The sequence below is a fragment of the Juglans microcarpa x Juglans regia genome, chromosome 1S, assembly GCF_004785595.1.
Source record: "Juglans microcarpa x Juglans regia isolate MS1-56 chromosome 1S, Jm3101_v1.0, whole genome shotgun sequence".
Taxonomy (NCBI): Eukaryota; Viridiplantae; Streptophyta; class Magnoliopsida; order Fagales; family Juglandaceae; genus Juglans; species Juglans microcarpa x Juglans regia.
This window is the reverse complement of record NC_054595.1, coordinates 298,684-370,772: the sequence shown is the minus strand read 5'-3', so window position 1 is coordinate 370,772 and position 72,089 is coordinate 298,684. Positions and strand designations below refer to the sequence as shown.

Below are 72,089 nucleotides of genomic sequence, written 5' to 3'. Positions count from 1 at the left end.
GACAGACAATCAACTTGCTATAATTCGATCCAGAAGTGCTAATGAATGATTGAGATTAATTTGGACAGCAGATTGATGTGAACTTTTGCAAAAGATAGTCAAAAAGATAATAAATCATGAGCTTAATATGCTTTGCCGTGTGAAATCAAAACATAAAATAGGTATGAAAAAAAAAACTATTCATCGAGAAGGCAAAAATATTATTTTTTATTTTTTAAAATATATTTTAAATCTTTTAAACATTTTAAAAAAATAAAAATTATAAATTTATTAAAAAATAATTATTTAATTATTAAATAAAAAGAATAAATCAATAAAGATCTCGATAGTTCAAGCACTATTATAAAAAGAATAAAATTACTATGTTTTTTCATTTTGACCATTTCATATTGCTGGTCAAAAAAATTTTTTTTTTTACTTAATAATTAAAAAATTAATTTTAAGTGTATTGATATATTTTTTTTATTTTTTAAAAATATTTAAATATATTGAAAAAATATAAAAAAAAAATTATTGAGCAGTACGCCTAGCCGTAAGACTCTTGAGTACGTATAGAATTTAAATTCCTCTCAATTCCTCTCAATTCATTATTATAATTTTTTTAAATTTGAACACAAAATATAATAAATAATTTAACTTTTTCAAATTTTAAAATAATAATAATATTAAAAAATAATATTCTAACAATATTTTATCATTTCAATTCAACTTAACTCAACTTAATTAGTTCATTTAAACCCAGCTTTATAAAAAATAATAAAAATAAAGAATGCTTTCCGGCCTAGATTTATTGTGATACGACGTTTTGTACTTTCTGTCGAGTCACCGTATATATTAATCACTAGTATTTAGCTAGCTAGCATGACCGACCATTACGTTGGTTTGAATGATCAAGGAATCATTATTAGAACTAGTAGTGTCGAGATTTGCACCGTCCAATACATTAGCCTCCCATTTTGTTTTACATTAAACCCTGATGCACTGGATTATATTCTATATATGCGTAATGAAATCATCTTTCTGCTGTGTTTCTACTATTACAGTCCGACATTGAACCCATGCACCACGTGATCTATCCATCCCCTTGTTGCGCCACCTCTCTTCGCCGAGACTCCGAGTGATTGGTCTCTGTAGTTTTTTAACCACGTACGGGTCGCACCCATCGTCTATTTCCCGAATGAATACCCATCCATCTGCATACTCACTCAACCGTGAAGTAACTGTAGATCTTGCTTCTCTATTTACCCCTTCAAATGTTTGCAAAGATGCTTCAAAGTCATATGACAAAATACTAGACAACTGCCAGAGTTCGTTGATATAGAATGAGAACACTATGGAAAACACTCGAAATGATTGAGTGTTATGGGCTCGTGGGCTTTTAAACCATGCTGGACTTATATTTGATTAACCAGTTGTATGCAGGGCTTGGGCCCAGTTATCTTTACTCAGTGTTGTTTAAATTATCACGAAATGGGCTTTGGCCCTCTAGTGCGTCAGTATTCAGTTGGGAATCCCTGACGTATAGGGTACCTGCAAAACCTTTTTGGAATTATCTAAAATATTATAGAAAGTTCTATCTTTCTCTCGTCATCTTCTTTGAGGTCCTCAAGTGAGAATATTAATATTGTTCTACATTTACATAAGGGAATTTGTTACATTTTCGTACTAGAGAACCGGTTTTTGTGAATATAGAAATTAAAAAGCTACATCATCATGGCTGATGGGACTAGCTTGACATAGCTTTGTGATAGCCTCATTGTTTTGAAGAAGGCCACAAATGTGCAAAAGAAGACCTCTGATGCACAAAATCATATCTGATCCAACTACTAATCAAAGACAATAGGTAGATTACTTTACCTAACTATTATAAAATCAGATTTGGAATTCTTTGTTCATGTTCTTAGTTTATGGATAAACCTACTCAAGCTCATTTAGATGCTACACATTAGGTATTAAGATATCTAAAAGGCACTCCGGATAGAGTATATTTCTTCTTGCCTCTTCCTCTTTATAGTTAAAAGTTTTTACAGATTCAGATTGGGGAACATTTCCTGAAACAAGGAAATTGGTCACTGACTTTTGTGTCTTCTTGGGTGAATCCCTTATTTCTTGGAAGTCCAATAAACAAAACACTATGTCAAGATCCCTAGCTAAAGCTGAGTATTGAGCTTTTCATTCTACAACTTGTGAATTAACTTGGTTGATCGCATTACTTAAGGATTTTAGTATTAATCACACTTCACCAACCTTACTTTTCTATGATAACAAAGTTCTTCTACACATAATTGCTAACCTAGTGTTTCATGAGGGAATGAAACACATTGAAATTGATTGCCATTTGATTAGGGAGAAAATTCAATCTAGCATCTTGCGTACTCTCCATGTTAACTCACAACATCAATTAGCAAATTTCTTTATAAAGGTTTTATCTTCACCACAATTCACATTTCTGCATTCCAATATGAGTGTGATCAATATACACACTCCATCTTGAGGGAGGGTGTTGACATCTGTACATATGAGTCAACAAGTTCGTTAGCAAGATTAGTTATTATCACAACACATGTATATTAGCAATATTCTTAATATAAAGGATAGGTATCAGTCTGGGTTGTGTTGATGACATGTTTCGCACGCTGGGTACTAGATTCAATCACCTGCAACACAGAGGATCAATGGTGGGCTCGGGGTTGTTCCCGGGAACCTCCAATGCCAAAGTAAGTATTTTCTTCTTAGAGTATTTTCTCTTAAAAAACATCAACCCCCCCCCCCCCCACCTTGTTACCTGGAGTTCAACTTTTATATTAGATATGGAGGGGAAAACTCGTACTCTATGTCAGGGGTAAGCGTCTCGAGCATAGGTGCCACGCCATAGTCTTTAATGCAGCATTTCATCCTAGATCATGCTTTAACAGCAAGTGGCAGAGTAGCCACTTTCCGTACACTTTGTCAGAGGAAGGGGTGTTGTTCGCGATCCCTGATCATTTGACGGATACGGCCCTTAAATGCAAGATGTTCCTACAAGATGGTGTCAGAGTAGGTGGGTCTTATTTGCCCATGTCAACACGGGCCTACTGGCTCAGGGGCTGGTGGGTCTTTTACGCTCATGGGCCAAATGTGTTGATGGTTCCTGGGCACCTTGGAGGAATGCAACTTGAGCTGGGATAGGTTTTAGTATCTCGGTCAGGCCCAACCCAAATGAGGGGAAGAGAATATGCCCCACAAGGTTGATTTGATTTTAGAGTCGATCTCTTATGTCCCATAATCTGTTGTACGTTGGGATTAATGCTGAAGCAAATTAAGAGGCTTGGAGACAGACAGTGGTTTTAATTAAACCAAAAATTGTACCTATTATTTCAAGCTCATGCAGGGGATGGCCTTCTGATTCTCCCTAGCTCTGTGTGAGTTCGTTCATGTCACATTAACAATTAAATCTGATCCTGGCTAGCTGCATATAAAACCCTCGTTTGATTTTCTGAACCTGCCGACTGCCGAGTTCTACAATTATTAGTCCCGAATAGATAGCTTTAAACTGGCTTTTGACTTTATCAAAACAGCTCGAGTTAGAATTATTTGCTTGCAAAGCCCTTGTTCACCTATCTCATATTTGTTCATCGAGAAATACTGCCGCATCCAGTTGTCTTCCATGAAAATAGCATCTTGCCCATGATAAATATAACACGTACAACGACAGCTATAAGTAAGGATCCAAGGGACCCCAAATGTTTTTCCCAGCTAAGACTACTCCTTATGAATGGGAGGACCTCGGCAACTTTTGCTGGCACAATAAAGCAAGTACGGATAACATTAAAACCTCTTTAAACCTTCAGGAATTAAAATTTGAGAGAGTCAGTAATTCAAGCACAAAATTAAAGTGTGATCCAATTTAGGGACCCAAATTATATTCTGAGGGGACAGTCAACAAGCTAAAGACCAAAATAATGCCAACTTTTGTCAGTCATGGCCCATAGGCAATAACGCTGCAAGGACAATAGCGGGATCTGCCTGATGGGCAGGCCACAAGAGTGCCCCCTGTCTGGACTTCAGGGTACTCCAACCTAACTCACCATCCTCATTATTTTTACTACCAAGATACTGTTGATACTTGAGAACTATCTCCCAACTGTAGAAGGTTGGAGTGGAGTCTATTCCAAGGATCTAAAACGTCTCAATTATTACCAAAAATGATATAAATATTTATAGTTTTTATATAACATTGTGATAAAATGTTTTTTTCTTTTTCAAATTCAAACAAATTCATGAGAATTGTAAAAAATTGCTTTATAGTTGTGTCTATCATTTTTTTTTTTATAATGAATATCTATATCTTGGAAGGTATGTATGTGCTATGAATCTTGTGATGATAGAAGCTTCACCAACATGATTGCCCTATCCTGTGCCACAGCTTTGGGAACTATTTGGAAATTGGAATACTATAATATCTATTTTATTTCAAATGGATGGTAATCATTTAGTACAAAATAATATAAGATATTTTCATCATTTTATTTATCAATTTTGTATTGTTTTTTCTTCATGGGCACCACTAATTCCAGGGTGCACAAGGAATACTTCATACTTTGTAGTAAATGTATACTTGAAAAGATTCTTATCCGGCCTGCACTGCACAAATTCTGAACATAGCTCATATGATCATTGTCGTCGTTACCATAACTATTATTTCTGCAGCTGCTGCTGATGATTCACATTAAGCAGCTCATTCGTGAACGATCAAATTGCTAATAAGATATGAGACATTTAACTCGGTATAAATTGCTTTTGATGATAAAAAGATATAGTTGACTACGAATTCTCAAGAGCCCAAGTCGTCGATACCTGTTAAAATTAAAATCAGACAACTACCTACCTCAAATTAAATCATCCACAGAGAGAGAGAGAGAGAGAGAGAGAGAGAGAGGGCGGGGAGGAAAAAAAAAAATACAAACTTTCATCAGATAAACAAAGAGTTACTCCACGCTTTTCGATCTTCTTCCACGTTCTAACTAATTACATCCTCTTCTTCAAATCCTTTCTATGTCTCGAGCCTTTGACTGTTTCTCTTACAAGGATGGAATTGAAGAACTTGCAATAGTTGAGCCCAGCACATCATCAAACATGCTACCTCCTTCACGGATGCTTTTGTTCTCAGCTCCCAGGCTGCTGCCTGAACTGCTGTTTGAGAGTGAACCAAACGGCACCTTTTGCAAGACACCCGTGGGAGAAGACCCCAACTGAGGGCTGCTATCCCACCCTTCAGTCAAGAGGTTAAGAGCTGAAGAGTTCTTGCAGGCTCTTGCAATTTTCGTAGTGCTGGTCAAGACCTCACCTAAAGGACCCCCCATTGAAGTACCCCAGGAGATCGGTATCCAGTTAGTTTGATTCTTGGATGGTTCACTAAGTTCAGTGCTAATCCCCAAGTTCATTTGAGTTGGCTCAAACTGAGTTCGAGCTAACCTTGGAGGTGAAACGGGAAGTTTCTCTTGAGTGGGTGAGGATGATGATGATGAGAAGTCAGAGGTGGCCATAGGGATTGACATTGATAGATGGGTCCAGTCCAATTTTAGTTCTTCTGGCCAGGAAATGATCGAGCAATTTGACTGGTCCTTTGGCCAGTCATCAGTGAATTGGCAGAGGGGACTTTGGTCTTGGGTTTCCTGGTCATTGACGTCTAGGAAAGAACCATAGCTTTTAGAATTTATGCAGGAGCCCATGTGTGAAGGATTATGAAGGGAATCGGTAGATACTAGGCCAAACAAGGACTCAGATAATTCTTCTAATGGGATCTCTTGTTTCGAAATGGTAAAAGTAGACTCATTAGATTTCAGGCTGATTGTGGAAGACATCGTGGAAAGGGCCCCAAGTTCTTGCCTTCTGCCACACACAGGCTCACTGTTTCAGGAAAGCAAATATTGGGAAAGGTCTAACAAAAAAGAATGTTTACAATTATCAGTAACAATTATGCAAAACTCGTAGCCTTTATAATTTTGTAATATCTACCATAAAGAAGGAATCCTAAGTTTCTACTAGTTGGACTAGTCACTTTCAGCAAAGTAAATATGGATGATGGGGTCTGCTTTAAAATAAAGGAAAGAAAATGAAAGTGCAAGCATGCAGACTGTCCTAGATCAATATCATCTTATAAAGCCTAAAAAGGATTATGAGAACTGAACAGATAATGGAAGATTTAATCCAAAAAGTTTTTTTTTTTTTTTTCACCTGCTGACAACAGCATCTACAGAACGATTGACAACATCACCAGGCTGCATCTTCTTGAGCTGGTGCTGCCCAATAGTGAGGCTGTTGGAAGCACCGCTAGGAAGTACCCATTTTGACACAGAAGAAGTAATTGGTACCACTTTCGAGTTAGTGGTCCCAGAGGCAGCATGGCCAGTCTGGCCTTCCACAGGCTTTCTTGAACGATGGCGGCCACGGTTTATGTGCCTTTCACAGTACTTCTGATCGGCAACTGCGTCTCTCGAGCACCGCCATTTCTTTCCATCTGTTCGTCGACACCTCCCAGGCTCAGGATCCGTGTTGCCAGAGAAACCCAGATGGAAAGAGCCCCAACCCGCTATAAATTTAAAGAGGAAAACACTAATAAAATGGAAGGGATTGAGGAAAAAAGACAACCAGACTAAAGGAGGAAAAAAGGAGAAAATAAATTGTGTCCAAGCCAGTAACTTTACACCTAAAAAAACACTATGTTCTGGATATGGATAAAGCTTTCTACCAAATATTAGCTAAAAACATAGGCATAGCTGCTGATGCTGAAACATATGACAGCATCAAGTTGAGAATTCCACGTGACCAACGGTAAAGTAATATGCGATGCACATATGAATTTATGAATATATGAAGAAGCAGCTGCCTGCATCAAGTTCCAACTCACCCACTCCCATTTTTACCACAACTCCACCAGGAAAAAACACACTCGCATTCACATTTACACAACATGTGAACATGGTTGGCAGTTATGCATGTCTTGTGGGAGATTTAAAATTTCATGTCCTGCGTGTAGTTTTGAAGGAAATAACAAGCTTACATGAATTGTGAGGCAAGGATCCAGGAGTTGAGCCGGACAGACCATAAGGGTAGAGGGATCTCTTGATGGGGCTCAGCAAATTGGACGGCACAGGCACATTTAAAGTGATGTACTTGTAGATCAAAGCCTGATTCTCTAGTTCAATCCACTGAGATGGAGTAAATGGTCCTCTAACCCCGGCAAAGGTCCCATGCATGCTTGCATTCAAGCCTCCAGAATCGCAACCTGCACAGATGAAATAACTTGCACATAACATTTATGGAACTTGCATATAATATAAAAAACTAGACAAACAGAAGAACAATATCAAGAACAAAAATCAAAACGTGAGAAAGAGAAACCCAAACAAGTCTATCCGCTTGTCCTCCCGATTTTCCTATCCTTTCTTGCGCTTTTTCTTCCATCAATCCGAGACTGTTGATGATTTTACCAAAATTAAAGCAGAAGTACCGAGGATATTAGAGGAGGAAAATTCCAACTTTTTTTTTTTCCCCGACAAGACTCAAAACTAAAATTTCCATTAAATGCCCCTCCCCACCGAGACATAGAAATAAAGATACAATAATATTACCAAACCCATCTTCTGCACAAGAATGTCGAAATCTCTCTCTTTCAGAGTCGCATTCCCACATACCAATCTTTGACCAACCCACCTACCCAGCTCCTCACCACCTTCAAACCTAAAAGAAGCACGCTCAACCCAAATCTTAGATGTTGCAATGATTACCTGCATTTGTAGGGTAAGCTGATGGCGGGCGTTGGTAGTAAGGAAAAAATGAGTTGTGGATGCTTTTATCCACTATCCGACCATCCTTCCTGAGAAAAGGGACCTCTGATTTTACCGAAGAGAAGCTCAGCGTATGCTCCTCTTTCCGACCATCACCAGTGGAAAAAGCATTAGATCTCAGCAAAGGACTGCCATGGTACAACGGCATTGGCTTGTGGGATGAAAGACTATCACTTTTGGCCATTTTTGAGCTCTTCCAATCATCTTCACCAGCCCCGGAATCCTCTTGCTCGACCAACCCAGATCCAAGACCCTTCAGCTTCGTTTCGGGGTCCGAGGCCTTAGAAGAACCTCCTCCTCCCCCTTCAGGACCCGCCAAAGCCTCCAAAGTCATTAACCCAAAATCCATTTTGGAGATACCATCAATCTACAAAATCTCTATTATGCATGATGAGTTCATGGACAGGGCAGTGGACAAGCTTCAACTAGAGGGAAAGAGAAACAAGTCGCATATGGAGGATGGGCTTTGTTCAACGTGAGCTTAGTTTTGTTTTTAAAGGAGTGAGATTTCAGGAAGAAGAAAATAATTGCGGAGAGAGAAGAAAACTTGAAACTAGATGTGTGAACAGTGAGGGTAAGATTTTTTTTTTTTCTTCTTCAGGATTTTTATTTTTAGATATTATTTTATAAATTTTTTATAATTATTTTACAATTCAATGTTGAGCTTAGTTTAGTTTTTAAAGGAGTGAGATTTCAGGAAGAAGAAAATAATTGGGGAGAGAGAAGAAAACTTGAAACTAGATGTGTGAGGGTGATTTTTTTTTCCCCCTTCTTCAGGATTTTTTTTAAATATTATTTAATAAATTTTTTATAATTATTTTATAATTTTAAATAAAGTGAACAATAATTCTATAAAATTTAAATTTATTTTTAATCTAATGACATAATTATATTAGTTAATGTAAAATGGGATATATCAGTTTTAAAGATTAACTGCAAATTAAAGTCTCGTTTGGTTACAGAAACACTATCAATCCATTTTATCTCATTTCATCATTATAATTTTCTCAAATTCTCATACAAAATATAATAAACAATTCAATTTTTTTAAATTTTAAAATAATAATAATATTAAAAAATAATATTATAACAATATTTTATTCAACTCATTTAAAACCATCTCATATCATCTCACAAACGAGCCCTAAGTATGTCAATTTCATGTTTGAAAAGGCCACATTAATTTTCCAACTGGCAATATACTTGACATGTGTCAAATATGGTTAGTTCTCTAATGGCACAAGAGGTCACGTGACAAAATTGACATGTGTCAACCAATAATAAATCAACACATGTCCTCTTCCGTCCACCTCGAAAAGATTATTTAAAAAATTTTAAAAATACTCTCGCATATTTACAAAATTTGTTTTAGAAAAAAAATAAAAATCTAGTGAGGGGATGTCAACCCTCCACATTTTGCCTATTACAAGGTAGTCACACACCATCCAGCATGCCACCCCGCAAGAGCAAAGTAGGATTGTAGGGGTGGCGTGGCACAATGGCTACCCTACATCTAGATCTAGTTTAGGGGTGGCCAAGCACCAGCTCGTGAGGTACACACTAAAATTTTTTAATTTAATAGTAATAATTTTAATAATTTTGGTTGATTTTTTTTATATAGTAGAAGCAAATTTCTTTCATAATGAAAAGCTGAGTTCAAACAAAGACATACATAGCAGCATCCAACATCAATCGAGAATGAATAAATCAGGGCATTGATACCGCTATTGAACTGTGACATCCATAAATCTAGCATATATGGCAAGCAAATGAGCCGCTTCATTACATTGTCTTCCAACATAGAGCACCTCAACCTCCCTCAATTGATTTAGAAGAATTTGAATTTTTGTAATCAAAGGCCCTTGTCCTGAGAAGTTGGATTCCTTTGATCTGATAACTTCAATCACAACCAAGGAATCCCCTTATAAGACTAATCTTGAGATACCCAAGTTGGATACAAGTTGTAAGCCCCGTAAAATAGCCAATGTCTCAACTTCAATCACCTATAACAAATTACTTTCCTTTCTATACATAGCGAATAAAACTTCATCTTTCTCATCATGTAAAATAGCTCCCATCCCTAAGGCGTTAGCATAATCAAAGTTAAGTTTAACTTTACCTGGTGAATGAGATTTCCACAAGAACAACCTCTCATTTCTCACAACAACCCGATTATTCTTGACAAGTTTAAAACTCTCAACATATGCAAGATAATTATCAATGACATCCTAAAGAACACTATGAATTTTGGAAACAATGAAGTTCTATATTTCCAAATACTCCAAGATATAGTAAGAAAAGTCTCCTTGGTAGACCCCATTAAATCCTAGACCATCACACCAAAACCAGATGTACCATCTAAGAGAACTGCATCCAAATTACAACGAGCAACTCGGATATGTCTAACAGCTAAACAACTATAGAGTGCATGGCCACAGTCCTCAATTTCCAGTTTACACCGATCACATACCTCTAAGGAGAGAATTCCTTGTTTCATTAAATTGTGTTTTGTAGGTAAGTTATCATTGCAAGCTAACAAAGCAAAATTTTTCACCTTATTAGGTACGTTTAGATTATAACTTTCTCCTGAAACTTTGTCTTGCTCTCACATTTGAGCTTTCAACATTCTTGACTTCAGCTTTGAGATCCACTACCAGATGCTAACCTAATTTGACAGTGTACATACCATTCTTCTAACCTATACAAACAATTTGATCTTCTAGAACCTATGGAAATAAGTGCATATTTAATATCTAATCAAGCCTCCAGAGGAAGAAAGACACGTTGCACCAAAGCATGATTCCAGCCTCCTGATTGGGGATCAATCAATTCACTGACTTTTGTATCAAGCTGTCAAAAATTTGAACCGGGGACATCACTTTGTGTAAAGGTGTAGCTAGTAGCCATTTATCTCCCCAAATGCTAATCTCATCACCCCTTCCAACTCTCCATATGCAGCCATGTGACAAAATTTATTTTACTATACTAATACTTCTCCAAACATAGGATGGATTTCTACCCAAATCTGAATGCAAAAAATCACTTTGAGGAAAATATTTAGCAAACACTCTAGATGTTAAAAATTAAATGTTATGAATCAACCTCTAGCCCTGTTTAGCAATTAATAAAAAAATTAAAAGCCTCTAAATCTTTGAAGCCCATACCACCTCAAAATTTAGAAATACACATCTTGTTCCAAATGCTCCAATGCACTTTATGTTCTTCCCTCGTTGTCCCCTCCAACACTTTGCAAACATTCCTTCAATTTCCTTACAAAATTTTTTTTGGTAATTTGAAACAGCTCATTGTATAAGTGGGAATTGACTAAGCTACTTCTTTGATTAGAACTTCACGACCAGTCTGAAACAATAATTTTTCTTTCCAACCATGCAATTTTTTCCATATTCCAGCTTTTATCTCCTAAAAAGAATGAGTTCTTGATCTGGCAATAAATGAAGGAAGACCCAAGTATTTATCATGTTGGACAGAGATGAAACATTCCAGATAGACTGAATTACATTTACCTACTCTTGCCCAACATTTATGCTACTTAGCAATTTGGTTTTAACCAAATTTATTTGCTGCCCAGAAGCCATGTCATACATCTGTAACAACTATCAAAGACATGCATTTGCAGATCTGGTAGCTTGACAAAATAGAAGACTATCATCGAGAAAAAAAAAAAAAGGCTAATGAAAGGAGCTTCATTACAAACCTTTACTTATTTTATCAACCGTCTCCTTTCAACATGTTGAATAAGAGAGGATAATCTCTCACCACACAAAACAAATAAATAAAAAGATAAGGGGTCACCTTGTCACAAACTTCTTGATGCACAAAAGGGAGAAGTAGGTACCCCATTAAGAAGTACTCTATAAGAAACTGAAGTAATGCAGGACATAATCATAGCCACCCTTTTTCTTTTCAAAACATAATTTGAGCATAACTATTTCCAAAACACCATTCCACGCTATCATAGACTTTACTCATATAAAGTTTAATAGACATCAAACTCTTGTAGCCTTTTCATTTTCTCCTAATAGCATTGATAGTCTCAAATGCAACAAACACATTATTCGTTATAAGTCTTCCCGGCACAAAAGTACTTTAACTCTCCGAAATCACATGTGGCAAGATAAGTTTAAGTCTATTGGCTATAACCTTAGCAGTCACTTTATATACAACATTGAACAAACTAATAGGTCTATATTCAGTAATTTGCTTAGATTTTCTCTTTTTCAGAATAAGAATAATGAAAATGAAAAAAACCAGTATGCAAAGACTGAAAACTATCTTTGTAACTAAATCCCCCATAATATGCCAATACTTTTGAAAGAAAACCAGAGGCATACCATCAGGACCTGGTACTTTCATAGGCTACATCTGAAATAATGCTTGCTGAATTTCCTCATTTGTATAAGGCTTTAGTAGATCTGAATTCATGGATCCTGTTACTTTAGGCTGCAAAGTACCAACCACATCCTCTATTTCTCTTAGGTTTGAGGTAGAAAATAGATTTAAGAAATATGTTGTAACAACTGGTACCAAATCCAACCCTTCTCGCCAGACCCCTAATCCATCTTTAAATTGACTAATAAATATTTTTGCCCTTCTTTGTGAAGCTTTTTGGTGGAAAAGATTTTGAGGAGTTGCAATGCCCTTTTTGCCTGTGCACACTTTTTGCCCTATTGGTGTATGAGAAAGAAGGTTCATGGTGTATATATGTCGATTTCGGTTCCTCACTGGAATGAAATATTGGATCAATTGTTATGATATAAGGTCTATTCCAAAAATGACCTTAAGAGCAGGTATCACCAAATCGGAATATAGCCTAAAGACGAGTGGAAGACATTGTTCAAAATACAACATGGTCATGACGAGTGCATGGTCATACCTTTGGACTATCCAACAAGCCTCATACATTTATAAGGTTCATGCATCAGGTGTTGTGTCCTTTGATTATCTTTCGAGGTGTTTCTTTGGGGTCTCGATTCCTTTCCATAGACGATCTTCCTAGTCCCGGGCTCAACCCCCGAAAAACAGTCGCCCCTCTTCCCCATCCAATATCTCATCGAGGGTAGGGAGTCTTCCCCGTTGTCTTCCTTTTAGAAGACCCCTTTTTTCACATCCTCCCCCAATGAGGTTTAGGGGATGACGTTGGAAGGGCGAAGGGTCGGCTTGCAACAGTGGCAGGTATGGTTTATACTTTGCTCCTTGCCCCTATTCCTCCGTCGGGTCATCCAAGAGGGGCGGGTAGTCTTTTGCCCAATCTTGTCAATAAGGGACCTAGTTCTTCGGAACTACCAAGTCTTTCCCAACTAAGCCCTTTGGTGTCTACCCCGCCCACTGATGGCCTTAAGGATCCGTCTTTGCATCAAACTGTGGATGACCTTGAGTGCTTCATTTCCACGGTATGTCCCTCTACTTTTGTAGCGTGTTCTTCCTATGATATTGTCTAACAGCCCTTTGGGCGTTGTAGGGAGTTCACTCTCTAGAGCTTGGTCGTTCGCTGCAAAGCCTGACAAGAGGAACAAGTTCAGCTCACATTCCTTTATGGAGAGAGTTAGACAAGTTTTCAAAACAGAGGGAAAAAAAGAAAAAAGAAAAAGAAATGGGAAGCTGCCTATCCTAAGCTGGCTTTCCTCATTCATTATCAAGAGACTAAGTTAGACGGTTTTCATTGAAAGTTGGTGGACTTGTAGAAGAAATCGGAAAGATACTTCGAGTGTGATCATGGTGGCAGGTTGGAGGAGGAGCTAGAAAGCGCGAAGGGCAAGTAGAGCTAGGTATGCAAAGAAAGCCTTAGGAGCTGAAATTTCCCAACATGAGCTTCAATTAATGTCTGATGCCCATCGCGATAAGGTGGCTTGGCCGGAGGCCCGACTTGTAGCCGTTACAGATGAGCTTAAAGTTCACCACGATGAATAGTCCCGCCATGATGATGCAATGGTTGCCCTACATAAGGAGTTGGATGAGTCTCGGTAAAAGACTTAGAGGTTGGGTGGCGAAATGGTGTGTTCACGAAGGGAGGTTGTGCGTCTCTCGCCTAAAATCATGGCAGTTCATGGTGTCCGTGACCAGGTTTAGGGAGTAGGGTACACTCTTGGTCTCCAAATATTGAGAGATCTTTTCTTGGAACAACAAATGACTGATCTTAATGCTTTGTAGTTGGGTACTGTGGACCCCGATCTCGACATTTATCAATGGCTAGATTCCTTGCCTCTAGTTGGCTATGGCTATGGTCCTTCCCATTAGGGGCCAAGCTTTCCTTCTCCCTATGTCGTCACTCCTGTTTCTTTTAGCACCAATTCTCCTACCTAGAACGATCTAGGCCTTTTCCTTTCTTTCATCTAGTAGGTAGAGACTCTCCTCCAACCCCTATCATTCTTTTTTTTTTTTTTTATAACACTGAACACAATGACTCGCTATACCAATTTCAACAGGTATGATTGCCTCGCTCCCATACATCATTCAAAAGGGAATTCCATGGTGGTGATTTTGACGGTAGTCCTGTACTCCCATAGGACCCCTATGAGCTCTTTAGCCTAGGCCCCCTTCTTTTTATCTAGTCATTTCTTCAAGATGTTGAGTGCAATCTTGTTGGTCACCTCTACTTGTTCGTTGGCCTGGGGGTGGCGCGGTGAGAAGTATTTATTTTGGATTACTAACTCCATGCACCAGTCACGGTATTGGTCGTAGTGGAATTGCTACCCATTATCCAAGATTATGGTCTTGGTATGCCGAACTAACATACCACGATTTTTCAGAGAAACTTTGTAATGACACTAGTGCTAATCATGGCCTGCACTTTAGCCTCCACCCACTTCATGAAGTAATCCACTATTACAACAATGGATTTTACAAATCCTTTGCCCTACAACATGGGTTTTACGATGTCTACTCCCCATTGTTCAAACGGCCAAGACGTAGCGATCGAAGACAACTCTTCATGAGGGCATGGTTGCATGCACTTGGCATTTCGCATATTTCCTAACAAATTCCTTTGCATCCTTCAATGTGTGTGCAAGTAATATCTCGCCCATAGGACCTTTCCCTTGAGGACCTATCTGCCAAAATTGTTTTTGTATACTCCCTCATATATTTCTTCCATCGTATACTACACCTCTTCCAATAAAATATATCTTAAGAGCAGGCAGGAGAAGCCTCATTTATATAGTATCCCTTCCACGAGGGTAAACCTGGTTGCTCTATTTTTTACTTTCCTCGCTTCGCATTTCTTGTTAAGAAGTTATCAAGTTGTGAGGTACTTTATCATATCATGTGCCCACTCAGGAGCTCCTAACTTTATCTCCGATACCTTGAGCTCGACCGAGGAAGTTTCTAGCACTTTCGTTGTACATCCCACAGTAGAAATGCGTCATTCATTCCTGACATGGCCTGGGCTAACCTATCCGCCCTCCAATTTTCTTCATATGGTATTTGGCTAACGACAAAGTATCAAAAAGGGTCATGCTGTTCCCATACTTGCTGTAGGTATTTTTTAAGATTTTCTCCCTTTGCCAGATACTCCCCACTTACCTAGTTCACCACTACCTAAGAATTAGCATACATGTATACTTCTTTCGCTTCTAATCCCTCGGAAATTGTGAGTCCCGCTAGTAGTGCTTCAAACTCGGCCTCATTGTTTGTAGTCTTGAATGTGAGCTTTATCGCGTAGTAGAGTTTGTTGCTAGCCATGGTTATCAGGTGTACTCCTAGCCCACCTCCAACGTGGCATTAGGAGCCATCGACATAAACCCAGCATGGGTTTCCTAAGGGTTCCACCTAGATCTCATTTAGGAAATCGAGAAATCCAATGATAAAATTTGGCAACAGTTGGCCTTTCATGGCAGATCAAGAGAGGTTTTCAATATCAAATTCGCTAAGCTTGATTGATCAGTTCATCGGGCGACTGGACGTATCCAGTCTTCACAATATCTTCTTTAAGGGTGCTTCGGTCAAGACTATTATATCGTGTGCCTGGAATTAGGGTCATAGCCAGCTGACCGCTATTACCAATACAAACACTAGTAACTCTATACTTGGGTAGCGAGTTTTAGCTCCCCTCAAGGCTCAATTTGTATAATAAATCAACCTTTGCACCCTTTCCTTTTCTCTTATTAAGGTGACAGATGCCACATCTGACATGATCGATAGGTACAAGTATAAGGCTTCCCCCGACGTCATTTGACTTAGGAGAAGGGGGTTGGACAAGTACATCTTGAGTTGTTCAAGCACCTTATCTCCTATTCATTCCAAGAGTGGATTTTTCCTAGTACTCGAAAGAATGAGAGATACTTATCTGTAGATTTAGACACAAACCTGTTAAGCGCTGCTATCTTGCCCCTTAAGTTTTGCACTTTGTTCAGGTTCTTAGGGGGCTATATGTCCATTGTTGCTTCAATCTTCTATAGATTAGCCTCGATTCCTCTTTCCAAGACCATAAAACCTAAGAATTATCCCGATTATACACCAAATGCACATTTTGCTTGATTGGGCTTCGTCTTATATTGTCGGAGGACGACAAAAACCTCTTAAAGATCCTCCACATGGTTGTCGAGTTTCTTACTTTTGACTAACAAATCATCTACATAAACCTTCATGCTTTACCCAATTTGTTCCTTGAACATGTGGTTAACTAGCCTCTGGTACATTGTCCCAACATTATTCAAACCAATGGGCATCACTTGGTAACAGTATAGACCTCATTCAGTGATAAAAGCAGTTTTCTTTTGATCACTTTGACCCATTCGAAGATTACTATAACCAGATTACGCGTCCATGAAACTTAGGATTTAGTTGCCCATCTTGGAGTCGATTATCAAATCTATGCAAGGTAGGAGAAAACTATCTTTTGGACATGAATTGTTTAGATCAATGAAGTCTACACACATACTCCATTTATTGTTGGGCTTCTTCACTAGCTCAAAATTAGAGAGCCACTTCAGTTAGTGGACTTCTCGAATGAAACTCATGGCCAACAGGCATTCAAACTCAATAGGTGATTGTAGTGTACTTAGTTGAAACTCCTTCATTTTTGCCAAATCTTCCTGGTCTTGGGGTCTACGCAAAGATGGTAGTCTATTATTTCGGCATTGAAGTCGGGCATATCCTTGTGGATCCAGGCGAATACATCACAGTGTTCGATCAAGAATTATTCCAATTACTACCTAATTTTGTGTGTCATTTGAGTCATAATTCATGTCATTGTTCCCGGCCAGTCTTAATCCAAGACTATCAGCTCTAAAGGTTAGTCAGCTTCCCTTCAGGTGTTGCTCATCACACACTTCAACCCCCTGTTTAATGAGTTAGAGCAGCGGGCGAGTTGGAATTCCACTCGATCGGGGAGTTTCCGTTGCGCATACGTCCTTTCCCCTTTCTTGAGCTCTTGCCTGTAGCATTCCTTTCCCAACACTTGCTTGCCACATGCCTCCTTGTTGCCTGCTTCCGTTGAGAATTTCATTTTCATATTCAAGGTCAAGCGCCCGATGATCCCGTTGTACGATAAGTGGGCTTTAACCTATAAGAAATCTGTCATGCTTGTAGTAATGTAAGGCGTTATCCTGACAGATACAAGCAAGGAAATATCACCAATGGGTTGTACTGTCTCCCTTGAGAAGCCTTTCAAGGTTCTCTACTCGAGGTTGTGACGATCCTCCGTTATGTGTCCTTTTTTATGGTAGGCACAATAGTGGAGGGTCTCTCGCCCATTTATGTCCTGATCACTATCTTCTCGTGGCCTCCTCTCACTCTCTATCTGCATGCTTAAAATTGAATGCACCTTTTACGACTTTTGGCTTCCCCCGATGAGGCATTCCCTTCCCTCATTCTCTTGTATGAGTCTTTTCTCGTCTTTTCCTCCTCTTCATGACCCTTGTTCGTCTTCCTGTTTTCGACATCCTATCCACTTGCTCTACCTTGGATCTCCTAGGGGCGGTCAAAGCCTTTAAAGTGTCATTTGCATTAGAAAAGTCGTCGGCTTTTTCTTCACCAACTCCGCCATAAAGGGCTTCTAGGCCAAATCCCTCTCAGGAGTACGACAAGCATGATTTTTTTATCTTGATCAATTACTTTCGTTTGTTCCTTGTTGAATCTCGCCAAGTATGCCTTCACACTTTTGTCCTCCTGTTGCTTTACGGTGAGAAGGTACACAGCCAGTCTGATTCTCTACCAACTGGCCATGAGGTGTCAAGAACTACCTGCTCAATTCATTAAAGTTGTTGATGGAGCTTGGCTGCAAAGCTTCGAACCATCCTCCAGCCACCCTTTTAAGAGTTAAAGAGAAGGCTCAGCATGCGATCTCTCCAGGAAACCTTGTAACGTTATGTAGCTTTGAATGTCTGTAGGTGTTCAATAGTGTATTTGGCCCATCATACAACTCGATCGGTGGGACCTTGAACTTTGGAAAGAGGAGGACCGTCATGACCGCTACGTCAAACGACTGGTCCGTGCTACGAAGTAAGTTATCCATGGAGGACGACGTGCCTATTTTCTTGGCCATCTCCTCGTATTTATCCATGAGGTTACGTAGATCACTGTGCATTTTTCGCTTTTCCTCCTCATCACTTGGAGCTAAACTAACTCACCTTGTGACTCCTCTACGTTCCGTCCCTCACAATTTAGCACCACACCTATGCTAAGTTACTTGTCTCTACACCTCAGAGTCTCGTTTTTTCTTTACAAGGATTACGTTTTCTATGTCACCTTTTTAAGCCTTTCTTCCATTTCCACGAACCTCATTTTCATCCTTTGGCTAATTCGTTCTCCTACTATAATGGCCTCCTAGTCATGGATTGCCTGAAAGCACGTCGTCACAGGCATGCGAAAGGCATGTCGATCCCACAGATGGTGCTAGCTGTTGATGACGTGTTTCACACACCCGCCTCAACAATTCCACCTGCAAGCAGTCCAAAACAACGCATGGCCCTGGAGGAAGGTGGGGATCGCCACTTAGATGTCTATGTCAGTCCTTTTGCGTGCTATAAATTTTAATGAGAATTGGAAAAGCGTCTCTACATGTCTTACTCTTTCATATTTTGGCTATATTTACCCCGTTCGGAGGTTGGTGTAGCTTCTCTCACTCTTGGTGGCCTGACAACTCCTACCCCTGAGGAAGCATGTCGCATCATTATGCAGTAACCCCTTTGGATGTTTAGATCAATGTGGCCTGACATAGGCACGTTCCTTGAAATGGTAGATTATTGCATTTAATGTGGTAACCCCATCTGAATCCAAGATAAAAGGGTCCATTTTGATTTAATTTGATCACCAATATGGCCAACCAAAGTATGTCAGCCACAGATGTGGACTGCTTTGCAGACCTAAATGTATTTACAGATAAATGAAATGTAGCGTTTCTTTCCCTTCATCAAGTCAATAGAAAGAACAATGGAATTAGATTGTATTTGAATGTACTTCTTTATAATATCCATATTTTCTTCTGTTGAAGTGGCATTTAGGCCTGGAGCTTTTTTTCCCTTCATCAAGTCAACCTCAAACTACAAAAACAAACAAACTCGTAGGCATATATAGCCATTTCAATTATTCAAACCAAGCAATTTTTACATAAGATATGGGATCCTATGTTGATGTACGGTCGAGTAATAGCAATGAATTCTTGGGTTCGGTATTGTTATGAACAAATTCATAAAACCATCGGCTTAATTTCTTTATCTTTTCCTTATGCTTGCAAAGATAACAAAAACCCAAACTTTGAAAAAAAAAATAGAGCAAGTAACTAACTAAACTAACCATAAACTAATCAAGTTCCTTCTTGTCCATCGAGCCCTTTTCGAGCACTAAGTACTTGGCCACCACGCACTGGGATTGAGTAAGCTAAGCGTTGATCCTCGAAAATTGGTCCACTAGTGTAGCGATCCTGAGACAAGCCACATATGCTGACAGAAACTGCTCGTAAAGCAGGTGGGCCACTATGTTCGCCTTTTACTTGGCGCTCTCCCACTCCCAGGTCCCTTCACACTCGCTCTCCGTCCGATTTCGATCCTTGCTTTCGCCGAGATTCATAATCATGGGAGGCCTTGTCTTGTCGGCCGTGAAGATGGACGGAATCCTGATGCTGGAGAATAGCATCGCTGAGCCAAGTGGGAGCTTTGGCCTTGAAGAGGAGTTGTCAATGGTGGAGGAGGCGAGGAGTAGATGCATGTCAGGGAGAGGAAAAATGAAACATTATTTTGGGCTACTTTTTGATTTAGAAATAAGGGTGTTTTGGTCAAGTCTATAATAAAGTGGGGTCTTTTTGTCTATTCCTATGTTTGGACTGCAAAGGAGTCCATGAAATTGGACTGTACGTAATGTTGCCCTTTGCATATAGGGTATCTAATCTAACTGAACCTCATGCGGGTCACTCGGCCCAATGGGAATAGGCCCTTTCTCTAGGATAGGAATTGGGTCTAACACTATGGTTGTGTTGCTCGACCCAAAAACCATAAGTTTGATTAAGAGGATTAACCATTGGTCTGAAATATGCTAATGGATACGGGAAGTATCTATAACTTTCTAGATCTATTCGTATGTAAGAAAGAAGGAATGATTGAATGTCGTGAAAAAAATATAGGATTTAGGTGAAGAGAGTCATGGAGACTCTGCTTTTAGCGAAGGTAGCTGCCAGGGTGTGGTGATCCTAGTAGAGAAACCAAATTAAATTTTTAAGTGATATATATCCTAAGTTTAGGAGGATGCAATATGGTATTAGGGTGCAATGGCTAAAAGAGTTAGGTGCACTACTGTGGGATTCCAAAAGCTTGACTCTAAAGTTTCCTTAAAGAGAAATTCTATTTGTAGTCTCCACTTGGGGATTATATGTGCGGACCCTTTATTAAATGAGAAAAAAATATCATTTTAGGAGGGATATTTTTGTAATTTTAAAAAATTTTTAAGATAAAATTACCTAGACTTGCATTGCAGTCCCCAAATAAGGACTGAACTTAGCATTGCTCTTCTTTAAATGAGTAGGTAGATCTAGTACCTTAGAGGATTGGGAGTATCAGATTTAATCTAGGAGGATTGGCCTCGGTGTGAACATGGGATAAAGAAAGAGACCAATAATTTTATTCTGCAAATTATGAGTTTAGAAATTTAGTTGTGGGAAATAAAAGCAAGTAAGCCTATCACTATTGGACATGTGGCCCTGACTCTTCTTATTAAAAAAAAAAAAAAAAGCCTATCACGAGTTTGCATACGAATTTGTCATGGTATTTAAGGAGTCTAGGGCTGCCTTTGATTAGATTTCATTACTATTGAATTGTCCTTAACAAAAAGGGTTTACTCCCTTGATATTAGATATTGAAGAGATTGTGACTAAGTCAAAGCTTTAAAGTGGTTAGTCTGGTAAGAGTCCTTTTTATGCAGTGTGCAAATCAAAATCAGGCATGATGCTACGAATGCAGCAAAATATATAGAAGTCATAAAACACATATCTACGTCATGAAAAATGAAGCTACTCTTCCGTAAATCTTAAATATTACTTTAAGATAACAAGTGATAAAAGAGTATTTCCATAATCAAATATGAATATGAATTATTCTATTCTCAAATTGATGTGTAGAGCAAATCATCCAAATTATTGAAAAGTAAATCCTAAATGTTATTTTAAGATAACAAGTTGTAAGGAAAACTCTTTAAAAGAGCATTTCCATAACAATTGTTCTATATAGAAGTCGATATGCAAAACACACCGTCCATTTAATTGACATGGAAAGACTTGATTTGTTAGAGATTTTAATTTTAAATTTTCTTAATAAATCAAGTTTTGCCATGTCAATTAAATGAAAAGTGTGCTTTGCACACCGGCTTCCAAATAAAACTTTTTCTTTCCATAATCAAATATGAATATCAGTTATTCTATTATCAAGTTGGTGTATAGAGTACACCATTTACATCATAAAATTTTTATTTTCAAGTCCTTAATAAAAACACTTACATGGCATAATTTAATGTCGAATATAAATTTTAAAATTTGAATCTTATAAATCAAATGTTATCATTTAAGTGATGGGAATGATGACACCGACTTGATAATAGAATAACTCTTCACATTGTTTAAATGTTAAGATTTGATTATAAGATCCGAATTTTAAAATTTATCTTCGAAATCAAATTTGATCATGTAAGCACTTTATTAGGTGTATTGTCCACACTGGCTTATAAATAGAATTTTTCTATGAATATTAATAATAATCAATAACCACTTAAAATGACTCTAGACTTGCCTTTTAATACTATTACAATTAAAGAATTTAAAATGAAATAGAATGCTAAACTTAATCCTAATAATGCTCTCGATAAAGCCTAATCTATTTAAAATAAGGCTCCTAATAACAATTATCTCGAACATAAAAGTCCTAATTCTCTCAGATACTAATTATAATTCAAATCGAACGAAAACTTTGTGTAAAATATGGAATTAATAGAATTCAGCAAAATTTACTCGACCGAGGGTCTAGCAAAACATCTAGCAAGATTCTTCACAGATTGCTTATTTGCCTTTCTGGTCAACCGAACATCTAGCGAAGTCGTACTTCTTGATTCATTCAATTGAAAGTCAATTAAGATTTGAGCTAACTTTCTGTTTAGGTCATTCTTATGCAAATTTCTCTCATTTTCAAGCATTCATATCCTCTAAGTCCTTTCATGCCTTTGATAACCATACACCCTTTGTCACGTTTTCTAACTATTTCTATTGTTTAGAATGACCTATGTCCATGGAGGGTAATTACATGGAATTGATTGAGTGAAAACTGACCACAAGAAGATAAAACCCATACGAAGTTGACCAAGGCCCACTACAGTGAAAGGCTTTGAGAGATTTTTTTGTCCTCATGATCTATTATAGAGAGTTCATGCATAAGTATGGTCTATGAGTCATTACAACCACGTTAACAACATTTGTGAGAAAATATGGGTTCAAGTGGGATGACAAGCTAAAGAAGCCTTCAAATGTTTAAAGAAAACTATTACTCAGCTTTCTAGCTTAACTCTACATAACTTCTCTAAGAGTTTCTTAGTAGAATATAATATCTCAAGAAGTGGAGAAAAAGTACGGAAGATAATTAACTTTATCCACTTACTAAAAGTAGTTTCTGACTATTGTAATGGCTGTGCAAAAATAGTCTATGTTTATTAGGGTAATCCGCTAAGATAAAATTGATATTTGTTAGTTACCGGGCCCCACAATGAGCTCAATTTTGAATTGGATTCAAATAGTATAAACTGTATATTTGGATGCTGAGAGTAGTTTAAAGATGAACTGCACTGAGTGCAATTCAGGGACCAAACGAAGCCTAAGGGTTTCACATTAGAATATAATACCTCAAGAAGTGGAGAAAAAGTACGGAAGATACTTAACTTTATCCACTTACTAAAATGAGTTTTTGACTATTGTAATGATTGTGCAAAAATAGTCTATGTTTATTAGGGTAATCCCTTAAGATAAAATTGACTAATATGGTGTGAAATATTTGTCTTTGTCTAAAAAATGGATGCCCAAGTTGTTAGGGTACCACTATGGTTGAATACATGACTTGAAGGGATGCCAAAGGAGGGGATGCTAATGAAAAGTGTTTGTATGCTATTTCTTTACCCATGGCTATCAGGTTAGAGGAACTAGAGGCCAGTTATAGAAGGGATGAAAAAGTCCAAGAAATCTTTGCTAAAAGTTAGAGAAAGAAACACTCATTAAAATACAACTCAAGGAGTGTGATTGTGTTTACAAATGGAATACTTTTTTCTTGTCAAGTAATAAAACACGACATACAAAAGTACAATGCATAGAAACCTAAAGAGAAAATGGCAATGGTACCAAAATATATGGTCCGGACCCATATTCCTTGATCATACCAAAGAAATGACTAGCATAAAAAATAATTTTTGCAGCAGTCCCATTAAGAGATTACAACAAGGCGACTGAAAGTTGCAATAGATTATGCACTAAATTTGATTGCTTTGAAGAATAAGACGGAGTTTTCCACACCCTGATCCTCAAAAAGTAAAGTAAAGAAAAATGTCTGTTTATAGCAAAAGAGAGAACAATGAACTATCTCTCAAAAGAATACACAAAGCTATCAAAATGTTGCTAGAGGTGGATGTGCATAAAACCCATGAGATCTCTATGCTGCCTTGCCACATAAACGGTGTGCAGAGCCCACTATCATGTTGGAATAGAGGGACAAGCGGCGACTATGATGGTCAGAAGGTGGCATATATGAAGTTTTAGCATTGACACAAAACGTGGGAGACAATAGAGGAAAACAAACAAGAAAATGAGATAAAATGACCACAAAATGGGCTAGAGAGTACCCAAAGGAGGATGTAAACAAAAAAAAAAAAAGGATAAAAAAGGGTCTAGAATTGCTACATGGAGGAGGTGCGTGCGACCACACAGGTGGTTCTCGGTGATTGATGGCTTGGGGTAGGTAAGTAAGCATGGCTGTTATGATAGTAGTGGAACTATTGTGTTTTGAGGGTAGAAAGATGTGGGTTTATCCTCCAAGTGTTTGAGAAAAATGGGAAAAAACTAAGAGAAAAGAGAGGAAAAAGAGCAAATAGGAGATGAGAGGGGCAAGAGAGGAACTAAAGAGAGGGGAGGAGGAAGGGAGATGCCAGAGCTTCTCCCTTTCAAGTTGGAGTGTTGGAAGGGTGGGGGCTCTATAGAACGAAGGCCTCTAGCAAGTTGGGTTTGTCATTTCTCCAAACCTGGAGAACAAATGCAGTTAGGAGAGTGATTCTTGACCTTAACCTCATCCCATATTAGAATGTCCTTAGGGATCTCCTCTCTCTTTATATAGCAAAAATTCTCACTTGCTTTATGCTCTTTAGCCACCCTATGAGTTTGTTTATTTCCCTGTCTTTGTATCCAATTAAGTGGGTATAGATAGTGGTATCTAAATGAGGATCTAATATATTCAAAATCAATACGATGTGTTTCATCCTAAGGTGTATCTATCTCTTTGATCGTATTGGTCATATCTAGAATATCTTCTTCTTTTTGAACTTCTTTGAGGCATAGTTTTTTCGCCATTTTACATGCTAATATGTAGCATTGAATTCAACTACATGCTAATATGTATGTATGTATATATGTGTGTATACACACACACATAACTAGGTTGGGCGGATTGAATAAATCCTTGGTAGGCTTGGGCCTAGCCCAGGCCCGTCCCCCGGCCTAACTATGTGCAAGCATAAGCCTGCACACCCCTACTAGGCGAGGGCTGGAACTACTTAGGCAGGGTGGTGGAGCCTTGCCGGCTGCCACCCACCCCTACTTACAGCTCAACATTTAAGTGACGGAAAACTCTGGAGGCAAGCACTTATGCGCACCAATGCGCACCGAAGCGCTGACATGTCACTAGTTTTAATGAACAGCTCGAAACGAACCGTTTGGAAAGGCATCTAATTACACGGCTGACTTCGTTTGAGTGGGACTACGAATTAAATCAAAATATGAATTCAAAACGCACAGTTTTGAACCAAGTGAAGGAGACGAGACTTGGTTCTTCTCTGGTTTTGCCCCAGCGAAGTGAAGGAGACGAGCCCCTCGTTTGCCCCGAAGCACACTTCTTTTCAAGCTGTCGAAACCTTCCCTTTCCCTTGCCTAATTTCTTCTCTAGTTTAACCCCTAAATTTTGGTCCCATTTCTCTTGCCTAATCTCTTCTCTTCAAGCCGTCGAGCAATCTCTTCTCTTCAAGCCGTCGAGCGCCTCTTCCCTGCGAACACAGCTGCGGCCACCGGTTCTCTCTCTCTCTCTCTCTCTCTCTCTCTCTCTCTCTCTCTCTCTCTCTCTCTCTCTCTCTCTCTCTGTGTAATAGATAAATACGCATTTGATTAATTTTGTGATGTGTATATATGTTGATTTTGTGGTTTTTTTAAGTTAGGTTTCGAATTTAGGTATTGAATTTAGGTTTTGAATTTAGGTTTGAAACATGGCCATTCGCATCCTGTCTGTCAATGTGGTTTAGATGAGATTAAATTAAGAGAAATTTGTCATGGTAAGAAGCTTGTGGGCATATGAAGAATTGCAGAATCATCTGTTTTTGCTCTATTACCCACTTTACATGTGAGCCTTCAGTATTTGTATCGGACATGAACTGCTAACTTTTGAATGGGCTGTGAAATAAACATTTAATGAGCTTGGCCTTAATCTTCCAAATTGTGTTGAACTGATTTTCCAATTTAGTGTGGAATTTTGAATGGGATTGCAAAATACACAATAGAAGTCATGGCAGAGGTAATCAAGAATTTTAGAACTAAAATTCGAAAATCATGGACATTTAGTCCATTAAACCAATGACCCCTGCACATAAGAACACAATAGAAGTCATAAGATTTATTTATGCTTGTTTTTGTCTTAGAGTGTCATACAGTGTTTTGCTGATAGTCAATGAATTTGAACTGATTATATGTTGAATTGGTGGCGAAATTAGAGAAATCATGACATATTTATCATAAAAAAAATGTGACTTGGAGACAAGCGGATGAGTTTAAAACCTATATATTGGAGACAATCATGACATTTTTGGAAATTGTTTCTTATGAGAAGTGATACTATTATTGGAATTGTTTTTTTCCCCACAATTTTCTTCTAATGAGGCTGAATATATTGAAAATCAACATTCTGGGTTGCTTTGGCAAGTAATTCAAGTCAAGAAGAGAGGTTGAAGTTTAGTAGAACTTCAACATTTCAACATTCTGGGTTGCTTAAGTGTGCATACTGTCACACATATATTGTTAGTAGAACTTCACATAACATGCGTGTAGAGCTGCTGAGCCTTTGACATATCTCCATATGCATGCCATTTCCATTAACTATTGTGTGTAGAAATCAAAGATTCTAAAGTACTACTTAAGTTTTCTCAGTTCAATTTCTACAAACAACTTCAAACTTCAAATATCTTTTGATTCTCTAATGCATATGTGTTTATAGCTGGTGATGTTCAGCTTTTGTATCCCTACTCTGTTTTTCTAGTTACTTGTTTAGTTTTGGGTTTTGTTGGTAATGATTAAGGAGGAGGAAAAGAACAATAAGAGTGTAAATTTGCTGTGAATCGCTCATCTGAGATTCTCATATGATGTAGCCTAATTTGTTGGTGCTTCTTCTAGCTTTTGAAGTCGATATGTGCTTCAAAAGGGCACCCAGCTCATGGTATTGAGCACCATGCTTGGAGATTGGAATCTACATTCTACAAGCATGTTAAATCTTCTTCTCCGACCCGTTTCATTTTATTATTTATGTCGACCAACTAGTCCTGACAATTTCATTGTTTCAGTTGAAAGGGTCAGCTGGTTCACCAACTAGTCCTGACAATCTTCTTCTAGCTGGTTTTGTTGCAAAGTTTTGATAATTTGCAAAGTGATTGTAATATAGAACTGAGCTAATATTTAAAGTTTTGCTAAGTTTTTGTAATTTGCAAAGTTTTGGAAATATGCGAAGTAATATTCAAAGTTTGTTGGGAACATGTTTGTGGAAGCCCGCTTCTTCATTAGGATGTCATCGTCAGCTTCTTCATGGACTTCGGCGAACAACCCAATGTGCACCTGTGGGAAGCCAGCAAAACTTAGAACATCGAATACGCTAAGAAATCCAGGCCGATCATTTTTTAGGTGTCCAAATTATAATACAGAGGTAATTTTTTTTTTTTTTAAACTTTGACGTGCATGTTGGTTTCTACGAAAGTTTAATATTTTACGTTTGTTTCTTTATAATCAGAGATTACTATACTGCAACTATTTCAAATGGGCAAATCGCAGTGAGGAAAGAGAAAAAGATCTTATGAAGATAGAACTTGAGTTGTTAAGGAATGAGGAAGAGCTTCGAAGAAGAGATGAAGAGATTGTGAAGTATAAGTTGGGAATCCACAACGACCAACTTGATATTAAAAGGCAACAAGCAGAGATCCGGCGTGAACGCACACTACTTAAAATCTCATGGATTATTTTTATATTAATTTCATTGTATTGTATCTGTAAACAATGAAACCATATTACTCGAGAGAAATTTGTATATACTTTTGTGGCTTTTGTTGTGTATAACCTTAAGCAACTAGTTGAGAAATTTAGTTGTAAATGATGCATGTGCATCAATAGTATTGTATATAATTTCAATGTATGAAGCTTGAAATGTGATTTTTATGAGAATTTATTATTTATACATTGGTCATGAGTGTCATAAATTGATTATTCTGACATGGAAAATAATGAAACAGGCATTATTTGTCCTCATGAAAGTACTTTAAACAGTTAAACAGATCATGGCAAATTCTTGGAAAAAAGAAACCATCCACAAATTACATGGAAAATTCTACAAAACAGTAACATAACTTCAAGTCTCTAATTTCACTTTAACAAAATATAACTTCATTGGTGTCCCTGATTTTACTCAACAAAATATAATTTCATTATATACAAGATTCTATTGCATATACCAATAGCATACTCCCTACTTCACAAGTATGACTTAACACTTACAACTCAAAATCCCAACCTCCCATCATTATACCAACCGAGTCATAACATAAACAAGTCCCAACACATAATTAGAAAGAGATGAAAGTATTTCAACATCTTCATCCTTGCACATGTCCATGATCTTCAGTCCCATCTAGAGCTTTATATGTGCCATCCCCAAGTTGGGTTTCACCAAAGTCCAACACTTCGGTAGTGTTTTGAAGAGGCTAAAAATAGATATAAAAGTGTATGGGTTAGAATCATATTGTGAACTTCAAAACAATAAAAAAAAGTTAGAATAAAAAAGTAAGACAATAGAATCATGAACTACCTCAAAGACAACACTCTCTTGTGTCCCAACATTTGTTTGCCCAAATAAATTTCTGCACATGTCATCCCTGTCGATATCTCTTCCATGTGGCTACAGATCAATAAAAAACCAAATGAAGTCTAACAAACAAATATTGAAGAGATAAAAATATCAAATATTCATAATGGAACACTGAGTTCACCTGTTTACGTTTTCCCTTTTGAGTAGCCTTCTTGGTTGTGGGTTTGACTCTCTTAATCATTGATTTTTTCCTGAGGCATGGCAGTCTCCCTTTGCCTCTAACTACAAGGGGACTCAGGACTTTCTTTGAATTCCCAGCTGTAGGTGCATCGACAATTGTATCTGCAACATGTTCCAAGGGTCGTTGGGGCGACTTCTTCGTGCGATAGACGATGTTCATTGCATGTAACTTATCTATCATATCATTAGCATGCTCATCACATGACGCTGCATTTGTGGCAACGTCATAGCATACCTTAAATATATTTTTTTTTATAAGTTCAGAAGAAAAAAAGAATGTCAAAATCCACCACGTAACAAACCACGACCAACAAAATCAACGTGAATGTCACAAAGTGAAAAGAAGAAAATGACATACCTTCAATATACGTGAATACCTGCTCACTTCTGGCCTTGCATCAACTGAGTCATAAGTACTTCGTATAAAAGTGTATGTTCTTTTAATGCCCTTCCTCCATCGATCTAATATATACTTTTCTGGCACCTTTTTCACTTTGTTAACTCTCATAATGGCTAATGCATATCTACACAATATCCCTCTCATTTCGAACAGTGCACATGAACACTTCACATCTACGTCAGCCTCATTAAAATACACCGTTTGGGTCACCTCCTTGATGAAATCATCAATACAAACTTCATCTTCTACATAGTACGTTGCAATTACATCATCCTTCCGGTATAGAGTTGGAAGAACACCAACCATTCCTATTACTTCTTTTTGAACTTCTCTAAATTTAGAGTTGGTGTATGTGGCTTGAAATATCTTCTCAAGTGGAGAAATAGAGACTGTAGAAATTGTGACGTTGAATGAGTGAAAATCCGCCGCATTTTCATTTTCAATCTTCTTCCTCAACGCATTATCGAATTGATCAACAAACTCTTTTAAGTTTGTCCTTGCATGAACATACCCGTCAAAGAATGCATTCATGCTCTCACTTCGTTGGGTTGTACTCATTCCAGCCCAAAAAAACTTCTTTCAAAAATACCGGTGCCCAATAGGTACGCTCAGCATATAAACTCTGCAACCAAGCATTCTCCTGCAAGTTGTATGTTGTAATCATCACTTCCCAATATTTCTCAAACTCCTCTATTGTTTGAGAGTCATACACACACTTAAGCAACTGACTTTTCAACCCATCTTTGTATGCACTATGTGAACCCAGTTTTTCAGGTACTTTCTTCAGTATGTGCCATAAGCAAAATCGGTGTCGGGTATTCGGAAAGACAAGCGCAATTGCATTTTTCATGGCTCTATCTTGATCTGTGATAATAGCCTTTGGAGCTTCACCATCCATACAGTTCAACCAACTCTGAAACAACCATGTGAACGTTTCTGTATCCTTATTAGAAATCAATCCTGCCCCCAAAAGGATTGATTGTCCATGGTGGTTTACACCAACAAATGGTGCAAACGGCATCCCATACCTATTTGTCAAATAGGTAGTGTCAAACGTGACAACTTCACCAAAATATTTGTATGATGCCCTACTCCGTGCATCTGCCCAGAAGACATTTTTCAACCTCCCATTATCATCCATATCCAGTAGTGAAAAAAATCCATTATTCTTGTATTGCATCCTAGCAAAATATTCATGGAGGGTTTCAGCACCACCTTTCCCAAGTCGAAGGTGGCGTACCTTGTCAATGTAGTTACGACAGTCTTTTTCATTGAATGGCAAGTTCTCAAACCCACCTGCTTCTTGCACAAGAGCGGCGAAGCTCTTGTTCATTCTGATACCAGCTTGATCATTTGTATCTAGCATTCTCTTAACAGACAAACTCACTTCTCTATTGCAGCGGAAGAACCTCGATTTTTGTGGACTTAGGCCGTGATTGTGGGTATTGTGAACAGTCAACAACTTTAACACCCCTTCAAAAAATGTAGCGTTTATCATTGCATTACAGCCTGTCTTTGATGTCGGACGTGGTCGAGCGACATTTGTGGTCTGATTACGTGCCTTCCCACCACGAGCACAACCCAATGTGATATATCTTAGCTTCCCATCCTCAAACCTATGATTCCTTTGTGTCATTATCCCAAAACCGCATTGTTTCCCATAACTTTTATAGTAAGAAATTAACTCTTCTTCAGAGTTAAACACCATCCCCAATTTCGGCTCCTCAATGATATCGGCCCCCCCTCAGTATGCACTACAAATTCTGTCCCGGTCTCATTGTCATCTTTGGATTCAGAGGGCGTAGACAAAGTTTCAACCTCCCTCGAGTCAGGTGTTGGCTCTTGAATTTCTTCCACTTGGCTTGAGCTTGCAGTGTTTAAACCAATCGGAGAGGAGGTTGATGACTGAAATCCCAAAAAAAGATTGCATTCAGTTGACAACAATATTTTGGATTAATTTAAGCATTTTGAAAAATACACACGCTACTTAAAAATTTAACTCATCACCTGACAAGTCCATGGAGTTGGGTTGGCACTAGGACGAGGTAAGAATGGTGGGAACCAAGCATGTGGCATTGGTGTATGGCCCTCATGCATATAGCTTGAGAAATCCGAATAAAAAGACATTAGTATCACCTAACATGTAGATCAATAATGACAATTAATCAAAGATGTAGTAATAAATATAGACATTAATATAAAACAAGTTATATATACATTAATTCAATCACTTAATGCGCGCGATCGACCGATCGATCCTTACAAAACATGATATATAGGTAATAATTCATTATAATCAAATAAAATTAAAAATCTATTTCATTAGCTAAGATTCTCTTAAAGATTGTTCATATATATTATAAGCAGTACAAGCAGCACCTACCACTACTACTTTCATATATATATACACGTACTAGTTTAACCAATTATATAAATATATATATATATATATATATATAATATAAGGCATCTAATTATATACACGTACTAGTTCAACCAATAGATTACTGCAGTACTATATACACACGTACTAGTTCAACCAATTATATAAATATATATATACTAGTAAAAAGAAACACGTGCATTGCACGTGTGCCCAAATGTGAAAAGAAGAAAAAATATTTAAAATCATATTTATGAAATTGGAGAATATGTAATACAAAAAAATAGTTAATATACATATATATAATTATAAAATCTAATAGTTTATTTATATTTTAAGATTCACATTGATTATAAAAATAATTATATATATAATTTGTAGAATTTTTATAATCACAACGTATGATTTTGCACGAATATGTTTATAATTATAAAATGTTTTATTATACATAAAAAGTGACTATTGAAGGTAATGCATTATCATCATAATTACAAATAAAAAGCAAGAGCTATCTCATAATTACATATGAATTCCTTATAATTATACATTATAATAACTGGAAGTCTAAAAGAAAATTTCTGAAATAACTATTCTATTGTCCCAGGTATGTCATTCACAGATAATACGTTAAGTTTGTTTTGGCGCAACTTCCAAATTCATTCATAGATGCACTCAAAACGATCGTCCATTCTTTATCTTGGATTTTATTTGTAATATTTTCTATGTACGAGTGATCCTCCTGTAATGAAAAAAACATATAAAAAAATAATTTCTTAAATTTGTTAAATGTGTTTGAAAGTATAAATTTTACCTGCTCTATATGTTGTACAATATCTGTTGTTGTACAATCAAGAATTCGTTCAACTGTAGGTTCGAAGGCCACTACTGCGATCGAGCCACTGTCATCGAATACTTCCAAATAGACACGAGATCTATAAGTAATAAATAAGTTATTATTCCTTCGTATTACGAAATAATATATTACATTGTAATGTAATAATTGTTAATTTTCAAATATCACGATAAATATTTACCTTGGCTGTGCGGTTGTTAGTTCTTTGCAATTATAGCATAAGAACTCTTCATCTTTCTCGTATCCAGTGGTTTTACTGCACTTTGCACATGATAAGTAAAAAAATGGTTGATGCAGATCAGATATTGTAAATTTCCCTCTAACCATAAATGTTGATCGTTGCAAAAAATTGGCAATTAAATGTATCAATAAACATGTAATAATATCATATTAATTGAAGATAATGAACAACCAATAATTTTAGTCAAAACATATGAATTTTTTCAAATTCATAACGCAAAAATGGCAAGTTTTTTTCTTTTATTTTCATTTGATAAAAACTAACATTTAATTTCTATATTTCCAAAAATGATAAAAATAAACAATTGTATAGAAATTATTTTTATTGATCAATAAAACGATAAATGTAAATTATACCGTCATTGCTGGAATAGACTCTAAGGCTTCCACAATTTCTGATATTTTCACTAATGGATCGGTAGAACTGCCTGAAGTTGATGCACCTGGCCTATCCAAATTTTTGGCAATTGTTTCTTCAAGTAATGAGTTGTTTTCTGTTGCCCTGGACAATTGAATTGATAAATAGAGTAAAACATTTAAATAATAACAAATATGTACTAAATATATAGGATAATATATTGGAAGATATTAATATATCGATAAAGGTTAATATAAAATCTATATTGCATTTAAATAACAAGTATAATAAATTAATTTAGGCATATAATTTACCATGCACGCAATGAAATGGCAGATGCAAGAAAGGGCTCAATGGTGAAGACACTCGTAGGTCGCGACGATAATGATAAGCCTACATTATAAACATATATAAATAAATATATAAATGCAAGATAAATAATTAATAAGGATGTTAATAGTAAGGAAAAATACCGTTATACGAAGAGACTCTGATTTTTGTTCCAAGGACAATTGGCTTTTCCATAATAATATTACAAATTTCAGAGCATTCATCGTGAACAAATCTGTTCCACATTGCCAAACGTAGAACCTTTACACTATAAAAGTTAAAAATAATGTTAGATTCACAATAATAAAAATATTCTAAGGTATTAAAGTAAAATATTTTTATCAATATAAAAAGATATATATTCATACCTTGAATCGATCACATATATGTCTTGCACCAATGATTTGCCATGGCTTGTGTTAACCTGTCTTGGTGCATTCGTGCTCATTGCTATTGCCAGGATATCTAATTTATAAATTTATTATTATTATTTTGTAACAAGAGAAACATATAAAAATATTGACATATTTATATAATACGTACCTACTTCTGCATCTGTATCTTTGTAGATATCAAGTTGATTGAAAGGAATAATATTATAATCTGGTGGTTTAAGCGGCGATTCGTCGTATTCAATATTTTCGACAATGGTTCGGGAATTAATTATCCACTGAAGCTCATATGCCTCCCTTCTATGTCTTGCATCTAGTGGTTTGACGAAAGCATTAGCAATGTAGTACGATTGATATACATTGAGCGTGTCATCACGTAGGTCAATGTCTTTCCCGAAAATGACTGCTTGTACACGATTTCCCTATAAAAATATAAAAATAAATTTATTTGTTTAATCTTAAATCACAAATAAAACAATGATAAGTAATGAAATAGATTTTTTTCATACCTCAACATCCATGAGTACCAAATTCTGATACTTCGTAGGTGAATTTTGAGCCACACGTTTTGGTGACTTTTCAGCAACAATCATTTTTATTTTCCAATTTCTGGTATTTTGAGTGATATCTTTAATAGATCTATAGATAGTCCGCATGTTTACTGCAAATAAAGTAGACAAAATTGAGAAATGTTAATACATTACATAAAATATAAATAATAAATTAAATTAGCAAGTTTATAAATAATAACGACATTAAAAGAATCTAAACACTTACATTATATCACAATGAATTTGTTAATTTCAAGAAATTTCTATATACAATATTTTTTGTATAATCTATTTCACAAATAGTACTTGATGTTGGTCTTATAAGCAATTTTACTGAATCAGAAGTTCTAGCTCTGGATAGTGCAACATACAATTGTCCATGTGAGAAAACAGGTTCCGGTAAATATATTCCAACAAAATTTAACGTTTGTCCTTGTGATTTATTTATTGTCATTGCAAAACTCAATCTAATAGGAAATTGTGTTCTTTTAAATGGGAAGCCATTAGTTTCATTTGTTTCTGGTAAAAATGGAATTCTAGGTATAAAAACTCTTTTACCACTGTAGTGGCCAGACGAAATTTGTGCATCAATCATATTGCGACTAAAATTACAACATGTCAACCGTGTTCCATTGCATAAACCCTCTGAAGGATTAATATTTCTAATTAACATAATAGGACAGTTTTTCTTAAGTAATAATTCGTGTGGTGGTAATCCATTCGGTGTTAATGTATTTAAGAAATCTTCCATAATTCCCTGTTCAGATGCATCAACTGTCTCGTCAAAACTATAATATCGTATTATATCGCCAGGGAATCTATCAATGAGAATAGCATTTATTTCGTCAACTGATCGATTTTTTGGAGTTAACACAGCCCGATTTGCCATCTCTGTTAAATTGTTTGAATAGTTTGACATATTCCCATAGACAACATCTAACAAAAAATTTAGAGATTCAACTTCGTTGTTATAAGGGACAATCATTTGTTGTGGAATCTTGATATTTTCATCAATTGTTATTGGAGCATTACCATTGCCAACTTCAATTAGATATTGTGAGAAATCAAGATCTAATCTAGCTCTCATATTTTCTGTTAATTTGATTTTTTTCAAGATTGACCATATGTAAGAAGAAGCCAAACTTGCATCGATTTGTTGTTCTTTTGTACTCTTACGAATCACAGGCAGTATTTGTCGAAAGTCTCCACCAAGAACAATAACTTTGCCACCAAAAGGGAGATTATATCGTTTATGTCTCGTAACATTTTATCCAATGCTTCTATGGAATATTTTGTAGACATAGGTGCCTCATCCCATATAATTAACTTTGTAAGACGTAACAATTTAGCAAGACTTCCTTGTTTGGTTACATTACAAGTGCTATCTTTATCTGCATTTAGTGGAATCTTAAATCTTGAGTGTGCTGTTCGTCCTCCAGGTAAGATTGATGCAGCAACGCCTGATGATGCGACTGCAAGTGCTATCATATTTTTTGATCTGATTGTAGCTAGAAGCGCTTTGTATAAAAAAGTTTTACCAGTACCAGCAGGACCGTCAATGAAAAATGCATCAGATTCATTTGACAGTAAGGTTTGTAGTATCAAGTTATATGCATTCTTTTGTTCCGAATTTAAGAAATTTGATGCAAGTAGGTCTTCTTCTGGAATTGTGACAGCTCGCTCGTCATCAATTTCTCTATTGATAAATTCTTCGACGTCGTAAAATGTATCAGTAGGAGCGAAATGATACATATTTATATTCTTTCCCATGGATTCAAGTGTGGAAGCAATATTTTGCAAAACCATTCTTCTAACTTTCCTAATGGTATGTTTCTTGCAATAAAATCTGTAGACATTTCTTTTTCAAATCGTTCCCAGAGTTCTTTTGGATTTGTAGGATTGCAATATGCTAAAATTGTTGAGAAAAGACGTCTTAAACTATTTGGTATTTGATATAGACAGGCTTCTTCTAAACAATCTTCGAGACTGCTATCTTTATCTAATAAACCATGTGAAGTAGCTGCTTCGCGATATGTTGGCAGGACGATGCCATTAACTGTTCTTAATTTCTCAAACGATGTTGGTCCTCTAATGTGATTTAATAGTATCCGCAAATAATATCTTTCACCTTCAAATGGATTAGCTGTAATAATTCGACCTATAACAATTTGTTTCTTTCTTGGGGTCCAAATTTTATATTCTGGATTCCAAACAAATTTTTCAGGAAATTCTCTATATAACAAGTTTCGGGCATTTTCGTCGATTTCATTCCTATAAAAAAATTGTGTTAACATTGATCTATTCGACAGACTTGAGTTTAGAACAGTGTTTAGATTTTGGTGTGCACGAAAAGATACTAAATGTTGATTCTCAAGGTGTAAATGTAAACTATAAACTGATGGATACATTTCATTAAGTGTGAAACCATATATTCTCCACATTGCTTCCGGTGGAGTAATCCATCTGGCTGTTTGAAATTGTTTGATTTCATCAATTTGTTCATTATTTTCTTCATTTATAATATTGAAAGCAATGCGATCGTGTCCTTTATAAATATATTTATACAAATATTTAACAGCTTTAATTGTAGAACAAATTTCAACGTTAATATGACAATTATATTTGGAAAGAAGGTATGGATTGTAAGGAACGACCCATCGGTTGTCTAAAATTTGTCCTCTAATTTTAGCAGTGATTCCGTTGTTCCGACGCCTATACAGTGGAAAACAATCAGTTCCAATAGTTTTGTAGGTGCAAATTCTTTGGGGTATTGATTTTACAAATGCCATTTTTTTCATGCATATATTCGTTGGATTCAATACTCCGCAAGGACCATGGATCATATGTTAACCACAGCCTTATACAAGTGTAAATTACTTGTTTTATCAGGTATTTCTGCTGAAACAATTTCATCAAAAGTTTCAGGGGCATAAATTCTCCAATCTCTCTGAAGTATAATTAGGAAATGAACGTGAGGTAAGCCTCTTTTTTATGTTCAATAGTGTAAACATATGCTGCAATTTTGCCAAAAATTTGTTGTTTGAACAGATCATTTTTTAAATCTTCTAACTTTGCTCTAAAGATTCTTGCAATTAAATCAGGACGATTTTGAACTTCTTCATGTGGTTTCAGTTGTTCTAAGATTTCATTCCAGTTTGGATTGCATGTCATAGTCAAGAAAATGTCAGGTTTGCCGAAACGTTGAACTAAAGCCATTGCTTCCATGTATCTTTTACGCATATCTCTTGGACCTCCAATAAAAGATGAAGGTAAGATAATGCGTTTTCCAATCTTAGAACCATTAGTTTCTCCAATTGAAATACTATCTACAATGCCTTGATATACATCTGATCTAATTTCATGTTGTTTTGAACGGAAATAATCTAATCTCGATGTTTCTATTTTAATGTACATGTCAACAACAAATTGTTGTAGCAAACGGCCAGATAATAATAAAATTGATCTATATGTGTCTCTCATTTGTAGTTAAAACAATAATATTCACGACAAGAAACTGTTGGCAATTTCTTCTTTTTTTCCATCAGTATTTGTTCGTTCCGAAGAAATTCTTCTGCGCTATTTGAATGTTCAACAGAACAGGCTTCTAATGTTTGAGTGTTTAATGATATTGATCCTCTTTTGATTTTTTTGATTCCTTGGTGCCAACCCGAGTCGCCGAAAGGAAACAGTAGTGGATATTGTAATGGATCATAACAACTAAAATAATACTGAACAATATGACTACCACCTGCTTGGTTGAAGACAATAATATCTCGGCCTTTTTTTGTTCAGTACATGTGTCAGTTTCTATCCATTTATAAGCTGCAACTTGTGATACTGATGGAGCATTGTAAACACGCTGGTCTAGATCAACATCTGATCTTTATACGGATTGTATGGTTTTGTAGATTTGGAATATTGTTCAGTGTTCGGAAGAAACGACAGTATGGATTAACATTAAGATTATGATACTCATCAACTTAACAATGATAGAAAGCATCCAATCTTTCCGCAATTGTTTATTACGGTTGTTTAGCTCATGTTCAGTGTCATAGAAATATAGTTGTAAATACGAAGGATGTCCATCTTCAGGGATTAGATTGTTAATGTAGTGAATATATCTGTCTTCTTGAACTCTAAATGTTGTAAATTCCTCTGTTTCTTCTGCATAAGTTTGTATCAAATTTAACTCCAAAGATGTGAAAAGCAATATTTATTATTGTATTGTACGTACGTAATGTACGGTATGTAATTTTCGGACTCAATACAATCAGAAGTAAACAGTTGATAAAGCTTCGTCTGAAATCCGTAGTACAATGTCAATGTTTCTATTGTCCCATCAGCACCAACAAAATCCATTTGGCTCAATGATAAAATCTTTTTGCTCCATAATATTGACATGATAGTAAACTGATGGTAAGAATGGTATGGCTCCAAAAAAGATAGTTTTCAGTACTTGTCTAAAACAAGTATTACCTGTTGGAATGTTGACAATACTATTAGAGGTAGAAGGCCTTAACCTTTCAGGAGCAGATTTATTTGTATTTATAGTATTGTCAGAATCGTGAGTGTTTGAAGAAGATCCAATTTCTCTTATAGAAACAATTCCATCATCTCTTGAAGTGTGAGATAAAATATTATGATATCTTTTTTCCATTTGATTTCTCTTATTTTTGATTTTGTTTTTAGCTCAGCATACCTTTGTCTCTTCTTTCGGCGTATTTCTTCTCTCTTTTCCTCTGATTGAGAATTGTACCAATTCTTTTTCGATAGCATTTTCTCTATGTTCTTTCAGAAGTCAATTTTAAATAATGTTATATATAAATTATTACAAAAGTTTTAATAAGTATTTAATTTTTTTTGTAAATAAGATTGACCTATCAGTCGGCATTTTTATTACAAGGTAGGAATGCTCAGCAATCTTACAGACTAACAGAAGATTAATAACAATTTGTTAAACACATAAAATACAAAGCACAAAAATAAGAATGGAAAAACTAAATACTACAATTATCAACATTTATAACGTAGATAAATATATCTTTACTATAAAAATGCAATAAATCTTATAAGATATAGAAGAATAACATTTATTTGTATGAACAGTAGTAATACATACCCGGAGATACTGGCAAATAAAAGGTCAGCGGAAATAGAAGCGAACAACGAACAGGAAGAGAAGCAGAAACTGAGAAGAGCAAAATCCCTGTTGTAAAGAAAGAATATTATATAAGATCACATAATTATTGTAATAATATTTTGTGTTTTGTTAAATAAAAGCAACAAAAACATATTAGAATATAATGTAATAATATTTTATATTCAAATGTAACTATAATAAGTGACTATCTCATTACATATTATACATGTGATATGTATAAAGTTTATAACTATAACATAATAACTTACAAGAAATGAAGTATAACTTTGAGGCATATGCGACCAACTTTTATAATCATCGAGCATTTCTATCTACTTGTGGAAGTAGTTGAATGGGTTTTTGTTTGGATCTTTCGTCTGCCAATTTAGAATAGAGTTTGACATATTGGTTGAATGAATAATCACATAGGTTAACTGGATGAAATAGTTATATAAACTATATTATACAGTTAAAAATACACTTATAATGTAAAATGTATGTCCCTATTTATTCGACCAACATGGCAAACTTTAGTGTCAATAGAATTGGTCATAATAAGAGCAAACTCCATTCAGTTCCTTTGATAGTTACATTCCAATGATCGACGATTATAGAAGTTGGTCGCATACATTCTGAAGTTAAGACTTACTTTTTATAAGTGTCATAGTGTAATTATAAATTTTATGCATAATATGTTTATAACATGTATTGCGAGGAGTTATTTTATAATTAAATTTTCTATGTTATGAGTATGAAATAGTTAATCTGAATTTTTAAGTTGAATTTAATTGTTTTCAACTTAAAAATTTGAGATGTTTTAAGTCGAAGATATGGGCATGAAATTTTTTTCAGGCGTGAACATTTATTTGTTATGACGCATATGTATACTGTATTAATCTTTTTTTGACATATAAAAGTGTTAATTCTAAAATATTTTAAGTCTGAAATGGCAATATTCTTTTTATATGAAATGTGAGTTTTTTTTTTTCTTTGTTTTGAGATATATGTGATAATCTTAAATTTGAATGCTAGAACAATTATCTATATTTAAATCGTAGCAGTTAGCTATGCTAGAATATTTATCTATATTTAAAACATAAATAAATACCATGTAATCAGTAACATATGCCTAGTTAAAAAATAAAAAGGCGGAAAAGATGTGTAATATATAAATCGAATTAACTAATACAATATTAAACTATTTACAATTAAAATTTTAAGTAGATATGGAAGAAATAGTGAGTAATTGTAATTAATAATAACAATTTTATGTAGCTGTAAGAAGATATAATGTTCAATTATTTTCTTTAATCTATAAAGTTTATTTTTGCCTCTATTTTTTAACTGCGTAAATTTTTTATTTTTTCATTCTTTTAATTTTTTTTTCCCATAGGGCACGTTGTATTTTTATATTTTTATAAATATTATTATTAAATTTGAAAAATATTTATTATTGTATAAATTTACATGAATAAAATTTAAGAATAAGTAAATTTTTTTTTTGGTAGTTTAAATGCCTAATATAATCTTATATACAATTCATTTATCTGAATAAAATATTTGTTAGTACCTAAGTTCACAAACAAACGAATTTTTTTTAATTTTTTTTTAATCATTTGAAACCTAGGGGAAAAAATACCAATAGCTCAGTTTATGTAGACTCAAAATCATATGTAAATAAAATTTTATGAAGAACTATCATCTTATGCAAGTAAAATTAACTATGTATTTAGAAGAGTTTTTTTTTTTCAGTGGAAATAAAACTTGCAGAATAGTGAAATTGATGTTTTTAGAAATTTATCTTTATCAATAAATTTAATATAATTTATTATCAGGTTAATTTTAACTTTGAAATATATTTGTAATAAGTAATCTAATTTTTTTTTTTTTTTTTTGTTTTAAACTGTCTTTTGTTTTGCTTTATTTTTCAACTCACGGGTATTAGTGTATAGAAACAGATAGATGTCACACGGTGTCGTTTTTGAGGGGAAGGAACCCTACCATTCACAAGGGAGTATAAATACATCGCATTCTCCATTTCTTGCTCTCGCCGCCCCCTCATCTTCTTCTCTCTCTCTCGGTCTCTCTCTCGAAGCTGCCTCTCGAAGCAAACCCTAATCTCTTCGTCTCTCTCTCTCGGTTTCTCTCTCTCCCTCTCTCTCTCTCTATCTCTGTGTAAGCGCAGCCGAGCTATGTATATCACAGTCTACCTTTAGGATTTTTTTTTCCCCCCGTCCCCCATCGACTGCTCTTACCAACGAAACCCTAAGCGCAAAATCTTCATCGTCTCCATCCCTTTCCCTTTCTTCTTCCTTTTCTTTCAAGTGCATCAAAAATCTCACCATTAGACTACGGAAAGTAGCTTTGTGCTTGTGTCAGCCAGATCAACACGAAGAAGCCATCCACGTTTTGCCTCTCATCAGGTGGCTTCGTACTTGGCTAAATTTTTTTTGGGTTTTTTTGTTTCGTTGATATGGTATTTTTTTTTTTAAATCTGTGGATGGTTTATATGTTTGGTAGTTGATATGATATTTCTTTTTTAAATCTGTGGGATGGTTTATATGTTTGGGTATTCTATTACGTTTGTGTTTTGTACGCACCGATCAAAGATGACTTCTTGTATTTGTTTGTACTTGGCATATCGCTGATTTTTTTTTTTTTGTCTTTAGATGTGGCTAGAATCTTGAAATATTTGAAGAGGTTATGGTGAAGTCTGAGTCGTTATGTTTATTTGTGGTTTGTTGATAACAAATTTTCATGGCAGCTGGGTTTTTTTTTTTTTTTTAATTTTTTTTTCCTGTTGTCTATGTTTATTTTACATAATCTGTAAGATGGAGATATTCTTGATGACAATGAAATCTATTTTGTTTTATTTAATCTATTTTATAAGATTTATGTATTTCATGGTAGATGTGCATCACAGTTACTTATTTGTAGTTTTTATCTAATCTTTTTCTTTTTAGTTGATCTGTTTGTGAATTTTTTTCCTCCTTATCTTGTGGATTTTGTACATAAATGTATCGGTGTTGATTATTTTTTTTCCTATACATATGGAAAACATTTTTCATATATGTAGATAAAATTTTGTTTATGTTTTATGGTTTTTCTCTATACTTGTAATTTTTTTTTTGTAGAGCGTTTAGTTTCTGTGATCTGGTATTCTGTTTGGGGTTATTTTTCTGTCTATGGTTTATGTATGGCTAGTATTTTTAGTTGTTATTGTCAAATTTCTTTTCAGTTTAGGTGATATTTTTTCATTTCTGGAGAGATTCATATATTTGATGAAATCATGTCCAGGAGTCCACTCATAACTTTATTTATTTTCTTGTTTTGTTTTGTAAGTTTCTGAATGTCTTATTTATTTCTTACTATTGTTATCATTTCTTTCTTAGATGTGAAAATTTAATTATCGATTCTGTTATTTTACTTTGACTGTATTGTTCTGTTATTTTAAATGTCAACATATTTTCATATTTTTGTTGTTGCTGTTTTTTTACATGTAATTATTTTTTCTTCTATTGTGAATCTCTAGATAAATCAATGCACATAGTTCCTTTCTGTTGAGGTTTTTTTGTTTTCCTATACGCATACCAACATTTTTCATATTTGGAATTTTATATCTCATGCACATGTTTGAGACATATATATAACATATCTATATACGTGTTATGAGTTTTGGTTTAAATTTTTGTAATTCTAAGTATTAAGTTTGGAAATACCTAAAAAAAAGTGTAGGATATTGAAGGAAAAAATTCTTGACACGTTAGTTATATGTCTTTTACATTTGTCTTTTACGTTATGTATATGCATGTTATCAATGTAAAAGTATTTCTCTAAAAGTGCAATTTTCAACCAAGAAATTCTTGCCATGTTCTCATTTAGTTTCATGTGTTTTTATTGTCATTTTATTTATATGTTGGATGTTTGGATGGATTTTTTCTTTCGAAATTTTTAAGTTTGAAATGGCAAGAAATCTTTGTCTTTCTTATGGTTTGACTTAATTTTTTCCTTACAATTACTTTTATTTTGAGCTTAGTGAATCTCTGTAGATGTACACATGTACTGTATGTTATGAAATTTTTTTTTGTCATCTTTTAATTTGTTTCTTGTACGTTTTTGTCAGCAGCAATTTTGTTTTGAGCACAGTGAATATATGTACATCCACTAAAATTTTTTCAACTTCTTATTTGTTATCTTCTGATTTCTTTCTTATATATGTTACTGTGTTCTTTTAGTATACCTAACTATGTTTGGTATTTGTTTAGACGTTATATGAACATATGCAATTCAAGTGTTGATGAATTAATTTTTTCTTGACCTATATTCATAGTGTTTTTTGTCAATATCATTTTTATTTCGAGTTGAATGAATATTTGTACAAACATTTTCTGATTTTTTTTTTATACATGCCTCTGTTTTTTTAGTATTATTCCAGGTGTTTGATATTTGTTCCAAGTTTTTTTCCCCGACGTATACTGAAAGTCTTATTTGTTTAGTATCAGTTTTTCTTTGATTTTTAATGAATATTTGTAGATGTGAACATGAATTACATGTTTTTAACTTTATAATTTTATTTCTTAGTTTATTCCTTCTATTTCTATTCCAGATACTGTATACATAAACAGAGAATGAAATTTAAAGACAGCAAAAATAAATGAAGATTTAGAAATGAATGGAGGCAAGAAACAGCAGCAAAGGAATGACGATTTAGCCAAGTTTCCGAAGCAAAATTTATTTCTTTTAATGCAAATAGTGATGTAATTTTTTATTTCTTATTTTCATTGCATATATGTAAATAACTTAAGAAAGTAGTGAGAAAACAGGAAAAGAAAAACTGACCTGGAAGATTGGAAAGCTGGAAGACAAATTTAGAACCTACAAAACAAAAAAATTCAGCAACTTAAAAATTGCATGCATGTAAATAACGTAAGCAATTAGTCAGAAAACAGAAAAAAGGAAACTAACCTGGAAGTTTCGAAAGTTGGAAGAGAAATTTAGAACGTAGGGTTTAAAGAAAGATATTTGAGGTACTTGAAACAGAGATAGAAAACATTAGAAATGTAAGGAGAGTGAGGATATTCTTATAGGAAGTAGCATCAGCTTAGGCGGTAGAAAAGACAAATTAGATCAAATTCAGATAAATGTAAAAATTTTGATAATTCCTACAGAAATTAGGAAGCGGTGGAAATGATGAGCAGATGTAAGAAAATAAATTAAAATCTGATCTGAAACAATCTAGAATGTAAGAAGATCCGAAGGAATAAGTAATCCAGAAGCCCACGGAAAACTGTAGCAAAAAGCTGTAAATTTGATAAAGTTGAGAGCAAAAATATTTCGACAATATTAAATGAAAAGGTGAAGGCGGCTGGAAACAGATAAGAAGCAATATTTTGATTGAGAAAAAGTTGAATCCAGAAGCTTATAGAAAATGGGAGAAGGAAATATTTATATCTGAAAATATTACAGAAGTAGCAGAAAAGAAATTCTAGACGATGACAAAAAAAGTTTACAACGTAAAAGACAAGTAAAAATCAAGGATAAAATGGGAAAAGATATTTAAAAATAAGGACAAAGTGGGAAGATATAAATTTAAGGACATTAACGTAAAAAAAAATTAAAAGCAGGGGTAAAATTGGAATGAAAATTGTACGATTTCTGGGTAAGATATAAATTTAAGGACATGAACGGAAAAAGAATATAAAAGCAGGGTTAAAATCGGGAAAAAATTTTTACGAAGGAAATAAACGTAAAAAGTATATAAAAGCAGGGGTAGAATCAGAATAAAAAATTGTTCGACACCTGCTTATCCACGCTTATTATATATAAGATATATATATATATATATATATATATATATATATAATATAAGGCATATAATATAAGGCATCTAATTATATACACGTACTAGTTCAACCAATTACATGCAGTACCTACACCACTACTACTTTCTTGTCTCAAAAAGAAAGCATCTAATGTTATTTTTCCAATTAATTCATATATATATATATATATAACAATTCAAACTAAAATGGTCTAAAGATAGATCAAAATCAAAATTAAATCTATTGGCTGGCGTGCTCAAAATTTTTTAAATTCATAATACCTGATTTGCAGGATTGATAGATGTATCCATGCAAGGAGGTGTTGAAAAATATGTATAAAATGGTCTTGAAATCATCTGGTTTGATGGATTTGTTGATGGATTTGTGGTAGGAGTGTGATAGGAGATGCGTGCTCTTTCCTTTCTCCATCAGAATACTTTGCTTGAAGAGGAGCCACTATAGACTTAATAATTTTGTTGATCAGTGCTTCAATGTCCTGCACAAGAATAAGAGTGTAAACTGGAAATTAATTCAATACAATCACTAAATAGACAGGACAAAACTTTTAACATACTTGGGATTCCAAATCCAAGCAATGCAAAAAAAAAAACTTCAAATATTTAAAACTTAAAAATCTCAAACTAAGTTCATAACAAGTTGATATTCTAAATTCTAGAAATGCTAAACATAGATAGAACTTTAAACAACTAATTTTTCAATGACAGCTCTACTCCCCTTTCCCACCAGTCATGTGATGTTTTTATGTTCTTCAATCGTTTTAACCCTTCAATCAAGATATATTGTACAAAACGTTGCCATAATATGATTTCCAACTCAATTATGAGATCCATAATGAAATGAAAGTTCATTAGTAAGGAGGTATTGAGGAATCAAGACTCTTATAGAAGTGATTTTCCCAATAGCCTATAGCACAATTAAAAGGCATATCAAAGTGAGATTTTGAGGAATCAAGACTCTTCTAGAAGTGATTTTCCCAATAGCCTATAGCACAATTAAAAGGCATATCAAAGTGAGATTATGGGCAATAATAAGCATTATTCTCTCATTCAAGGAAATCATTTACCTAATTTAAGCTTTATGTAATCTTCCCTCTAAAAGAAACATTGGCAGTGAGTAGCCCATAGCTGGGAAACAAAACAGGATAATAGCAGAAGCATGAGGCATGGCAGAGAAAATATGAAACATTATTCAAAGAAGCAAAAGGCATGACATCCATAAGCATGCGGGCATAACAAGTGCGTATCACATAGAAAAATATGAATTCACCAGCCCATCTAACACATACTAGTTCATTCCACGGTGGGCGACTCTTTTAGAGGAAAATCTCATCTCTTTTTTCACTCATCATGGCTTATATTTAACCCATTTTTACGAGGGTTTTAACATTGAATCATGCCATTTTTTTTGTACATTCAGATAACTCACATTTTTCCCTCTAAAAAAATTTTAGTTGCAAAGATATAATAAATAATAAATAAATGTGTACACTTACTTCAGATCAATCTCACCATCGCGTGCAGCTGAAGAGATTTGGGGAAGGCTTTGTTGAGAAAGAGATTTGGAGAGACAGAGGGGAGCGACTGTACGAAGTGGGAAGGGAGGGAAGTGAGCTGGGAATTGGGAAGGAAGATGCGGGCAGGGAGGGAAACAGAGACGCGGGCTGGGAGGGAAATAGAGGGAGACGAGACTGGGTTTCATTTTCTTTTTATTTTCTAAATTTACTTAAATGCCCCTCCATCTGCCATGTCATCTCTCGGTGCACAAGTGGTACGCAGAATGGCTTGTACCTAGCAGAATTGGCCAATATCAACACTAGAACTACTTTTCATGTCTATTAATTGACACTTAAAAAAAAAAAAAAAAAACTAAAAGACATCAACTCAAATAATCAAAATAAGACAACACAAACAAGGGTTTAAAATTGATTCCTGAAATTCAAATCAAACCCATAATTCAAAATCACAATTCTAAAGTGGAATTGGGGTTTTTAATTTGAAACCCTAACTCCAAAAAATAATGAGAGAGAAACTATAATTATTTGAGAGAGAAAAAGAAAACTAGAAAAAGTCAAAGATAGTGAGAGAGGGATAGCCACTAATAGTCTTAGAGCATGCTAGAGATTGTGTTGGGAGTCTTAAAAAATACTTAGATAACTAACAATCTTAGAACATGTTTGGGGTTGTGTTAGGCTTCGTTTGAATTTAAAACTCATCTTATCTCATCATTACAATTTTTTTAAATTTTTACATAAAATATAATAAATAATTTAACTTTTTCAAATTTCAAAATAACTTTCTCAAATTTTCACACAAATATAATAAATAATTCAACTTTTATTTTACTATTCACAAACCATCTTAACTCATTTATGAATCCAAACCACTCTTTAGGATTGTGTTATCGGGCTGGTTTGGGACACAAGATAAAACATAAAATTTTTATTTCATCTCATCTCATTTTACACAATTTTCAAATTTTTATATAAAATATAATAAACAATTCAACTTTTTAAATTTTAAAATAATAATAATATTAAAATATAATATTTAAAACTTTTAAATAAAACATAAAATTCTCGTATCATAAAATATAATAAAATGTAATTTTTCGAAAAGAGCAACAGAAGTTACGGAACCAAAACAAAGAAAAATTATGCTCCGGTGTGTACTACACGCAATGATAATATCAAGAACCAAAAACATCCATGCACGTGTACTACACGGAAGAGATCTTTCAATATCAAGGGCGATCCCCAAATCCAACCGGACCGTTCATCATCATCTCTCGAGTCTCTCTGATTTCTCTCTCTCTCTGTCTCTCTGCGTGCTGATTCCAGTAGAAAAGGCATCAAAGTTTTGAGCCTACGAAAGGCAGAACCACCACCACAGGTCCACAACCGCAACCACAACCCCAATCCCAACGCCAACCATTACGCTCTTTGCAATTAATTAGACATGCAACAAGGTTCTGCTCCTCCTCCATATTTTCAATATCCCAACTTCCAAAACCCTAATTCCTCCGATCCCCCTTACGCCTCCGCTCCTCCCTTCACCGCTTCCTATTCTACCTCCGATTACTCTCTTTATCCCTCCTCATACCCTCCTCCTCCTCCTTCATATTCTCATATTCCCGATCCTGTCGCCGCTCCCCCTCCTCCCTCTTACCCCCCTTCCTCTAGTCCCAATCTTCCCCCTTCAATTCCCCACCTCAACCCTCTTCCTTCCCTCCTTTCGATTCTCACCTTCCCTACCAACCACCCAATCAACAGCAGCCGCCGCAGCCGCAGCAGCAACCACCCTATTATCCACCCTTCGATCAGCTTCAGACGCCTCCTAATTATGCCCCTCCCTCAAACCCTACTCCTAACCCTTCTCCTCTTCTAAATCCGAATTCTACCTACTCCGCCGTCTACTCGGCTTCGTACAGTCATGCAAACGCTCCAACCCCTCCTGTCTATGATAACCCTTATGAGAATTCCGTGAAATACGACGCTGCCGCTCCGTATTTTGACGATGGCTACGGTGGACTCAATCGTAGCCGGTCCGATTTTGGTTCGGATTTGTACGGGAAGCGATCGGAGAGTGGACTTTCCCATTATGACAGCGATGGAGTCTATGCCTATGAGGGGCCCAAGGTGGAGCCGTATGGTGCTCGGGGCACGGCGCCCAAGTCTTCTGCTTTCGATGATTATGGGAGGTCGATCGGCTTTGGTTCTGCGAAAGATTCCTCTGCGAACACCAAGATCGTGCGAGCGGTGCCCAAGGCGGAGACGCAGCAAGACGTGAAGGGAGGGGTGCAGAAATTTCGGGTCAAATTATTGCCCGAAAGCCTTGGTCAGAGCACCATGGATGTCCTCTGCCAGGTATGAGTTTCATTACGATTCGTTTTGCGTTCAAAATCACATTCGAGCAATTGTCATATGTTTTCGTACGGAAGATTTTCTGACTCAAGTATGTCGCCGAGTCTCTCTTTTTGGACCCACATTTTTCTGCTCGTTACATTTTCTTGATTGGTTCTCATAATTGGATCACGATTTTCTCTTTCAGATTGGTTTGGATGGAATACGGATGCTTGATCCCAGTACCAGTAGGACTTTGAGAATATATCCTCTTGAGACCATTTCAAGATGCGAAGTGAGTGGGTTTATTTTGGTTGAATCTGCTTTATCCGTTACTAGTCTTTGGCTTAATAATAAGATATATGCTCTTTCCTCGCATAGGTTACCGATTCATCTACACTTGCATTTTGGTCCAAGAGTTCGGTGGACGTTGAGCCCAGACGTATCAGATTGCAATCAAATAGTTATACTACCAATACCCTTCTGGACACAGTGACTGCTGCAACTGTACAGGTTGGTGTTGTACTTGTGTCATCTCCTGCTTTATGATTATAGTGAGTTCAATCTTAGTTGGCAAAATGTGTGTGGCCGAGGTGTTTGCATTTCTTGTTGCGTTCTGGTCATCTGATACTTGACGAATGTACCCAATCAGTATTCCTAGGGGCTTGTCATTTTAGCTTTTTGTATTTGCCTTCTTTAAGGAGCATGGGCAAGAAAGGCATGCATTTCTTCCCCTTAAATGCTTTATCCTAGTTACCCCATCTTTCATTCATAAGTTACACTCAAACTATCGTGTTTTGAACCAGCATCCTCACACACCATGTTGTTTTGAGTTTTAATTGTTTCATCAACGATGTGTACTTGTGTTTTTGTTTTTCTTCTCTGCAACATTGGCTAATGTTTACATGTACTATGGCATACAATATATTGCCTTACATTTGCTTTCTGCAGCATGTTCTATTGACTTTTTATGTTCCAGTTTCTCAGATCTGACACTGAGAATAGCTGCAGTCCTTTGACTCGAGCTGTCTAGTTCATTGAGATTAAGTTGTGTCTGAATTCACAGTGTTGGACTATGTACTTCTTGAATGAAATAAGTTAAATGCTGATTTAAAGCATCAGTATATAGTATCGTTTACCTCAAATTAAACAATATCAGTTAGGGAAATTACAATTTTGGAATTAGCAAGTATTATTTGGGATTAAAAAAGTAGCAACAAAAAAAATTTGGGATTAAAAAAGTGGAATTTAATTAGTTATAGTATATATGGTTCTGATTCATTGGGCTCCCACTGTGGGGGGAGGGGGTTGTGGGGCTGTATTATGGTCATAATGTATACATTGATATACTCGCAATTCTTTGAAACTATCATTCTCATTTAGGAAATGGACGCCGCATATGGGATTATCATGATGACAAATACCAGTTCATTTACAGCATCCAGAAACTATATATATATTTTGATAAATAAGAGTAAATTTATTGATATGAATGAAATAGACATAGCTCATGTACACAATAAGTATACAAAAGAACACCTAAATACATTCTAAGATCAAGAGATTAAAGACAAGAAGTCATGCACATTGTTTCCATTAAGTACAATGGCTGAAAACCAAAGCATTAAAGTGTCTACAAAAAAATTCTGAAGCTCTGCCATTGTACACTCCCTATCTTCAAAACACCGCTCATTTTTTTCTGACCAAATACACCACATGATGCACAACGGAATCATCTTCCATACTGCTGCCACTTGAGGACAGCCTTGAATCTTCTTCCAGCACGCCCATAAATCGACCACCCTTAGAGGCATTACCCAAGTGACGTCGACTTTTCTAAAGATCTCATCCCACAACATCCTTGTTACCTCACAATGCAATAGTAAGTGGTCCATAGATTCTCCATTCTTTTTACACAAATAGGACCAATCCATCACGATGCAACCCCTCTTTCTCAAATTGTCCGTGGTCAAAATCTTCTCAAGAGCAGCAGTCCATACAAAGAAGGCCACTTTAGAAGGCACACGAGCCCTCCAAATATTCTTCCAAGGGAAATAAACATTAGCTTGTGATCTCAATAATTTGTAATTCGTCCTGACTGTACACTTCTTGCTGCCATTAGACCTCCATTGCATCTTATCCCCCTGTGCCATGGTGTTCCCTGTGGAGTATATAAATCTGAAAAAATCTGGAACAATGGGTAATTCCCAATCATGAATATCCCGATTGAAGAGGATATTCCACTGGGGAGGGCCATGAGAAGATATCCGCAAATCCGCCACAGTAGCATCCCTGTTAGCTGCAATACGATAGAGAGCTGGAAAAATTGTGTTAAGAGCGCAATCTTCACACCAAACATCATGCCAAAATCTAATTTTGGTACCCTCTCCAGCCATGAAACAGATATGACGTACAAAGCTCGTCCAACCCTTCCTAATAAATTTCCATAAGACCACACCGTCCCCCCCCCCCCCCCCCCCCCCCTTTCACTTCATTGGAACACCAACCCTCCCAAGCACTTTCGTGTCTACAATCGATAATTTCCTTTCACAACGATTCCCCTTCCAAGTGATACCTCCATAACCATTTCCCCAATAAAGCTTTATTAAAAGTCCTCAAGTTGCACACTCCTAGTCCCCCAATCGAAATTGGGGAACAAACTTTATTCCAATACACAAGATGGAATTTCTTCTCCTCCCCCACTTCCCCCCCCCCCCCCCCCCCCCCCCCCCCCAAAACACAAGAAGGCCCAAAGTAATTTCTCAATCCTGTCCGCCACCCCTGCAGGCAAAGGGAACAAGGATAAAAAATAGGTGGGAAGATTCGTTAACGTACTCTCTAGAAATGTGAGTTGACCCCCTTTCGATAACTACATCCGTTTCCAACCAGCCAACCTTTTATCTATTTTCTCCACAATCCCATCCCAAATAGCTCTAGCCTTAAAAGTCGCCCCCAACGGAATGCCCAAATATTTCATAGGCAACGAGGACACTTTACAATCCAAGAGGCTCGCCAAGCTGTTGATATTGGGCACCACACCCACCGCAACCATCTCGGACTTACTCAAATTCACCTTAAGCCCCGTCACGGCTTCAAAACATAATAAGAGTGCTCGTAGAGATTGGATTTGGCCATGATCAGCTTCACAAAAAGTAGAGTATCTTCTACAAACAAGAGATGTGAAATTAAGATAGAGCCATTAATACCTTCACCCACCGAAAATCCTGATAGAAAGCCACCTCTAACAGCCACCTTTACCATCCGCCCGAGTGCCTCCATGACTATAACAAAGAGAAAAGGCGATAGTGGATCCCCTTGCCTCAAACTGCGAGAATTGTTAAAAAAACCAGCAAGGGTGCCATTCACTAGCATCGAGAAACGGGCGGTGGAAACACAATGTTGAATCCAAGAAATCCACCTATCACCAAAGCCAGACCTCCCTAGCAAGTATATTAGAAAATCCCAAATCACGTGATCATAAGTCTTTTCCATATCGAGCTTGCATAGAATACCAGGAACTCCTTCCTGTAGCCTATGATCCAAGCACTCATTGGCAATAAGGACTGAGTCTAGGATTTTTCTCCCTCGAAAAAACGCATTTTGAGGCTTAGAAATAATGTGTTCCAATACCAGGCTTAGACAGTTAGCAAGAACCTTAGAAATGTTCTCGTATACTCACAAGGCTTATGGGACAAAACTCATCAATCGTCGTAGCCCCATGTTTCTTTGGAATAAGAGCAATGAATGTCGCATTGAGGCACTTTTCGAACTTTTTAAAGGAGTGGAACTCTCCAAAAACCTGCAATACATCACATTTTATAATATCCCAACATGCTTGAAAGAATCCCATCGAAAAGCCATCTGGACTCGGTGCTTTGTCCTTGTCCATGCTAAGAATAACCCTATAAATCTCATCTTCATCAAAAGGTCTTTCCAGCCAACTTGCACTCTGCGAATCAATAGACTCAAACAATAGATTATCAAGCTTCAGCCTCCAACAGGCCGGTTTTGTGAGGAGATTCTCGTAGTAATGCACAATATAGTTTTCTAATTTTGAGGGGGAAGTAAGCACTTGAGTACTTGAAAGAAGTGTCTCAATGTCGTTATTGCGCCTATGTGAATTAGCCACGTTATGAAAGAACTTTGTACATTTACCACCTTCTTTTAGCCAAAGGGTCCTGGATTTTTGTCGCCACGAAGTCTCCTCCATCAACAATACCCTCTCCAAATTTGTCACTACCGAACTCTTCCTCAATGATATCCTTCGAGGTGTCTCCCATCAACTCCCTCCCCTCTAACTCCTACCCTTCCTCCATAAGATTTGTCTTTTGGTTGTCAACATTGCCAAAATCTTCTAGGTTTCACTTCTTAATATCGAGCTGCAAAGCCTTAAGCTTGCTTGCAAGAATGAAACTAGGAGTGCCTGTAAATTGATAAGAAGCCCACCAATGGCGCACCTTCTCTACAAGACCATCATCTGCTAACCACGTATTTTCAGACTTAAAATACTGGCATCCCCATGAATTCCCCTGCAATCTAACAATATAGGAAAGTGGTTTGAGCATATACGGTGCAGCCTCTTCTGACACAACTTCGGAAAGTGAGCCTCCCACAAAGGCAAAACAAGAAATCTAACCAATCTCGACCAACCCCAACTATTAGACCAAGTGAACTCGCCACCAACCATGGGAAGATCCATAAGATCTAGATAAAAAATGAACTCCTCCATGGCTAGGGAGATTCGATGATTCCCCGATCGCTCACTAGAAAAGCGAGTGAAGTTGAAGTCCCCACCCATACACCACGACACCTCCCATAACCAATATAAACCCGCCAATTCCTCCCGAAACCTCTTCCTATCTTTGTCCATGTTAGGCCCATAAATGCCTACAAAAGCCCACTCCCACCCATCTACCACATTTTTAAAACGGCTATCAACCGAAAAAGTACCTACACACTGCTCTTTTGCCTCCACCACTCTTTTATCCCACATTAGGAGAATGCCACCTGATACTCCTGACGAAGCCAAATATGACCAGCCCACATATGAACACCCCCACAAACTTCGAATAATTCTTCTATCAGCGACCCGCAATTTTGTTTCTTGAAAACACACCACATCAACCTTCCACGTTCGCAATAAAGATTTAATGTGAAGGTGCTTATTGCGATCATTAAGCCCCCACACGTTCCAAGAGAGGATCTTAGGTTTCATCAGCAAAAGTGCCCCCCCTCCCTTTCAATCTATCCCTTCCACCACTTTCCTCATTTGTTTCATAATTAATAGAACATTTGAGCCTTTTAAGTTCCCAGTCTCTCTTTGTGGTGGACTTCGATCTTCTAGCTATAATGGCCACAATAAGAGCTTTGAATTGTTCTTCAAATCCTATGCAAGAGACCCCAATGCAAGCTTGCATCTCCTCAACCTTCTTAAACATCCACTCCGAGATGAACCTTTCTTTGTTGGGGCTAGGAGGGAGCATGCATATTGGGTCAGCATCCCCCCCATTGAAACAGTCCCCTTCACAAACAACCAACCGCAGATCCACACCTTCACCCCCTACAGGGAACACCTCATTTCTCATGTTGCCCCCTCCATTTTTGGGTGAGATTTCCAGTTCTAGTACACCGGTGGAAGGATCCGAAACTACATCCCATATCTGCCCAGCCTGAGAGGAGAAGCATAGGATTTGCACCCCCTTCGACTAGAACTTCACTCCTCAACGGACTAGGCATCTGAGTTATAATCACGGATGCACCGATGACCACAATCGCATGATTCTATGCAGGTTTCGAAGGTGTGGATGCGCCAGCGACCACTTCAGGATCACATAGAACATCGCAACTACAGGAGCTCTTGTCGCTGTCATTTAATAGTGTTGCTACTGTCGGTGTAGCCTCCGACAATAGATCAACATCCTTTGGTGGGATTTCTTGAGCCTTCGCCGGCGATGGTGGCTTGGACCCTGTTGCCAAAAGGCCAGCTCCCCCCTGCTCTCTCTTCCTCCAGACCGGGCCTATCTGTTGAAGGATTGAAGGCTGCCTCATGGGTTGAGGCCTAACACCTGGGCCCAGAGCCCTTTCTTTCCCCTTCAGCTGATCGACGAAGTTAAGTCCGTTGGGCCCATTGAGTCGGCTTTGATCCATAACACTTGAGCTCGTATATCCAGAGCCCTGACCCAAGCTCAGCTGCGGAACCCCCTTCCCCTTAACGCACCGTTTAACCCAGTTTATTTTATCAGTCAAAGCTCCCAATTGGTTCTCCATTTCAGACAATGCTTGAAGGAGAGTTTCCTCATTCAAACCCACAACAACCCTGCCACCCCCGTCACGGTTCTGACCACCTTTCGCAAAGGTAAAGCCCCCTAACCTTGGCATGCCTACCCTCTTTGTGCACTTTGCATCTCGAGGCCTCTCCATCTGACCTTGAAGTACCTCCCTGTACGACCGAGAATTCGACGTATGCACAGTCGTCATTGGTGGAAACAACCGCGGAGGGTCACCTTCACTTCCAACTTCCTTCAACACCTCTACTATTTTCCTCCAACCCATCCTGTCCCTATCCTCTGGAATGAAGATAAAGCTTCGGCTACCTCCCCCGTTGTACTCCACTAAGGCCATGAAAATGCCTTTGAAGTTGGAACAGCGCTGGGTGATATAACCTTTGTCCCCTTCTCAGTGAGTAGTGTTGAACTCCTTCCTCCCAGTCTTCAGACTCTCCTCCAAAGCTTTAGAACCTTCAGACTGTCGCTAGCCCCAAACTCATCTCTTTTACAACTTTCCATCCTTTCTCAGTCAGTATTACACGGCTTCCATTCTTCACCACCTCAAACAGTTTGGATTCTATCTCTATGACCTTTGAAAAACCCATCCTAAGCATACCACCCCCGAGCTCCGTTGTATAGCAATCACAGACCGCTCAACGAAAAGAACAATTGTTTTCTATCGTTGAGAAAATATGTACGGAGAGAAAGGATGACAGTGATTGGAATTATTATTCAGGGTTCTTTTCTAGTATTAATCCATATTAATCCAGAAACTATATTAGGGAGCTCCTATCTTCATTTTGAACAGTGCATAATGTGTTATTAACAGTGTTGAGCTGTTCTCATGTGAATGATGTGCAATAATGAAAGATCCCTGTGAGTTGTTACTGGTATTGTGTTTTCGAAACCTAGAAAAAGCAGATATTTGAGTGGTTACATCCAGTTCTCAAAGATTGTTTTGAAATTTTTTTCAATTCTAGATGTGCAGTTTATGATTTATGATCATCTTGTCGTAATGATGCAGATCAAGGAGATGGGTGGAAGAAGCAGACCTGTTGATTCTTTAAAGATAAATGAGCAGCTTACAGATAAGAAGAAAGGATTTGTTGATTGGATGAACATTATAAAGCCTGGAAACGAAGAAAAAGATCATTGGGTAACATTAGTTCTTACATTGTTTTCTGCAAGCTCTGGCCGTTTCTGGATAAAAAATTTAAATGTTTTGTATAAAGAGTTTTCCATTGAAAGAAGTTTTGTTTAAGCTGTTTTTTTTCTTTGTTGGTGGGCAATTAATCTCTATTTTGGGAAATATGTAATGTTTTTTTAATTAGAGTTAGTTTAACTTTTAAACATCAGTTTGCAAACTTCTTGTTCCCTTTTTTTAAGTTCTGCGATGAAATATTGTCTGAATTGAGAGATCCTAATGGATTTCCAAAATTGTTTGAATTATTGATTTCTTAGTTTCATGGCCCGTGGGTTTCTTTTACTTACACATTGACCATGGGAATGAATGTACATTGGATTCATTTTATCAGTGTCATTTATTACTATTCAGCTTGTAAATTTAATTTTGGTTATTTTTTCCTTTCTTCTCTCTTAGGTCCCTGATGAAGCCGTTTCAAAGTGTACATCATGTGGAACAGATTTTGGAGCTTTCGTGCGCAGGGTACGTTATTTATTTATTTATTTTTGCGGTTCATTAAATAAATTATGTCATTGTGCAATGTTTCTTGGTGGACTTATAGTTGCCTGCCTTGTTTCAGCATCACTGCAGAAACTGTGGAGATATTTTCTGTGACAAGTGTACCCATGGTAGAATTGCTTTAACTGTTGATGAGAATGCTCAGCCAGTTAGAGTTTGTGACCGATGCATGGTATGTGCTTTCAAAAAATGTTTACCAAGATAAATGCACCAATAACTGTTCTAGTACTTATTATTTATTTCCATTTTCTTAATAAGTTCTCTTATTCTTCTTCCTCTTCATTATGGGATAGATTTATTTTTGGGCTTCTCCTGCTTCCATTATCAATGTGCTAGTCGTAAAGCCTTTTATGCATAGTAGTATTGCTACACTAACGTAGATGAAATATACAGCACACAATGATATCTATTCTTTTTGAGAATGTGGTTTTTTGGGACATGATATTTTGATCAGTTTCTTATGGAGTTATTGGAGAAGTTTGGGGATATGCAGTCTATTTTTCATAAAACTGAAAATATTGGTGGGAGTACGAAAACACTTTTTTTTTTTAACCTCCAGCAAGAAATTATGGCAAACTTAATGGATGGGTTAGTTTGGTAGGTATAATTTTTTTTTCTTATTAGAATAATGCTTTTCTTGCACTTTTTAGGAAAGCATACCTGTTGATGTGGATAGGGCTGTAATTGGTCCGGATTTGCTATATTTTCCAGAGCGAACCGACCAGTCAGTCTAGTAATTTTGCATGGCAAAGCCTACTGGTTTATCAGGGCAATTCAGTGTTTGTGAATCACAGAGAGAGAGAGAGAGAGAGATGAATATTATTATTATTTTTTTATTTAGTTTTATTGAATCAAAGTAAATAGGCACAGCCCTAGTATACAAGAAGTATACAACTGAGAACACCTAGTTACAAGTTAGAATCTAGAAAGTGATACAAAAAAGTCATGAAAGCTGGCTCCATTGAAAACACTAGCAGAAGCCCAAAGAAATAAAGTGTGGAAAAAGTTACTTCTAAGCTCATGCTAAGAAGGCTCCCTATCTTCAAAGCTCTGGCCATTCCTTTCAAGCCAAATACACCCACGAGACAAAGGAATCATTTTCCATACATCATCAATTTGGGGGTTGCCCTGAAGACCTTTCCAACAAGCAAACAAGTCCACCACCCTCCTAAGCATCACATCGCCCATACAGGTTTGGTCTTGTGAAAGATCTCAGCCCATAACACCTTTGCCACCTCACAGTGAAGTAATAGGTGATCCATGGATTCACCACTGTTCTTGCACATGTAGTACCAGTCTATCACAATAAGTCCACGCTTTCTCAAGTTGTCCAAAGTCAATAGTTTCTCAAGAGATGCGGTCCAACCAAAGAAAGCAACTTTGGGAGGCACCTTCTCCAAATTCACTTCCAAGGAAATGGATTATGTTCTGACATGACAAAATTTAACACAGATTGACCTGCGAACTTCCGATTTCCGGTATTCATCCAAAGCATCCTGTTCTCCTCAATACTACCAATGTTCGAAGTGTGCAGCAAGCTAAAAAAGTCTGAAATAGCTCTAATTTTCCAATCCAGGGCGGCTCTAAGAAAACGAGCAATCCACTGTGAAGATCCACGAGAGCTGTCCGAAAGATCCAACATTGCCTTATAGTAACCATGATATATTATATAAAGAATGTTTTAAAAATATAGTTTTATATTCTGATTGTATTTGGGGTGGAAAAACCAAATCTTGAAACCAACCGAAAAAATAACAAAATATTAAAGATATGAACCAAAATCGACCAGTGTAAGTAAAAAACCTTACTGGACCGTGTAAAATTGGTCAGTTCAGTCTGCCGGGGTTTCTAAACAGCCCTAGATGTGGAATTCATAGTATGTACAGTATTGCTCATATTACCATTCAGACATGCAATAACATAAAGCCTCTTATACTGTTCAGTCGATGTATTCTTACTCAATACACATCAACCCAAATAAGTTTCGACTGTTGTGAGTAATGAGTATCATTGCTGAGGATATGGCTCTTAAGGACAACGTTATTGTTCTAATTTGTCCATCTGCCCCTCGTTTCTTCAGCTAAAGTAATGGTATTCACTCTTTCACCTCTTCCAGAAGCAGCAGCTGTTGATCTCTATTAGCTAGTTAGCTAGCCACTCTTGCCACACATTCATCTAGGGCAGCTTGTCCGTTTGTTGGCTAGTGTCATTGGTCTTCAGCTTTAGGATTAGAACTAGCAGCTAAATTGCTTTCATTTTTAGGGGGAACAGAAGTGAGCATAAGGAATTCCGACCACTATTGGTAGTGCACCCACTGGGGGGATGTCCCATGTCACCAGCTCTGCTGTTAGTACAATATAGTCCTTGTTTTAGTGAAGCTTCTAGAATGCTATTCATTTTGCATTAAGGAACTTTTCCAGAGTTTTCAGCCACTTAAGGTGAGAATGCATCCACAAACTGTATTAGACTTGTAAGAGTGCTCAGTGTCGGTGAATTATTTGTAGGCGTCAATTAACCAATTTCACTAGCAGATCACACAAAGTGTAACATAAAATTAAAATAATTAATAAAGTTGTATAGTTGATCTTGAGTGTCTATGCAGCCATCAATAAGGAAACGCCTTTATACTGTCTCTTTCTCTCTCCTTTTTAATCTGGTAAAGCAATGAAGTGTAAAATATCTCTCGAGTTACATAACCAGGTAGTAGCTGCATAAGGCAATGTCGGTTTGATTTGAGTAGTTGCTTGAATTTCTTTTGCTTTTTTGTGCAAAAAAAGGGGCAGTAAGGTTATGAATTCCCAAGCCCCCTACAGAAATCGAAAGACAAATCTTTTCCGTACTTACCAAGTGAAATTTCCATCTACTGTGGCTGAGCACATTAAGAAAATACAATGAGATTTCCTTTGGGGCAGTTTAGGAGAAAAGAAGAATCATTCTCACAAAACAATACAGTATCATCTGCATACTAAAGATGAGATATGCTCATAACCTTGATGTTACTAGCTCCTACAGTGAAACCTGAAATGAAATTCCCATCAACCAAAGTTGTTAACGTTTTGCTGAGAGGTTCCAGGAGAGCTGCTAAAGAATCTAGGAGTACCATTTATTTATCAAAAGCAGTACCATTTATTAGAGTAGAAAAACTCACTAGAAATTCAAATTGCAATCCAAGATTGCAATTTTCTCCCAAATCCACATCTTTGTAAAAGATATGATAGGAAGTCCCAATCATATTCCTTCTCGATCTCCGCCTTGCATAGCACCTCAGACACTCCAGATTTAAGCCTACTATCCACACGCTTATTGGTAATAAGAACAGAGTCTAAAATCCATCTCACTCTAACCAAAACATTTAGGCCTATGGAAGAATATTAGGAAATGTTGGGGGAAGTTCTCTAGGGGGATGCTTGGGGAATGAGAGGAGGTAAGAATTTTGTGAATGTTGGTATTGAGATAGTTTGTGTTAAGTATTTTTTGAGTTATGGGAAATGAGAGAAAAAATTGAATAAAAAATATTATAAAGTTAAAATATTGTTAGAATATAATTTTTAAAATTATCTTTATTTTGGGATTTGAAAAAATTGAATTGTTTTTTATTTTTTGTTTGAAAATTTGGGAAGAAAATAAGATGAAATAAGATTAGATGAAATGGGATGTGATGAAAATGATTTCCAAACATGCCCTAAATATATCAGATTGAGGTAAGTTATAGGATTCAATTTTGGTGAAATCTATGGTGTGGAGATATGGTCCTCAAGGAAGACTGCTCTGCTGTGTATGATTTGGCCCGCATTAAGGATGCTTCTTTGGCAGATAATCTGGAGATGTCAGGTATTGATATTCACTGGAGCATTCTGCTTCATCAGAGTGGCACAAGATTGGGAGCAATGCTTTCAGTGAGTTCTTTAATATGTTATATTTCACTAGAATAATAAGAGGAGGTGAAGACAAGATTTGTTGGGCTCCATCCAAGAGGGGACTATTCAACGTACGTTCTTTCTGTAATATTATTCGTTCTCATGTTTACCATCCATTTCGATGGAAGTGCATTTGGCGAACAAAGGCACCATTGAGAGCAGCAGCTTTTGCTTGGATGGCCCTTGGGAAGATTCCCACAACGGATAATTTAAGAGAGAGACATGTCGTTGTCTTAGACTGGTGTTGTATGTGCCAAAGAAATGGGGAGTGGGTTGATTGTCTTCTTCTTCATTGTGATATTGCAAGCACACCGTGGCCAGATTTCTTCAGGCAAGTGGGATTGGCTTAAGTCATGCCTAAAAGTATTGCAGAGTTTTATTTTTTGTTCTTGGAGAAGACTAGGTGGTAGCCCACAAATTGCTGCAACAAGGAAGATGGCTCATATTTGTCTCATATAATATATCTGGAATGAAAGAAATAAAAAACAGGATTGTGAGTGGACGACAGAAGATCGAAAGAATTTCTTTATCAACACCCTTTTCCTTTGGATTGTATCTTTTGACTTTAATGGACTTGACCTACATGAATTTCTAGTATCTTTTTCATGTTCTAGATAGGTGTATCTTCTGTATGCAACTTGTATACATGAGTTATCCCTTTTGTGCCTACAATAAAGTTCTATCAATAAAGTTCTATTACTTGTTAAAAAAAACTCGGTTTCTCTCACACAAAAGGTTTGAGCAATAAAAATTCATTTTATGATGTATTTGTGGTGTTTGCTAATTTCTAGTCATGCAAACTATGATGGCCTTTGTGCATTAACGATACTGGTTCTGACAGTGTCCTTATTCTTTACAGGCTGAAGTGACTCAGAGGCTGAGTAATGCCAAGGAAGCTGCTAGTAAACCTGTAGCAGTGCAGAGTCATGAGGATCTTGCCAAAAAGCTTCAGGTAAGTTGTGCTATGCTGTTGTTATCTTTGCTATTTTCAATGATCCTTAAAACTGTTTTTGTGAATTTGGATGATTATGTTTGCAATTTTGAGAACTAGTTAAGTGGGTTACAGTTTTCAGTTATATTTGTATGTAAATTGGTATGTGCACGAATTCATTTGTGATTGTTTTTATTTATTTTATTTTTTGTAATTGTATGTAACAGGAGGAGATGGAAAGGAATCGAAGGGCATCATCAGGTATCTTCTGTTATAGGAGTTATTGTTCTTGTTATATAATTGTTATTACAAACTATGTAGCGGATTATTTATTCCAGTTGGCTTGGTCTGGCCAATGTGGGAAATATGTTGTTTTGGTTATATCTTGACTTTGACAAATATGGCTTGGGATTTGATCAATGAGTCGAGCGAAATGCCAATCTCTCTCTGTTTTTTTTTTTTTTTTCCTCTTCCTTACAATTGGGGGTGGGGGGTTTCGAACCCAGATTTGATTTTTCATTTGGAGAACCAGGCTGAATGCCATCAGGCTCTTGGCTGAAATGCCAATCTTTTAATTTGAAGGGAAATTATATATGATGTTCTCATTGGAATGGTTTGCCTTTGACAGGCTCTAAGTCTGATGGATCTGGGAGGCGGTTGAAGGAAGTTGCATGTCCAATCTGCACTGTCCATTTGCAGGTCAGAATATTTTAACCTATTAGGGACCCCCCCCCTCCCTTATTAAATACAGATTTCTACTATAACATCATTGTGGATCGTTGCAGGTCCAAGTTCCCAGCTCGGGTTCTGAGACCATTGAGTGTGGGGTTTGCCAGCATCCATTCCTTGTGAGTGCCCATTGATACCACGTACTTCAATGAGAAAGTGCTCAAGTTGGATACTATATATATATATATATATATATATGTGGTTCAAATTATTTTAGTGGTGGAGATATTGTTGATTAATAATTTGGATTACCATATGCGTATTTTATACCTGCCACCCCCCCTCTTTCCGTCTGGTTTTATACTCTGCTGTTTTCACCGCGATGGTGTGCATTTTTTTTTTTTTTTTCCTTTGTAAGCTACATCAAGTGGGTCATGGCCGTATGTATGTAAGCAACAGTTAATCTTCACGAGTACATGTAGGGAAACGCTTGACGGATGTGGTGGTTTTTCTTGTTTTACACCAACCTATCTTGTAATGACGCACCAGGAATACCTTCATTTCAAATTGAGTCCATCTTTCGTCAGGAGCTTAGTTCTACATCATTTAGTGGTTAAGGAAGTGATTTTAAGTGTATTTGTGTATTTGTGTATTTTTTTTTATTTTTTAAATATATTTAAATATGTTAAAAAAATGTGAAAAGAAAAAAAAAAAAAAAAAATTTTACGCTAGGCATACCGACCGGCGGTCAAAATGGGGCGGCATGGTAGCCGCCCCCCTTCTAAAAATGATGAGAATCATACCCAAACAAGGGTATGAAAAGCATCCTCCTTGTCCGTGAGTTTCCTCCAGGAAATCCAAACAGCAAAATGAAAATCAAAACGCAACCAGATGAGATCTTAGCCTATGCAAATCTCAAAAAAAAGAAAAAAAAAAAAAAGAAAGGAATCCAGAATTTTCTATTCAAACTTACCCTCTGCGTTTTTCACTTCATCCTTCATCCCCTAATCCATTGTTGCAAGACTTCCAAGGAAAAAGGCATTGACCCGACTTTACCATTTCTAAACAAGTGCTGGTGCGGCTTCAGAAATTGTAAATCCACAAGAACCTAAATTCTTCGACGCCTATAACAAATTTTCCAAATCAAAAGGCACTTATTTTCTATCAACCTAGTGACTCAAGATAAGGATGAAACCTATAAAACTAAATAGATTGGAATGCTGCACTTCCTTTCAATCAAAACCCCAACTCTCTTCACATATGGCCTAGTTGATGATCTGATCCGACAATAATCTATTAATGTGATTTTTTTATAGACTTTCATTGAGGTTTGAGCCTAAAATTTTGTTTTGGCTCTTGTCCTACCTGACCCGCTGAAGAATTACTATATATTGCATTAAACATTGTACGAACATCATACTGTAGCAGTGTATATGACTATCATCTGAAATAAAATTCCCTGTAGCTACGTGGAAGTAGGTACATTGTCGAGTCACATAAATCTTATGTTGAGTGTGATTGATTCCACATTTTATTTTCCTTTCCTCTTATCATTCCTAACAACTATATCATCCCATTCGGTGTAATAGTGTCATGGAGGACAAATGGACTTCAAAAACCAGTACACCAGAATTTCTGAATTTGCTTCTGATACCACTCCTAAAAATCCCAATTGCAAACAATATAATAAACTGTCTTAAAGCAAACAATATATTAATGTCATCCCTCAACCCATCCTGAGTCAGATCTGAGAATGGCTCCACAACCCATCCTTTCAAGTCCCATATCCATCTATATTAAACTTAAAACACCACAGCAGGTGGATGCTACCAACCGGGTAATATAGAACTAACAGACCAATAGGTGGATGTTGCCACCATGCTGACACCCAAAGCTTGCAAGGAAATATGAGCATCAAAAGGCAAGACCCGAGATGGTTTTATCTTCATATTCTGGCAAGAAATCCATCGGGAAACTGTGTGAATTATTGCAGAAGCCATCGGTTCTTTTCCATTACTATAATGATCATTTCTAGCTTTCCTAATCCCCCACAAAACGAGCACAAGAATATAGATGCAGGAATTCTTAGTTGGTCTTTTTTCCTTAATGCCAACCACCATCCTGATAATCTATGCTTCTAGGAAGATGCAACAATGAAGAGAAACCAAAGATAGAAAAAAAAAAAAAATAGCCACATTCTGAGAATAAGTGATCAATTGATTCAACTTTGTGATCAAGCTTGTAGCAATAGAATTTTGAAGCAGTAAGTAATGGGCACCCCACGATCCATGTAGTGTCCACATGGGTGGGGAAGTTACAAGTAATTAATTAACTTCTAAGAAAGTTAATTAACCACCCCATCATGAGACTCATTAAATAAGAGTCTTACGTACGTTTAGTTTTGTGTGTACAAAAAGTGAGTGAATGTACAAAGGCCTTTCCATTCTCTACATAATTTTCTAAAGTAATCATCTTAAAATCTTGATCTTGAAGTGTAGAATCAATTTGGGAGACTCTGGTAGTCTTCTAAGCAACTTAGAGGTGCAATCGCAATAGTTTGACGTGGACTATAAAATGAGCAAAGATCAGGACTTGTGGAAATTTCTAGAAGTGTGCAACCGGGCCAGATTCCTTTTTTAGTCCGGTCAAGAACCCGATAATTCGGGTGAATCTAGGAGATTATCTGCTTGGATTGGACCTGGGCATGTAAGATCAAACTGGATCTGATATGGACCCGATTACGGATCCAATTATTTAACTGGTTATCCGTAACCTAGTCTTATTTAAAAAAAAAAAACAAATAAAAAAACAAAGTAATATAATAAATACATTACTAGCACAAGGCTATTAAAAATTGTTACTAAGTGATTAAGGTTGAGCTAATTGGGCGTTGATTCTATCAACATATTTAACATCAATCAAAAGTAATCTAGATTAATTTGTTGACTATCTTTGAACAAATGCATAATCAAATATCCAGCAATAATTAGACCGATGTATATTAATAATGAATTCATCGATCCGGATCATAGGAATAATTCAACAAAAGTAATAAGAGGAGTGATCGATATAATCACAAAAAGATTTTATAAAAATAAACTCACAAATTGTCATGGATTCATATGATACTTAATTTAGATCTACTTTTATAATATATTCGAACCTATTACATTAAGTCATGTCAGTTTATGAGTTTACTATTGTGGCTATCGTATTTTTCAATAAGTATAATATCGCCAAAATAAATATTATATATATTAAGCATATTAAATAATAACAAGGGCTAAAAAGGAAACATGATTAAGTAACCATGCATCACGACACAGTAGATCATAACATTAAGCAAACATGATTTGTCCATCATCATGCATACCATTATGATTGGATGTTTGAATTTATTAGTATTTCTTCTAAATAGATAGAGTTGACATTGGTAATTTTTTGTGCTCATCTGTAATGTATGGACTTATTTTTATGTGGATGGATAAAGTGTAGCTTATAAATATATTGATGATGTGACCTCCATATTTATTTATTTATTTAATTTTTTAGATGATTTGTAATAGGATTTTCTTTGGAAGTGTAATATTGGGAATATAATTTTATTATTGTGGCCAAGTAAAAGGATGTGTTTCACGTCTATTGATATATTTTAAGATCACTTTAATACGATGTATCAAATTACCAATGAGGCTTCAAGTGGAGTTTATGTGCAATGTGTTTAGGGAATTATAGATTTATCTTACATGATAAATGAACTATATGTGCATAAGTTATGAGATTTTAAGACTCCCTTACAAATTTTATTCAAAACTGATTAGATATGATATTTTAACTTATATAGTGGGAGACTATCACTAGTTTTTTGTGAAATTTATGATCTCACTATGTAAATCTGATTAGATTTTGAAATAAAATTATATGTGTGCTAATGTTAATCTCACACAATGAATGCTAATAATGACTACTAAGAACATAAATGTTAACTTTACTAAAGGAGAGACACTAAATGAGACCAACTATGATATGCGATATAAGAAAATCCAATATCTGTTTAATGAACAAGAGATCCTAGAAAATCTATCCTACCTTGTGATACAACCTGAGGAAATGAATACTTCCCAACACAATTGTGATATGGAAACCTATTAGATTTGGGCTAAAAAAGGTTAGTGCGCGTACTTTACCATGCTTTGCAGCATGCACAATAATCTTAATGAGAAGTTTGAGAACTGCCAAATTGCCCAAGATATATGGAATTAGCTGCAAAATGCCTATGGGGGACATCAACTACTAGGTTTCGTGCTCTTACTTTAAGGTTTCAGCAGTATGTTATGGAGCCTACACATACTATGACTGAGCAATTAAGGTCAATGTTCGTCTTGATTCAGGATCTAAAGGCTACAAGTAATACTATCACTGTTGATTAACAAGTTACCAATGTGATACGATCTTTTCTTGAGTCAAGATGGGTACAAATGAAATTCATTTTAACACACGATGAGGATATTAAGATTCTTTCTTAGCGCATAAAGGCACACCATAGTACTCTTCCTATTGCCTAAATTTGAAAGTTCGAGACATTTAGGCCTAAGCGTAAGCAACATTGTAGATTTGTTGGAGTGGCAAATAGTCTTGCGCCACGAGATGAGAAGAGAGCAAAACATCACAGAGGCAAGCACACTGGGAAGGACAAGTCCAAACTGAAGTATTATAACTGTGAAAAAGAGAGACATTTTGCTCGTTAGTGCATTGAGGCAAAAAATGTATCCACTAAACACAAGTCTCTCATTACTTGTGTTTGTTAACATATTTTTATTGCTCAGTCAATCTAAGGATGGATTGTTGACACAAGAGCAACCAAACATGTAGCTTGAGATAGAATTGGGTTCGTAGATTATTGAAAAATAACAACTAGTAGGTAGTATGTTATATTCGGCAATGAAATTCCAGAGGAAGTGATTGGAGTTGGCACCTACCAACTCAAGATGCGTCTAGGGCATTTGTTACTTTGTCATGATGTGCTTTATGCACCTGGTGTTCGATATAATCTATTTTTAGTTATTATTATATTGAAACTTAGTTTTACTTTTCACTTTGATGGCTCTTAGCTAGAATTTCATTTAGAGAAGGTTTTATATGGACATATTTTTCTTTTGAATAGTTTCTTTAAGTTGCACTTAGATAACTCCTCATTTTCTTTTATATGGCTTCAAATGATAATGATGTTGTCTCTAATTCATTGAAATAACATTCTAGACAACATTATATATGAAAAAATAGAATGACTCGACTATCTAGCGAAGGCCTACTGGGGTCTCTTGCTAATATAAGCTTACCTATGTGTGAGCCATGTGTAGCTAAGAAAGCATGTAGAAAACCTTTTAAAAAGGCTCATAGGGCATCTTATCATTAGGAGCTAGCCCATTCTGACATTTGCGGACCTATGAATGTGAAGGCATACCATGTAGCCTTTTATTTTCTCACTTTTATAGCTGATTACTCACGTTTCAGTTATATCTATCTGATCTCCCATCGTTTTAAAGTATTGGACTGGTTCAAGTGCTTTGTAGCTGAGGTTGAGAATTAGATAGAAAAGAATTTAAAAATTCTATAAACTGATTAGAGTCGTGAGGACTTGTCCAAAGAGTTTCGGGGACTATGTGGGGGATATGGGGATACACAGATAATTGACATTTCTTGGCACACCACAACAAAATGATGTAATGGAAAGGAGAAATAGTAACTTATTGAAAATGGTTTGATCAATGATAACTAAAGCTAACCTGCCAATATTATTTTAAGGGAATGATCTTTTCGTTGCAACCCTACATTTTGAATCATATGTCTTCTAAGTTTGTTTTCTCAAACCCATATGAATTATGAAATGGCATAAAACCAAATTTGTAACATTTGCGGCCTTGCGGTTCTACGGGTTATGTTTACACAACTTTCCATAAATGTGGAAAACTTAACACTAGAGCAAGTACGCATATCTTCCTAAGATATTCAAAGAGCTCAAATAACAACGTAATGTATGGGACAATCCTAATAGAGGAATGATGGAAATAGAGTTGTGCGATATAACATTTATTGAGAATGATTTTCTCAATATTGGTGAAGCAAAGAAAGATCTTGAATTTTTTGAATTGTAAAAACTCAATGGAGTTATATCATCTTTTGGCAAATGAGGAAAATTATCACATCCTAAAATCATAAAAATAGTGGGAGCTACTTACCTCCTAATGAGAGTGTACCACTAGAAAGTGACTCACAAGAGTCCCATTTAAGAAGAAGCGAACGTAAAACCATTCCTCGTCGTCGTTTTGAAATTGAAAGAAAATCTTTCATACGTGCTCCGTATGACCTTGATGAGCTTGTTTCTTATGAGAAAACACTAAGTTCACCTTCTTCAGATAAGAGTAATGCCACTGTACCCCCTAATTTATACCATTCACTTTGCCCTCATTGACATGGCACCACAATGTGTTGCCACGTGAATCATTGAAATAATTAAAAAAATTAAAAAAAAATGAAATATTCAAATCAAAATAGCACTCAAAAATATAAAAAGTGGAAGACTAAAACACTAGATTCTCTCTATCATTTTATATTCGATTTTTTTAATAAGCCATGTAGTACTGCATTGTGGTGCTACATCAAGAGGCAAAGTGAATGGTATAAATTTGGGAGCATAATAGCATTTTTCTTCAGGTAAATAGCTAGCTGCCATAAGAGATGAAATGTGTTCTTTGGCAAAGAAGCAAGTTTGGAGTTACAACATCTTGCAATTGTGCACAAATTTATTGGAAACAAATGAGTTTTAAAAACTAAGTGTTTGGCAGATGGATCAATTGATTAGTATAGATTTCGTCTCATGGCAACGGGCTATACCCAAGGAGAGGGTATAGATTATGAAGAAATATTCTCTCATGTGGTGAGATTTGCTTCCATTTACCTCATTCTAGCTATAATTGCATATTTAATTTTGAGACTTTTTTAAATAGATGTGAAAACTATATTTCTCAATGGAGAGCAAGACGAGGACATCTATATGGATCAATTTGTTGGTTTTGAGGTCAAGGAATAATAGCGCAGAGTATGCAAGGTAAACCGTTCCATTTATCGCCTTAAACTAGATTTCATGAGGCCATTACTTCAATTGACTTTGACATGTTGGAAGAACATGATTGTGTGTATGTTAAACATACGAGAAAGAGTTATCTGATCTTATCTTCATATGTGGATGATATCTTATTAAATGAAAATGATATAGAGATAATTATTGTCACAAAAGAGGTTATCCTCTACTTTTGAGATGAATGACACAGGTGAAGCAAATTATGTATTAGGAGTTAAAACTTTAATGGATCGATCTATGAAACTTCTTAGTTTGTAAGAGACTTACATTAAGAAGATTCTAGAACGATTCCCTAAGCACAACTTCAAACACGCAGAGACTCTAATCAAGAAGGATTATATATTGAGTCTGGAACATTGCCCCAATAATGATGAGGAAAAGAAAGATATTAGTAGAATTTCTTATGCAAGGGTTATTGGAAATCTAATATACGCTATGTTGTGTACACGACTTGACATTTGCTTTGCAGTTAGATTAGTTAGTCGTTATCAAAGTAACCGAAGATCTATTCATTGTCAAATAGTTAAGTGGATTTTCTAATACTTTCGTGAGACAACATATCTCATTCTTTGCTATCAGGGTGGAGGCATGATGCTGAAGAGTTACAGGGATGCTGATTGGGTTAGTGATGAAGATGAGCGTAAATCCACGATGGGTTACATATTTATGCTTAATGGGGGAGTTGTTTCTTGTTGTAGCAAGAAACAATCATGCATTTTTTTGTCTACAATGGAGTTAAAGTACGTTGCTTGTTCAGCAACTATACAAGTGGGGTTGTATAGTTGAGAAGATTTCTTTAACACCTAGAACTTGCAGATAAAGCTAATAAAGAATGACATCTTTGATATATGCCAAGGATCTCTAACGCAGATATTTGATTTCACTATATTTAAAATATTGTTGCGCGATGTGAGGTGATCCTACAAAATATTTCAACTAGCGATGGTATAGACAGGCTGTTATGAGTGATACTATGTTATTAAGATGATGATTTAACATAGTACTCATACCCTTTGCCTTCTCGTCAAGTCACATATTTCATTTTCTTTATGAGAGATAAATGATTGAGAGACCAAAATGAGATTATTAATGGGCATTGCACCAATGTGGACAAGTGGGAGATGTTAATAAATGAGTACCCCATGACCCATATTGCTCATTCCCCATTATCTTGACTAAATGGAACTGAGATGATACCCTTCTTGAGATCTGGAAGGTAGATTGTAATGAAAAATATCTATCCAAATAGTGCTCCCATACTCTTTGACCTAAACTAAGCTTGAAAGAAAATGAAAAGTTTAAGAGTGCTTGCACCATGCAAGAACCCCCAAACTGATGTAATAAAGTGATATTCCAGTGACATCCTGTATTAAGAGCCTTCAGCGATAGAGAAGACTGGACAACCTCAAAACCATTGCTTGAAAGGGCTCCACTCAGACTTCAATTCTTGAACCAAAAACTTACAACTCCTTCTCTAATCTTCCAAGAGCTTTCAACTAGAACAAAAGGAAGGGGTTTACTAATTGATTTCCATAGAGAGGAAATATAAGGCATGATCTTAAGATCAGAATGATCACTTGCGGCTTTCATACTTTTTGATGCATGAATGATGCCCATATGGACTTTTAAAGAATAATCAGTCATGCCAATTTACAGTTACGGGCTTTAAGTAGATCATTTTAAATTTTTCAACCCCAAACCCCCATTCTTTGTAGGTCCACAAATTTGCTTCATGAAACCCATTTTCTTTTCTCATGCCTTCAAATTCACCACAAAAAAAGGATAAAAAAGATCATTTGTGGTTGCTATAAAGCCATGAATAATGTTACATACAACCATGGAGTGCATAAGTACCACATAATCGTTTTGAAAAAAATTGAGATTCATTATTAAAAAATTAATTTTTTTCATGTGTATTTCGTATTTATTTACTTTTTTCAAAGAAATTGTGCGACGCTTGCATACTCTACGACTGCAATATCATTTCTCTTTTCAAAAGAGTAATGCTACATACAGTGATGGAGTGTATAAGCACAGTATAAATATTTTGAAAAAGAGTAAGATTTACTATCATCTGTGTATATATAAGTTTGATCTAAATGGACTTTATTAATGCTAGCACTTCATATATTATTGTTTTAATAGCATCTCAGGTGTGTGCTTAGGGTGCGGACATGTGTCTTTTGTGGAGCCTTGTTAGTTCTAGACATTTGAGATTAGATCTAGTGACCAGATTTAGATCTTGTGGTGGCTATAAAGAAATTGGATTTTTAG

At 36.2% G+C, this 72,089-nt stretch overlaps 5 protein-coding genes and 2 long non-coding RNA genes across 8 annotated transcripts; 3 read left to right on the top strand and 4 right to left on the bottom strand.

Moving 5' to 3' along the window:
* Positions 1–4,762: 4,762 nt before the first annotated feature.
* Positions 4,763–8,405, bottom strand: LOC121246929 (growth-regulating factor 1-like). Of its 2 annotated transcripts, none has more exons than XM_041145252.1 (4): positions 7,770–8,405; positions 7,043–7,267; positions 6,217–6,571; positions 4,763–5,871 (listed from the first exon to the last, which is right to left on the bottom strand). In XM_041145252.1, the coding sequence occupies exons 1-4, from the start codon at positions 8,176–8,178 to the stop codon at positions 5,061–5,063; spliced, it is 1,800 nt and encodes a 599-aa protein (XP_041001186.1). In that variant the 5' UTR covers positions 8,179–8,405; the 3' UTR covers positions 4,763–5,060. The 2 variants fall into 2 exon arrangements, with proteins under 2 accessions (XP_041001186.1, XP_041001187.1); XM_041145253.1 differs by having other exon boundaries at positions 6,217–6,529.
* An 18,799-nt stretch (positions 8,406–27,204) lies between these two features.
* On the top strand, positions 27,205–27,969 carry LOC121246970. The gene is made up of 2 exons (XM_041145297.1): positions 27,205–27,469; positions 27,554–27,969. The coding sequence occupies exons 1-2, from the start codon at positions 27,302–27,304 to the stop codon at positions 27,818–27,820; spliced, it is 435 nt and encodes a 144-aa protein (XP_041001231.1). The 5' UTR covers positions 27,205–27,301; the 3' UTR covers positions 27,821–27,969.
* Positions 27,970–28,279: 310 nt separating this feature from the next.
* Positions 28,280–30,897, bottom strand: LOC121246279 (protein FAR1-RELATED SEQUENCE 5-like). The gene is made up of 5 exons (XM_041144383.1): positions 29,851–30,897; positions 29,220–29,741; positions 28,803–29,096; positions 28,622–28,711; positions 28,280–28,517 (listed from the first exon to the last, which is right to left on the bottom strand). The coding sequence occupies exons 1-5, from the start codon at positions 30,895–30,897 to the stop codon at positions 28,410–28,412; spliced, it is 2,061 nt and encodes a 686-aa protein (XP_041000317.1). The 3' UTR covers positions 28,280–28,409.
* A 130-nt stretch (positions 30,898–31,027) lies between these two features.
* On the bottom strand, positions 31,028–31,391 carry LOC121245755. Its single transcript, XR_005936998.1, has 2 exons — positions 31,269–31,391; positions 31,028–31,166 (listed from the first exon to the last, which is right to left on the bottom strand). It is a non-coding gene; the product is annotated as an uncharacterized LOC121245755 (long non-coding RNA).
* Positions 31,392–35,547: 4,156 nt separating this feature from the next.
* On the bottom strand, positions 35,548–36,174 carry LOC121246276 (ATP-dependent DNA helicase PIF4-like). Its single transcript, XM_041144381.1, has one exon. It carries the CDS (start codon positions 36,172–36,174, stop codon positions 35,548–35,550), a length of 627 nt encoding a protein of 208 aa, XP_041000315.1.
* Positions 36,175–41,840: 5,666 nt separating this feature from the next.
* On the top strand, positions 41,841–44,169 carry LOC121246221. The gene is made up of 2 exons (XR_005937082.1): positions 41,841–41,931; positions 44,115–44,169. It is a non-coding gene; the product is annotated as an uncharacterized LOC121246221 (long non-coding RNA).
* A 3,940-nt stretch (positions 44,170–48,109) lies between these two features.
* Positions 48,110–63,250, top strand: LOC121246220 (protein FREE1). The gene is given in 11 exon segments (XM_041144293.1): positions 48,110–48,534; positions 48,537–49,213; positions 49,398–49,484; positions 49,571–49,702; positions 56,480–56,611; positions 57,056–57,121; positions 57,219–57,329; positions 61,934–62,026; positions 62,233–62,266; positions 62,634–62,704; positions 62,791–63,250. Coding segments are annotated over 11 exon segments (1,710 nt in total). The 5' UTR covers positions 48,110–48,305; the 3' UTR covers positions 62,869–63,250.
* Positions 63,251–72,089: the final 8,839 nt, after the last annotated feature.

Bases quoted from the DNA above. Each gene is read 5' to 3' on its own strand.
- LOC121246929 (XM_041145252.1), bottom strand. From the start codon at position 8,178: ATGGATTTTGGGTTAATGACTTTGGAGGCTTTGGCGGGTCCTGAAGGG. The intron at 7,268-7,769 runs GTAATCATTGCA...TCATCTGTGCAG, and splicing joins AGCTTACCCTACAAATGCAG to GTTGCGATTCTGGAGGCTTG. The intron at 6,572-7,042 runs GTAAGCTTGTTA...TTAAATTTATAG, and splicing joins ATCCTTGCCTCACAATTCAT to CGGGTTGGGGCTCTTTCCAT.
- LOC121246970 (XM_041145297.1), top strand. From the start codon at position 27,302: ATGTTTGTGGAAGCCCGCTTCTTCATTAGGATGTCATCGTCAGCTTCT. The intron at 27,470-27,553 runs GTAATTTTTTTT...CTTTATAATCAG, and splicing joins GTCCAAATTATAATACAGAG to AGATTACTATACTGCAACTA.
- LOC121246279 (XM_041144383.1), bottom strand. From the start codon at position 30,897: ATGACACAAAGGAATCATAGGTTTGAGGATGGGAAGCTAAGATATATC. The intron at 29,097-29,219 runs GTATGTCATTTT...AATATATTTAAG, and splicing joins GGTATTCACGTATATTGAAG to GTATGCTATGACGTTGCCAC. The intron at 28,518-28,621 runs GTAGTTCATGAT...ATCTATTTTTAG, and splicing joins AAGAGAGTGTTGTCTTTGAG to CCTCTTCAAAACACTACCGA.
- LOC121246276 (XM_041144381.1), bottom strand. From the start codon at position 36,174: ATGGTTTTGCAAAATATTGCTTCCACACTTGAATCCATGGGAAAGAAT.